This window comes from Mya arenaria, chromosome 11 (genome assembly GCF_026914265.1).
Source record: "Mya arenaria isolate MELC-2E11 chromosome 11, ASM2691426v1".
NCBI lineage: Eukaryota > Metazoa > Mollusca > Bivalvia > Myida > Myidae > Mya > Mya arenaria.
Genome location: NC_069132.1, coordinates 42,751,105 through 42,823,193, shown reverse-complemented (window position 1 = coordinate 42,823,193; position 72,089 = coordinate 42,751,105). Strand labels below are relative to the sequence as shown.

At 35.7% G+C, this 72,089-nt stretch overlaps 2 protein-coding genes across 2 annotated transcripts in view; one reads left to right on the top strand and one right to left on the bottom strand.

Moving 5' to 3' along the window:
- The window catches only part of LOC128208555 (uncharacterized), a 2,183-nt gene extending 544 nt beyond the window's left edge, over nucleotides 1–1,639 (bottom strand). The window contains exons 1-2 of the mRNA XM_052912112.1: nucleotides 1,302–1,639; nucleotides 239–860 (exon numbers count right to left, since the gene is read on the bottom strand). Of these exons, the coding sequence (XP_052768072.1) occupies nucleotides 239–860; nucleotides 1,302–1,639 (960 nt within the window). The remainder of the gene's footprint in view (nucleotides 1–238; nucleotides 861–1,301) is intronic.
- A 27,399-nt stretch (nucleotides 1,640–29,038) lies between these two features.
- Nucleotides 29,039–55,290, top strand: LOC128209379 (homeobox protein SIX6-like). Its single transcript, XM_052913403.1, has 2 exons — nucleotides 29,039–29,915; nucleotides 53,074–55,290. The coding sequence occupies exons 1-2, from the start codon at nucleotides 29,131–29,133 to the stop codon at nucleotides 53,315–53,317; spliced, it is 1,029 nt and encodes a 342-aa protein (XP_052769363.1). The 5' UTR covers nucleotides 29,039–29,130; the 3' UTR covers nucleotides 53,318–55,290.
- The last annotated feature ends 16,799 nt before the right edge of the window (nucleotides 55,291–72,089 follow it).

The following is a 72,089-nucleotide window of genomic DNA, read 5'->3' as shown; positions in this document are numbered from 1 at the left end:
CAACTGATAGGATTTACACGGGTAACAGTTACAGCCACTTTATTATTTGAGATGTGGCAGATGTCCCATGGATACTTTGGGAGATCACAGTGGGCTGTGACCATGTACATGCCATTAAAGTACAATTGTTATTGTCTACAAGAACAATCTCTCCTCCTGGAAGTTCTGTAATAGCAGTAATTCTACATGGCTTCTTATCTGTTATTAATTTTGTACTGAATGCTTTTTTTCCTTGTACCTCGAACACTTTAGATATATCAGATAACTTTTTGACCTCTCTAGGTGATGGCACGCCAGTCGGTTTATTTTGAAACTGTGTGTCAGGATACCCCTGGATGTATCCCAGTGTATTCAGTTCAGACAGAAGTTGTTTAGCTTGTGAGTCAGGCTTGAATGTGATAGTCGCCTCTGGTCTGGTGGAAATCTGCTTCAGCAGAGTGTTGACCTCTGCAAACTTTTCCTGGCATTTTGTGTAGCCAATGTAGGAGCTGGACTCGCTGTCTTCATCTCGGGCTTTGATCTTGTCCAGTAAGGCCTTTAGCTGGTCATATAGGTGGTCACACTGGTCAATATCCTTCTGTATTGACCCATCCAGGTCAGCCCAGACACTGTACATCTCTTCCACCGTCTTTTTCTCCAGCTCATCTAGCAGCTGGTTCAGTGTCTTCCTCAGGTTCTTTATCTTTCTTAGGATGAACTTCCCTAAAGCGTTCAGCGAGTTCTGGTTCTTCTTTCTGGCCTCACTAACTTTGTTAAGGCTTGCCAATACCTTGATCACTTTTGCAGGAAGCTGCTTAAAGTCGGCCATCTTGTGGATGCCACTGGCTAGGTCTGATATCAAGTTGATGCTTCGGCACATCCTGTTCAAAATAATAAGAATTTAAGTTTAATTATGAAATTGAAATGAAGTTAAAAATCCTTGATAGTTAGACTTACAAAATAATTGGAATACACGGCATCTATGTTCAGACTATATGTAAAATCTGTTAAAATTCAGGCTTATCATGTGTTTTGGTTCATGTTTTAATTCCATGTTAAATATATTAACAGAAAATCAACACATTAACACATTTCCTATAAATATCTTAAGTGCAACAGTATTATATTTCATTTCGGCAAATGGCTTCCTCCTAAACTTGTTTTATCATAAAACCAAAACATGGTTTATCATAAATATATTTGAGTTTCCTTTGAAAGGAAAAAGAAATTGATACCAAAACAAAATTGGTGAGCTTTATAGCTAAATTATTATATTTCTTTAAGGCGTATTAAATACTGATTCATATGAAAACAATAATCACCTGTGGTTGAGTGATACACACAGATTACAACACAGCTCAGCGTGGTCTTCACAAAGCAGCTCCAATACCTTTGAAGGGTGAAGGTCACAGGTTGACAGGGCGTCTCCCTGCCCCACCCACTTGTCCACGTCCTTATGACCCAACACAATATGCTCTTTGAGGAGTTTTGTATGCAATCTCAGACACTTGTCGCAGTAATATTTAGAGCATTTCCCACAGAGATGCTTAGCCTCGGTGTTGAGATTGTCATCTTGACACACAGAGCAGGAAAAGTCATGTATCTCATCAGAGGCATTTAACACGGAGTCTTTTAATGATGTCCTGTGTTTTGAAGCCATTCTATTTCAATCATTTATATATTCCACTTATGAACTTTCCTTTCAGATTTTAAAATATTTAAACATTTCAAGTTTTGTTCAATATTAAACGGTGTGTATCGATCGCATTGCCCATGGAGATCTGACTGATCATATCCCATAAACCTTTGCTACCAGGAAGTATAAAACCTTCCAGATCTTGTGACAGCCGTATTCAGACTATGAATTGTTAAAATTTCCAAAAAACCATGTCGTCATTTTAAACCAAATAAATTTAGGTTCTGAGGGAGGAGCGCAAGTTTAAAGATTACGCCCCTAAATTACGCTCCCTCTTACGTCGAATCCTGGGCCGCCCCTGGTTAATAAGTTAAAAAGCCGACATAATAAGGACACTTTGTCAACACGACTTCATGATCTTATTATCGATATATGTTTGTAAGGTTATAAGTATCTTCCATGGCCGCTCGTGTAAGGTTTATCACAGCCCAAGCGAAGGTTGCTTAACGGAAACGAGGTCTAATGAGACAATGATTGCGGTCACTATTACAGATGATGATGATGATGATGATGATGATGATGATACCTCGATGTACCATGATGATGAGCGTGTTGTTGTTGTTGTTGTTGTTGTTGTTGTTGTTGTTGGTGGTGGTGGTGGTGACGATGTTGATGATGATTATTTATTTTGAGGAAATGTAAACAATATCAAATCAGTGTAAACTATATACACACATACGTTAAACTTTTAACAAAATATTGCTTACAACTGTTAAAATCGACAACTGGACAGGTTTATTAGGATATTTTGCATAGTATTATATGGTTTTAAACCGCATGTAAAAATTAACCTTTGAGCCAGTGCGCTAATATTTGAAGTATACATAGCTCTAATAATCGTATTATTTATTCAATGTCTGTGCAGAATTAACACACCGTTTATACAATACATATGATAGGTGTGCGCCCTACCATATAAATTCAAATTCATTACACCACAATGTTTGCATTTAACAACGCAATATACAAATATAAATTTTATATAGAATACTTATATTGCAATCTATGAAGGTCTGTTGTCGAGGTAGTAATTGGGGTAGGGTAGATCAACGTAACCGCCCCGTTTGATTCAACCGTGAATTGGTACCAGTAGTTGTCTGTCAAGGGACGTAACCTTGTATGAACTCGAATTCATAGCCAAAATGGATCATTGCCCTTAGTAAGACCAATCTCATTAAACTCAGATTCCCCAATAACGTCAGGATGTAACTTAAATGGGATTGTAGTAAGACATAAGAAGTTAAGCTGAAAGGCTTTTATCATTTGGCCCTAAACAAAGTCATAAATAAGATTGACGCTTTTTCGTGAATGCAACGTCAAGCGATGTTGCACAATATTCAGCAAATCGTACAGTTCTTGTATCTAAAGTACGCACATATCAATGGGTTGTCCCTAAGGGTTGTGGGGAGGGGGCGGCGATTGCACATCAAGGGGAGTTTGAAAATCTTTCAAAATGCTTTCAAAAACAATAATCCGGCCAAGTTTATTTCTTAGGCAGCGGTCTCAAGTTTATTTTAAAGAAAAGAACATGCAGTATACGAATATTAAAGCAAATAAAATTTAACGGAAGAGGCATATATTTCTTTCACGATTTGGCACACCTTTCTAAATTTGGGAAATTTGTTGTTACATAAACACTTTAAGATTCAGTTTTGATTACATTTGGATTAGCGTAATTAAGAGCACTACATTAAAGCAGATAATTTCGTTTTTGGGACCATGCCCGTTTGATGGTCCCTGCCTGTTTTTTTTTGGGGGGGGGATTCTGGACATTTTGGGGACACTGCTCGTTTTTTGGAGCCCTGCCCGTTTTTGGTGACCCTGCCCGTTTGTGGGACCCTGCCCGTCTTGGGGACCCTGGACGTTTTCGGGACCCTGTCCGGTTTTTTTTACCCGGTCCGTCTTGGGGACCCTGTCCGTTTTTTAGTACCCTGTCCGTTTGTGGAACCCTTTCTTTTAATGTGGGACCCTGCCCGTTTATGATGGAACCTGCCTGTTTGTGGGAGCCTGCCCGTTTATGATGGAACCTGCCTGTTTGTGGGACCCTGCCCGTTTATGATGGAACCTGCCTGTTTGTGGGACCCTGCCCGTTTATGATGGAACCTGCCTGTTTGTGGGACCCTGCCCGTTTATGATGGAACCTGCCTGTTTGTGGGACCCTGCCCGTTTATGATGGAACCTGCCTGTTTGTGGGACCCTGCCCGTTTATGATGGAACCTGCCTGTTTGTGGGACCCTGCCCGTTTGCGGGACCCTGTCCGGGTTTTGGACACTGCCCATTTATGGGACTATGTCCGTTTTTTTAACCCTGCCCGTTTTTGGGACCGTTGATGGTCCCTGCTTGCTACTACTACTACTACTACTACTACTACTACTACTACTACTACTACTACTTCTACTACTACTACTACTACTACTACTGTTGCTGCTGCTGCTGCTGCTGCTGCTGCTGCTTGTGCTGCTGCTGCTGCTACGACTGCAACTGCTACAGCTGCTGCTACTGCTACTGCTACTGCTTCTGCTACTGCTCCCACTGCTTCAGCTACTGCCACTGCTACTGCTGCTACTGCTACTGCTGCTGCAGCTACTGCTATAGCTACTGCTACTGCTGCTGCTTATGCTACTGCTCCCACTGCTTCAGCTACTGCCACTGCTACCGCTGCTGCTGCTTCTGCTGCTGCTACCGCTGCCGCTGCTTCTGCTACAGCTACTGATGCAACTGCTATTGCTGCTGCTACTGCTACTGCTACTGCCACTGCTACCGCTGCTTCTGCTACTATTGCAGCTCGAAGAACGTCGAGTAGTACTCACCTGAACATCAATGCGATTTACAATATAAATGCAAATCACTAAAAAATACATAATTATAACATTTAAACAAATTAAGAGCGCAAATATAAATATAAAATGTAAATATTGAAATATGCAATACAAACAGGAAATATTTAAAAATAAAATTATCGTAACCACATAAATCTTGAATATTCTAACGTCTGACACGCCATACATGTATATTTTATCCTTATAAGCCTATTACATTGTTATTTTTCCATCTTTCTTCTGTAAACCAATAAGTTTGTAACATTGGACAATGAACGTTTTAAGCTCGTGTGATAATCGAAGAGTAAAGGTCATGGTTTTGTCAGAGCCTTGGTGTTGGCGATGATGTCGTCATTGGCGTTGTTGTTTTGGTGCGAACATCATGTCCTTGTCCATTACTAAAACTCACACACACACGCTGACACTTGGTACGCGTGTTGCAATAAAAAAACGCCCACATGTGAAGCACGAGGTCCGTAACGCTGGCTTTCGAACTGTTTGTGTTTTGCACCTTTTTGACTTAAAAATACTCCAAACAAAACAGACTGGCAAATACTGACGGTCGCTTCGCAGAACTCCTGTTAAAATTGATAATCACAAGTTAATGCATAATAAATGCTGTTTCCGACGATCGAAAATTGCTCTATTCTTATGCAAATAACGTAACATTTTTTTTATTATCATTACAGATATGCAAGATTTTATAATAATAAATTAGTTGATATCTTTTAAATTTGATCTTTAATATATTCAGTAAAATATCAGTTAACAAAATTGACGGAAATTTGAGAAAGACACCTTCAAAACTGACATTGTTCCCAGATTTTAGAAAAATTCATTATAATATGATACTGTTCGCATCTTAATATGAATGGCCAGAAAGAGGAAAATGGGTTTAACAATATTGTGTATTTGACATTCAATTTACCTCATAGATAAAGGATACTAGTGTTGAATTATTTACCCACAATGATAACATTAAGAACTTATTATAGACTCTATAATCGAAATTCACATTGAACTATACTTCCATTGTTAAATGTATATTTTTAATGGCATGTCTGAAATTCTAAAAGTCACTCTAAATAGCAGTTTGTTAATTCACCCAAAAAGTTCATGTACGCACGTACGTCCTAAACATATGGAAAACAAGATCTGTTTTTATGGCCCTCCAAAATTGTCAGAACAAAGACATGTAAAACCTATTCACCCTATTATTCATGGGTGCGAATCATTCACGGGTTCGAAACATTGGCTCCAGCTCTTTTAGGAGCTGTATATAAAAAAGAGCCAATGACACTTCCCAGCTTAAGCAAATGAACGGACATCATCATAGAACAAAAGTATGACTGGTTATTTTATGTTACTGTTAGAATGCATATATTGTGCAACCCCTGTGTGTGTGTGTGTGTGTGTGTGTGTGTATGGAGGTGGTGGTGGGGGAGGGGGGTTATCAGCGGGTGATTTAAACAGGCTCATTGAGGCCCCCCAATCCGGGAAATATACATTTTTTAGAAATTCTGATACTTGGAACCACTCCCGATCCAAAGGATTTTGACAAATGGGTGGGATTTAGAAAAATGTTTTTTAAATTTGTCTAAATCTTGGTGTGCTCGCCGGGGCAAACTTTTGATATGTTCTGTTTTGCAGGCATATGAAGTCCATTATGCAATATTATTTTTTTTCTACCTATACTGCATGCAAAGATGCCATTAAAAGATTGAAGATTTGCATAATGTCATAAAATGTAGCTAGCTTCGTTCTAATACCGCACCTCTCTCCTATTCACACGTTATTCAATCCGAGTGTTATACAGATCATACCAAAACACTGAATCTTTACCAAGATATCATGTTGCCCACACTTAGCTTTGATCCTAGGCACGCATCGGGACATCATTGACAATACTACGCTCACTTGTAACAATAAGTATCACCTTTCCACCAGTTTTTCGCCTTGGTGACTGAGAGGCTGTAGGCTTTTACGATCCTTTATTGTATGACAATGGCGCATTGATATACATGTGCATACGTACTTTCCTTGAAGCAAATACATACATATTGATACTTCCGTATCGGAAACAAAGTTGCAAAAGATTTATTGCAACTGATTTTGGCTTTTGATCAGCAGCAAGATTTTGGCTTTGGTATTTGACTGCTTTTGATCAGCAGCAATAGTTTGACTTTGGCATTTGATTGCTTTTGAACAGCAGCAATAGTTTGACTTTGGCATTTGATTGCTTTTGAACAGCAGCAAGATTTTGGCTTTGGTATTTGATTGCTTTTGATCAGCAGCAATAGTTTGACTTTGGCATTTGATTGCCTTTGAACAGCAGCAAAGTTTGGGGTTGGTCTTTGATCAGCAGTAAGAGTTTAGCGTTGGTATATGATCCGCAGCAAGATTTTGGCTTTGGCATTTGATTGCCTTTGAACAGCAGCAAGAATTTAGCTTTGGTATATGATCCACAGCATGATTTTTGCTTTGACATTTGATTGCTGTTGATCAGCAGCAAAGTTTGGGGTTGGCCTTTGATCCGCAGCAAGAGTTTAGCTTTGACATATGATCTGCAGCAAGAGTTTGGCTTTGGCATTTGATCCACAGCAATAATTTGGCTTTTGCTTTTGCTCTGCAGCAATAGTTTTGGGTTGGTCTTTGCTCTGCAGCAAGAGTTTAGTGTTGCACTTTGCTCTGCAGCAAGAGTTTGGGGTTGGTCTTTGCTCTGCAGCAAGAGTTTGGGGTTGTCTTTGCTCTGCAGAAAGAGTTTGGCGTTGGTCTTTGATCCGCAGCAAGAGTTTGGCGTTGGTCTTTGATCCGCAGCAAGAGTTTGGCGTTGGTCTTTGATCCGCAGCAAGAGTTTGGCGTTGGTCTTTGATCCGCAGCAAGAGTTTGGCGTTGGTCTTTGATCCGCAGCAAGAGTTTGGCGTTGGTCTTTGATCCGCAGCAAGAGTTTGGCGTTGGTCTTTGATCCGCAGCAAGAGTTTGGCGTTGGTCTTTGATCCGCAGCAAGAGTTTGGCGTTGGTCTTTGATCCGCAGCAAGAGTTTGGCGTTGGTCTTTGATCCGCAGCAAGAGTTTGGCGTTGGTCTTTGATCCGCAGCAAGAGTTTGGCGTTGGTCTTTGATCCGCAGCAAGAGTTTGGCGTTGGTCTTTGATCCGCAGCAAGAGTTTGGCGTTGGTCTTTGATCCGCAGCAAGAGTTTGGCGTTGGTCTTTGATCTGCAGCAAATGTTTGGCTTAGACATTTGAATCTCAGAGTCTTTAGTTTGCATTAAATCCGCAGCAAGAGTTTTCGAATCACAGCGTGATTCCTGCTTTTGATTTTGATTACCAGCAAGTGTTTGGCTGTTGCTTTATATTTTAGTTTTCTTTTTGTTTTGCTTTATGGTTTATGAAAAGGGACTTGTAGTTTTGGACACAACATGTATAAACTATACAAAACATGACTTGTTTTGGGAATAATTCATTGAGACACATATATAAGTACTACAAAAAGTGCGGTAAAGCATTTTTGAATAGTGTAGGTTTATACTGGTTTAAGATCCTTTCTTCTATAATTCAGACCGCAAACCTTTCCCAAATTATTTATAGTTGCGGATATATGACAACTAGACAATTGTATATTGCTTCTAGCATAGTTTTGTCTGTTTTTTTTATCTGCATAACACAAATACGGGGATAAGTTCTTCACAATTTCTTCATTTTTTGATGCAATACTCGAAAATTTCTTATGAAAACTAGGACATGTATAGTATTCAGATGCTATTATCCTGATAAACAATTGAGATTATATGAACTTATAGTATAAATATTCTACAATATATGTATACAAAAACACAAATTAGGCTCATCTAGCAATACTTGAATGTCTGGATGCTTATATCGCAAAACATGTGAAACACAGTTCTGATATTTTTCTACACAATAGTTTTGCATATATACAATTAATTTAGTTTCATATTTTGTTGGTAAAAGATTACTGCCACGTTTGCAAGTGTTGATCATTTAACATAGTGACATATTCTACAAGAAAAAATATTATGGCAAAGCTCTCTGCCAATTTAAACAATGACAATGTACTACTGCAATATAAGCCCACATTAGTATGTAAACACCCTGATAAATCATCTATGTAAGCAATGTTATATGTTCATTTCTATTGCGTGTACTCCGACCAACTTCTCTGAATACCAGACGCATTGTCATTTTAGTATAAACTTGCAACTTATTATAAGAACAACATAATTTAAGATAATTTTCAACTCTCAATGCATCAGAAGGGTTACTGAACACTATGTGCTCTTGCGTTGGGATACAGATGTTTTTAGCTTTCAACTTAGATCGGAAAACGTACAAGATATTCAAATTATATAACATTATACATGTTGCCGAAGGTTTTTTAACGACGACTCTGGCCTATCCATGTGCGTCGGACCTACTGAGAGTATAAGTCTTGATAGGTTGTAGGCCATTAAGCACAGACAGAATGTCATCCTGGTTAGAGCTACCCTGTTTAGCACTTTGACATGAAAGTCTTCCGTTTAAAGTTCTTCCCGGGAGGTGGTAGGCATATTTATGGCTGAGGCGAGGGATCGAACCTGGGATAACTAGGTTGACATTCAAGTGTTTTATCACTAAGATACGGATCCGCCACAACTCGTATATCAATATAAAAGGTCCATATATCTTTCTTCAATAAGTGACGAGTTGTACCTCTTTTGTTCGAATGAAGTAACAACACATCATGAAGACAATTGCGTTCGGTCCCCGGAGAACTTGAAGAGTTTTATGGCTTTGAGGGTAGATACTTTTGTTTGAACACAAAGAACATTATTTTAAGTACAGGCGCAAATCATGCTTCTCTATTGAATTTAACGTATCGAATATTTATAATGCATGAATATTCATTCATATTCATGTAGTCGTAAATTCTCGGCTATTTCCGTATTGTCCGAGGTGTGACTCTGACGTCCAATCAAACGTCCGGATATCACCACATTAGTTATTCGTGAATTCGATATGAGTGCAATTATTAAATGGATATAACTGTGTATTGTTCCAGTTTTCCAATTGTATCACTAGGCTGTAAAGTCTACGTTTCTTGTCCCCTCCTTTAATTGTACATACTTCCATACATATATTGAATTTTTGAAGAGATCTGCAACTATACTAAAACCATGTGGTTATCGAATATGTAGACTACTTATGCAACACTTGTTAATAAAATTGCATTCGTCTAAGCTTATATTAATGTTTATCAAGATTCCATTGGGTCCAACTACAAGCAAGTAAAATATATATATATAGCAGAATACCAGAGCCTTTATGAATGCTTTGATTCGATATATCAGCCATTTGGATGTGCTTAGGCCGAAAACAAATTGTGTAGGTAGGGTTACATCTTGTCCAAAAACATGAAGGGTAGGTAGGATATTATATCAGGCTTAATGTTAGAACGTTATTTTCTTCATTGGCGAAGGCTTATAAGTAATGTTCAGTTTAAAGCTTTTTTACCTACATATATAATCTCACACACAAAAATATATTTTCTTTTTATTGTTGTTTTTACATAATAACGGTAGGTTTGGCTTCTAGGTAAAGTCGGATAAACAGAGCCAAAAGTATATTTTAGGCCTTAGCATAAACTACCCATGTATTTCATTTTCCTTACTGTGAATTCTATTAAATAGGAAAACTTAAAATACAAATACAATTGGGCTGATGTCACAGGGTGAGAAAAAAGGTCGGTTTCAATCGGATGCCCTTCGGATTATGTTACGCTCCGACAGCTTTCCAACGATTGGGGACACTTAATTAACTTAATCTATCCGTATGACATCATTATTTACTCGCAAGACAATCCGCAATATCAGCCTGATTCCCTAATCGTATTACATGACGAAAGTGAAATATCAGTAAAATTTAAGTTTCCAGTATTTCCTTCTTTCAGGAATTCGAAACTGATGGTATTTTTATATTATTATATGTCCATCCGTTTCCAACATGTCAATACACTTAGTTGGGGTAATGACGTAAATAACACTCATATAAGTCAACGCCTTAAGACCAGTGTAAAACATGGTTAATTAGTATGGAACTGTCAATTAATTATTATGTTTTTTATAGCATTATGTACGAGCGCTTTACATGCTGTGCAGGCATATCTATATGCTATGTCAGTATATCGTTACATGTTGTGGGTTTGTACTTATAACATGACAGGTGTTTTCTTTATTATAGCATGTGGATACATCGTTCTATTGGTAGACAATTTATAACGTTATTATATAATGTCCATACTTTATTGTAGTGTCTCCATACTTTATTATATTACGTTCATACTTTTTTTATTATATTATGTCCATTTGTTATTATATTACGTGCATACTTTATTATATTACGTTCATACTTTTTTATTATATTATGTCCATTTGTTATTATATTACGTGCATACTTTATTATATTACGTTCATACGTTATTGTATTACGTTCATACTTTTTTATTATATTACTTTCATACGTTATTATATTACGTTCATACGTTATTATATTACGTTCATACGTTATTATATTACGTTCATACGTTATTATATTACGTTCATACGTTGTTATATTACGTTCATACGTTGTTATATTACGTTCATACGTTATTATATTACGTTCATACGTTATTATATTACGTACATACGTTATTATATTACGTTCATACGTTATTATATTACGTTCATACGTTATAATATTACGTTCATACGTTACTATATTACGTTCATACGTTATTATATTACTTTCATACGTTATTATATTACGTTCATACGTTGTTATATTACGTCAATATTTTATAACATTGTGTCCATATTTACTTTATTATACTATGTGCACACATTATTATATAACGTTCACACTTTATTATATTGCGTTCATACGTTTTAATATAACGTTCATACGTTGTTATATTACGTTCATACGTTATTATATTACGTTCATACGTTATTATATTACGTTCATACGTTATTATATTACGTTCATACGTTGTTATATTACGTTAATACGTTATTATATTACGTTCATACGTTATTATATTACGTTCATACGTTATTATATTACGTTCATACGTTATTATATTACGTTCATACGTTGTTATATTACGTCAATATTTTATAACATTGTGTCCATATTTACTTTATTATACTATGTGCACACATTATTATATAACGTTCACACTTTATTATATTACGTTCATACGTTATTATATTACGTGCATACTTTATTTTCTTTCATGCTTTTCGATGAAATATGGGTTTTAACCAGTGAAATAACAACAGTGAAAATATCAATTTGATATTTTCTTTGCAAAATAAGGAGTGAAAATATCAACTTTCAGAACTACTTTAAATTCCTTTGTTGTTACATGTACTTGCCTACTGGACTTCAATAAATTATGTCAAAAAATGTTAAAAAAATATAAAAGAAATGTTTTATAAATTTAGATAAATATATAATTGGAAATTAACAACTTACCGTTTATTACCGGTTATCCCGTTTATCAAACATTTTAATGATCTTTGAAGCTGAATGTTCGAACATTTGCTTTCATACCAAACAAATTACAGACAAAAACAACTGTTCGAACATAAATAAAATTTTATATCATCATTCAAATGTATTTTGAACTGTTAACCATTTGAGTACGTAAATTGAGCTTCCTGGAGAATTCACACAACAATTTACAGATAGATCCGATATTTTTTACCCCACCCACATCTCAAAATGTGTCAACAAACTAGCGTGGCATTTACTCTTTATCTGGAAAACAAACATTTTAAAGCGAAACAGACTGGTCTCTGACAGTAAGATGACTGAATATTAACTTACTATAAAAACACGCGTACATACAGTCTTAAACTAAGAAAAATGGTCAAAATCCAATGAGTATCCACATTTGTTTTGCTAACACATTTGACCTTCCAAATTTTCATTCTTTAAATAGCGGCGTAGTAATTTGGTTATGTTTTCATGTCCATATTAAAATAAAAAGTGTTTTCATTATTTTTTTAACATATGTGCACTAATAATACTTCATTGTTTACTGTTCATAAAGCTTTGCAATAAAAAACGAGAGAATATTAAGCTATAAGAATGAATAGCAGAGATCTATTTCTCAGCAAACCGAAAGTAGAAAAGTTGAGAGCTATAATTATGCATGAGGGGCGCGCCACGGGTAGCGGCGTAAAGCCCACCCTTTTTCAAAAAAGGGGGTAATTCAGAAATAAATAAAAAACAAATAAAACTCCGAAAATAAGCATAAAAGAAACAGAAAATTTGTTTATTTCAGTGTAAGATCGTATTTTATTTCACTCGTGATCATAAAAAAACTACATTTTCACTCGCGGCTTCGCCACTCGTGAAAATATGTTTTTTTATGACACTCGTGAAATAAAATACGATCTTACACTGAAATAAACAAATATCCTCTATATATTACGTTCATAATTTATTATATTACGTTCATACGTTATTATATTACGTGCATACTTTATCATATTACGTCCATATTTTATAACATTGTGTCCATATTTACTTTATTATACTATGTGCACACATTATTATTTAACGTTCATACTTTGTTTTACTATGTCCATACTTTATAAAAAAAATCAAAGCCGGGAATTATCGATCCGTTTTCATATTTATTAACGTTCCCAAGATATTTGAAAGGGTAGTATATGATCAGATGGGACTGTATCTTAAAGAAAAAAAGGTTTACTATTTGAATTTCATTCTGGTTTCAGAAGTTATTCAACAGACACCTGTCGTATACACCTTACAGACTATTTTAGGTTTTAAATGGATTCGGGTTATTTTGTAGACATGGTTCTTCTTGATTTGCACAAGGCTTTAGATACTGTAGACCACTCTATTCTTCTCATGAAAGGGAAGCGTTATGTCTCGACCAAACTATTAACAGATGGTCGAAATCATATTTATCTAATAGGAATCAGCTTTTGGATGTTGCTGAAATATTTTCACCATCTTCAAATATTACATGTGGTATTCCTCAAGGATATATTCTAGGCCCACTATTATTTTTGAATTATTTAAATGATATGCCTGTTGCGGTCAAAGATTAACTTTAACGTCATGCATATGATTCTGGAATACTTGTTGTATGTAGAAGTAAGTCATTTATTGAAAAGGATTTGTCAGGTGATCGGGAAGTAATGAGTCAATGGTTAATTGATAATAAATTGTCTTTACACTTGGAAAAACAGAGTCTACACTGTTTGGCTTCAAACCTAAATTTAGATCAGATCCTGTTCTTAATATTATTGTAAGGGCACTGTTGTTTAGCAAGCTTCTTTAGATCAAAACTATTCATGGGACTCCATGGCCCTTCTGGTTATAAAGAAAGCTAACGCAAGGTTACAATTTCTTTATAGGAAACGGGATTACCTTTCTCAACATACCAAAAAGCTTTTGGTTATGGCCCTAATTCAGTGTCATTTTGATTACTCCTTCTTACTGGTACAATGGTTTAGCCAAATTATGGAAAGATGAATTTCAAATTATGCAGAACAAGTTGAAACGGTCTGCCATGAACTTGAAACTAAAGTCACATATTGATATTGATATTGAACATTTTAAATTCCTAAACTGGTTACCAGTTAATAAGAGAGTTAAACAAATCACCTTGTATCATGTTTTTAAAATAAACATAGATGGTATAGCCCCTGATAATATGGATAAGAACTTTGTCCACATATATTCAATTCATTCTCATAAAATAGGTTTAGAGAAAAATGATCTTTTCTGTCTCTAAAGCTTAACGTTTTGAACTGAATCTTTTAATTACATAGGATGTAGTCTCATTTGATAAAAACATGGTCAGTTTAATGTTGCTATTAACGACACTTTACGCATGTTTATTAATAATAAAGTTACAGATGCTCATTTGTATTTTATTAAGTATTTTATGTTTAAGTTTTCCAGTCATTTTATGAAGATATTAACATTTATTCTGTTACGCTGCTTTTTATGGTTTTCATTTTACATTATAATTAAGGTTTCATTTTTACGACCAAACATAAGAGTATTTCAATACTGTTGTCTGTGATATTATTTCGATATTTATGGATGTGAAAGTTTCATAATGTGTGTGAAGTTGGCTCAGCCATCGGCAATCGACAATCGACATTCGATATTATAAAGCAAATCTTCAATATCGAGCTGCAATGTCGAACTGGAAAGAATTCTAGCTCGACATTCAATATTATATAGCAAATCTTCAATGTCGAGCTGCAATGTCGAGCTGGAAAGAATTCTAGCTCGACATTCGATATTATATAGCAAATCTTCAATGTCGAGCTGCAATGTCGAGCTTGACGGAATTCTAGCTCGACATTCGATATTATATAGGAAATATTCAATGTCGTGATGAATTGTCGAGCTGGACGGAATTCTAGCTCAACATTCGATATTATATATATCAAATCTTCAATGTCGACCTGGAACGTCGAGCTGGACGGAATTCTAGCTCGACATTCGATATTATATAGGAAATATTCAATGTCGTGATGAATTGTCGAGCTGGACGGAATTCTAGCTCGACATTCGACATTATACAGCAAATCTTCAATGTCGACCTTGAACGTCGAGCTGGACGGAGTTCTAGCTCGACATTCGATATTATATAGGAAATATTCAATGTCGTGATGAATTGTCGAGCTGGACGGAATTCTAGCTCGACATTCGATATTATACAGCAAATCTTCAATGTTGACCTGGAATGTCGAGCTGGACGGAATTCTAGCTCGATATTCGATATTATATAGGAAATATTTAATGTCGTGATGAATTGTCGAGCTGGACGGAATTCTAGCTCAACTTCGATATTATATAGCAAATCTTCAATGTCGACCTGGAACGTCGAGCTGGACGGAATTCTAGTTCGACATTCAATATAATATAGCAAATCTTCAATGCAGAGCTACAATGTCGAGCTGGACGGAATTCTAGCTCGACATTCGATATTATAAAGCAAATCTTCAATGTCGAGCTGGACGGAATTCTAGCTTGACAATCGATAGCAGATATTCAATGTCGTTCTGAATTGTCGAGCTGGATGGAATTCTAGCTCGAAATAAGATAGTATAATGCAAATCTTCATTGTTTAGCTGCAATGTCGAGCTGGACGGAAACTTTCATGCCGTGGCTTAATTTCGGACTGGAAGGAATCTAGCACTAGTTTACCTAAATTGTACCTGTGTTCTAAATGACGTTACAACTTGTTCGTGAATTAATAACATCCGGCTTGTCACGGCAAATTAACAAACAAATTTGAGGTTAGAAGAGTCGGTAGTTTGCTCGGCAGTCGCTTAAAACAGTATGACTCATTATAACATCATAAACGTTAAAAAAATTAGAAGACCCACTCCTCTGCCATTATTAATATCAACTTGCCGAAATACCATATTTTACTGCAACTTTGTGTTTTCAACTGGGCTCAAACTCTGTTCAAGAAAGGGTTGTGTTTCGGGACGCATGCAGAACATTCACCAAAACGATTGCCTTGAAATGGACATAAATGCTTGTTTCTACCAAAACATACATTTAACATCATATTCAAACAATTGAAATGTGTTTAATGGAAGTGAATTCGTACAATTGAATTGATTTAGCATTCGTTGAATCTAAGACAAAATTTGAACTTAAATGTCAACACAGCCAATCTGTGAACGTGCAGCTTTAACAAACTTGTTACGATCATAAAGTTACCGGAAATACACGATAAATGAATAACTGCCTGGTCAACTGAATAACATGGACTTGTCTGAGTCATAGAACGGATAAACTTATTATTTTGAAAACAAACTTGATGTACATTATACAGTAACTTTAGCAACCACGGAAATGGTGCCTACAGAGCAATTCAGGTTAAGCAAAATATTTGTCTGCTGAATGAGTAGAAACTACACAAAATATTCATAACGACTAAAAGTATGTATATTTGATCTATTTCTACGACGACTGTGTTGATCTTAACGTACAAACTCGACATTAAAAATTCACCATAATATTGATTGTGAAGCTATGATTCCGTACAGCGGAACATTGCATTGTAATAGTATAACACCGAATGTCGATATAAAATTCAGTGGAGCTCGACGTTACAGCTCAAAACATAAAAAAACACACACTATAAGTCATCGGTTGTCTAACTAAGATGCCGTACTGCATTGAAAATTCACTTTGTTTTATCGATTACCAAAGTTTGATTCCTTCCAGGCCGAAATTAAGCCACAGCATGAAAGTTTCCGTCCAGCTCGACATTGCAGCTAAACAATGAAGATTTGCTTTATACTATCTTATTTCGGGCTAGAATTCCGTCCAGCTCGACAATTCAGAACGACATTGAATATCTGCTATATAATATCGATTGTCAAGCTAGAATTCCGTCCAGCTCGACATTGCAGGTCGACATTGAAGATTTGCTTTATAATATCGAATGTCGAGCTAGAATTCCGTCCAGCTCGACATTGCAGCTCGACATTGAATATTTGCTATATGATATCGAATGTCGAGCTATAATACCGTCCAGCTCGACATTGCAGCTCGACATTGAAGATTTGCTATATAATATCGAATGTCGAGCTAGAATTCCGTCCAGCTAGACATTCCAGGTCGACATTGAAATCTGCTATATAATATCAAATCTCGAGCTAGAATTCCGTCCAGCTCGACGTTTCAGTCGCCATTAAATATCTGCTATATAAAATCGAATGTCGAGCTAGAATTTTGTCCAGCTCGACATTGCAGCTCGACATTGAATATTTCCTATATAATATCGAATGTCGAGCTAGAATTCCGTCCAGCTCGACATTGCAGCTCGACATTGAAGATTTGCTATATAATATCGAATGTCGAGCTAGAATTCTTTCCAGCTCGACATTGTAGCTCGACATTGAAGATTTGCTATATGATATCGTATGTCGAGCTAGAATTCCGTCCAGCTCGACATTGAAGCTCGGCATTGAAGATGTGTTGTTTTATATTGAATGTCGAGCTAAAATTCCGTCCAGCTCGACGTTCCAGGTCGACATTAAATATCTGCTATATAATATCGAATGTCGAGCTAGAATTCCGTCCAGGTCGACGTTCCAGGTCGACATTGAAGATTTGCTATATAATATCGAATGTCGAGCTAGAATTCCGTCCAGCTCGACAATTCATCACGACATTGAATATTTCCTATATGATATCGAATGTCGAGCTAGAATTCCGTCCAGCTCGACATTAAATATCTGCTATATGATATCGAATGTCGAGCTAGAATTCCGTCCAGCTCGACGTTCCAGGTCGACATTGAAGATTTGCTATATAATATTGAATGTCGAGCTAGAATTCCGTCCAGCTCAACAATTCATCTTGACATTGAAGATTTCCTATATAATATCGAATGCTGAGCTAGAATTCCGTCCAGCTCGACATTGCAGCTCGACATTGAAGATTTGCTATATAATATCGAATGTCGAGCTAGAATTCTGTCCAGCTCGACATTGCAGCTCGACATTGAAGATTTGCTATATAATATTGAATGTCGATTGTCGATTGCCGATGGCTGAGCCAACTTCACACACATAGTTTAATACCCCTCTTTGTCACACAAAGCCATAACAAGGATCACAATGGAAATAATGCATATTTTGTCTGTATTGTGAAATCATTGGAATGGATGTGTGTGGCATGATTTTCTTAACTTGTGTGCGTTTTAAATATATTATTTACGCAACATGTTCTTGTTATTACCATGTAGATGTGCATCTTGTACTGAAATAAATTTATCTTCTATCTATTTTCGCGGAAACGAGGTTTACCGAGTACACGAGCGGCCATGGTAGATGCTTTGCTTAGACCACGGTTAAACAAATATAGTAAAACTGTTGTTTTTTTCGCTGGAACTATTTAGTGCGTAGTAAAAACAGTAGTTCCACACGGGTACTTTTTTATCTTTGTCCGTGGGCAAGATAAAGATTTCCAGCATGGCCAATTATTTGAACCTACTTATGGGGTTGGTAGGAAACTTTTGTCTGCCGAACCTCGTTAATGTCGGCAGCAGATGGGCTCTTCTTTCTTCCCCTTTGCATGCTGACATGTAGCAAAGGGTGGATGAAGCTTCGATAGAATCCGTGCAATTAATAAAAGAAACAAAGTGCCCGCTGTGACCTTGACCTAGACCGTTGAATAGAAAACCGAGGTTGTCGGGTATGATCCGGTACAAGTCTTATATGTTAAAGTACAGATAGAATGCGGTCTGTAAATTATCGAGTGAATCCATCTGATTGGGGTCGTACACTATCGAGTACTGGTCTAAGTCATCCAGTAAAAATCGGTTAAAATGTGTGACTAGAAGACTTCCCGATGAACTAGAACTTGTATATGAGTATACACGACTTTACCAGAGCTTTACAAGATGTATTTCAGACCGATTTCGGATCGTCCGGCTTTCCGAGTGATTCACGGACGTTTTTGACATGACAAATAACGTGTTGAAACCTCGACCGCTACAGACCAAGGTAGACCGCTGCAGATCTAGCGGGACGCCCCTGAAGACTAGGCGCCTCTCCTCTGCAGACCGGGCGGGTTCCCCTGCAGACCAAAGGAGATCCTTTTACGACTGCATAATCGAGTTTGATCAAAAACTCTGATCATCATCAAGGAGTTGGCATTAGGCATGGCCACGATATTAAAGAAAGGAACTTCGTAGGGTGTCAAGTATAGTCGTTTTATAACTGTTATTTTTATTCAACGTTGTGAAATGAACATAATGATTCATACACTTTTGGTATTATTTGATAGGTACATGCTGATTGCTAAAATGTAATAAGCACCCGACGCCCCCCCCCCCCCCCCCCAAATGGTCCAAGTTTACTTTTTATTTCAATATGGGAGAAAAATATATAACAAAACATGCCCAAAACGCACCATTCCGGACAAGAAATTGATAAACCCCCTCCCCTTGCCAACACATTAGATTAACTAACTTCGGTTCTGATGGAGGTCCGCAGGTCTGGAGGTTACTCCCCGTAAGTTGCGCCCCCTCTTACGTCCATTCCTAGAACCGCCTCTGAGTTAAACTGAATTCGGACGTAGAGGACAAAGTTGCTATCATTGAAGGCTAAAAAATCTTACTTGTATAATTTTCAGTGAATGATTTTATTTTATTTTTCTGCTCACAAAACCGTTTTAATTGATGCAAAAATATCATAAGGTCACCAGACATATTTTAAAGTTGCATAGCTCAATATCATAATTAAATATTTGTTAGTTTTATTACCCCCACTTACATAGTTCAGATTTCAAATATTAAAAAAGATGACATATATAGAATCGTAGCTTCAAATAAGCGGCATTGTTTTGTTTAAAGGTTCGGATATTATTTGCCATACAAATAAATAATTGTATGCATATATCTCTTTACCAAATTGCATTAAATATTAATCGTTGAAAATTATGCATACGATGTCTGTTTTTTTGTGTGTTAAAAGTGAAATAGAATACTTTTTAGATGATAAATTTGAAATTTAGTGTTTCAATTTCTTTACTTATACTTTTAAGATGCTTTTCTCGAAAAGTTTCAAATTTCAAGACATGATTTAAAAGTCACATAAAGGGAAGAAAATTGTGTTTATTCCTTTTTATAATAATTCGTTTTTGATTTATACATTCAGCGTCCATTCAATACGTTTTTAATCTGAAACCGGTTTTCAATTTTATCTCCGAATGGTTTCAAATTTCGCGCTTTTCATCTGAATGCCCTACGCGACTGTTCATCAAAACTCCATATATTTATACTTCAACAAATTAAAATCATGGTCGCTTAATCATATTTCCGACATTTTCAAATACCGTGCACGTTTAAACGACGTTCGTGCACGTGTATTATGACAGCGTGCACGTGAATATTAATTAGCCATAAGATTTTCGCTCCACTATTTGATTTGCAAATCACTGGTTCTTGGTTTCTTCTGTAGAAAAAACCCGTTGTAGTCACAGATGGTATACGGCAGAAATAACAGGGAAAATACCGAAGGCTAACTATGGAAGCGTAAACAGTAAAACTACAGTCATTCGAACATGCGGTCGTTCGAAAACTGGCGGTCAGTCGGGGTCGAAGTTTAGTCCCGACCATTATTTCTTCTATTTTCATATAAAATATACTGGCGCTTGATCAAAACCTAAATAGGTCGAATAGTCGAGCACCATTGCCAGTCCCAAATACACAAATCATGCACAAAAGCTTATGATTACTTTGAGGTAAAATGTATTATGTATAATGTGATTATTTAGTCTTGTCGAGTTCTATGAAAGAGTAAATGGTATCGCTAAAGTCATAGATGGTACACGCCAAATATTAAAGTAAAAATACCGAACGCAAACTATGGCAGCGTATATGATGTGATCATGTTGTCTTGTCGATTTGACGAGTTCTCTCGCAATCAGTATGTCGATGTTTAATCTAGTTAATAAGTGAACACACCGAAACAATTATTACGACGGATCGTCTTTAACTTTCAAGTCGACATGAAAAAAGCCGACATCACTACTTCTTCATAGCTGTCTCTTATATTACTTAGGTGATCTAAAATGAACACATCATCAGCATATACGATATACGCTTCCATAGCTGTCTCTTATATTACTTAGGTGGTACAAAATGAACACAACATCAGTATATACGATATACGCTTCCATAGATGTATCTTATATTACTTAGGTGGTACAATATGAACACATCATCAGTATATACGATATACGCTTCCATAGATGTCTCTTGTATTGCTTAGGGTGAACAATATGAACACATGATCAGTATATACGATATACGCTTCCATAGCTGTCTCTTATATTGCTTAGGGTGTACAATATGAACACATGATCAGTATATACGATATACGCTTCCATAGCTGTCTCATATATTGCTTAGGGTGTACAATATGAACACATGATCAGTATATACGATATACGCCTCCATGGCTGTCCCTTATATTGCTTAGGGTGTACAATATGAACACATGATCAGTATATACGATATACGCTTCCATGGCTGTCTCTTATATTGCTTAGGGTGTACAATATGAACACATGTTCAGCATATACGATATACGCTTCCATAGCTGTCTCTTATATTGCTTAGGGTGTACAATATGAACACATGTTCAGTATATACGATATACGCCTCCATAGCTGTCTCTTATATTGCTTAGGGTGTACAATATGAACACATCATCAGTATATACGATATACGCCTCCATGGCTGTCTCTTATATTGCTTAGGGTGTACAATATGAACACATGTTCAGTATATACGATATACGCTTCCATAGCTGTCTCTTATATTGCTTAGGGTGTACAATATGAACACATGATCAGTATATACGATATACGCTTCCATAGCTCTCTCATATATTGCTTAGGGTGTACAATATGAACACATGATTAGTATATACGATATACGCTTCCATAGCTGTCTCTTATATTGCTTAGGGTGTACAATATGAACACATGATCAGTATATACGATATACGCTTCCATAGCTGTCTCTTATATTGCTTAGGGTGTACAATATGAACACATGTTCAGTATATACGATATACGCTTCCATAGCTGTCTCTTATATTGCTTAGGTGGTACAATATGAACACATGATCAGTATATACGATATACGCTTCCATAGCTGTCTCTTATATTGCTTAGGGTGTACAATATGAACACATGATCAGTATATACGATATACGCTTCCATAGCTGTCTCATATATTGCTTAGGGTGTACAATATGAACACATGATCAGTATATACGATATACGCTTCCATAGCTGTCTCTTATATTGCTTAGGGTGTACAATATGAACACATGATCAGTATATACGATATACGCCTCCATAGCTTCTCTTATTTTGCTTAGGGTGTACAATATGAACACATGATCAGTATATACGATATACGCTTCCATAGCTGTCTCTTATATTGCTTAGGGTGTACAATATGAACACATGATTAGTATATACGATATACGCTTCCATGGCTGTCTCTTATATTGCTTAGGGTGTACAATATGAACACATGATCAGTATATACGATATACGCTTCCATAGCTGTCTCAAGTACTACTTAGGTGGTACAATATGAACACATCATCAGTATATACAATATACGCCTCCATAGCTTTTCTTATATTACTTAGGTGGTACAATATGAACACATGTTCAGTATATACGATATACGCTTCCATAGCTGTCTCTTATATTACTTAGGTGGTACAAAATGAACACATGTTCAGTATATACGATATACGCCTCCATAGCTGTCTCTTATATTGCTTAGGGTGTACAATATGAACACATGATCAGTATATACGATATACGCTTCCATAGCTGTCTCTTATATTACTTAGGTGGTAAAATATGAACACACCATCAGTATATACGATATACGCTTCCATAGCTGTCTCTTATATTACTTAGGTGGTAAAATATGAACACACCATCAGTATATACGATATACGCTTCCATAGCTGTCTCTTATATTACTTAGGTGGTACAAAATGAACACATGATCAGTATATACGATATACGCTTCCATAGCTGTCTCTTATATTACTTAGGGTGTACAAAATGAACACATGTTCAGTATATACGATATACGCTTCCATAGCTGTCTCTTATATTGCTTAGGGTGTACAATATGAACACATGTTCAGTATATACGATATACGCTTCCATAGCTGTCTCATATATTGCTTAGGGTGTACAATATGAACACATGATCAGTATATACGATATACGCTTCCATAGCTGTCTCATATATTGCTTAGGGTGTACAATATGAACAAATCATCAATATTGCTACAATATGAACACATCATCAGTATATACGATATACGCCTTCATAGCTGTCTCTTATATTGCTTAGGGTGTACAATATGAACACATGTTCAGTATATACGATATACGCTTCCATAGCTGTCTCTTATATTACTTAGGTGGTACAAAATGAACACATGATCAGCATATACGATATACGCCTCCATAGCTTCTCTTATTTTGCTTAGGCTGTACAATATGAACAAATCATCAATATTGCTACAATATGAACACATCATCAGTATATACGATATACGCCTCCATAGCTGTCTCTAATATAACTAAGGGTGTACAATATGACCACATCATCAGTATATACTATATACGCCTCCATAGCTGTCTCTAATATAACTAAGGGTGTACAATATGAACACATCATCAGTATATACTATATACGCCTCCATAGCTGTCTCTAATATAACTAAGGGTGTACAATATGACCACATCATCAGTATATACTATATACGCCTCCATAGCTGTCTCTAATATAACTAAGGGTGTACAATATGAACACATCATCAGTATATACAATATACGCTTCCATAGCTGTCTCAAATGACTTCTATTGCTATGATGTAACGGTCTTAAACTTTTCCCCAAAATAAAATTTTCAAGGAAGAGTTCTGACCAAAAATGGTAAACAAAATATTATAAATTGAAGCGTCACTTTTGTGACCTGATGTCATAACTGTATTCCCAGGAACTCTATTACATGATTTTTAGAATTCAATTTATTTCATCAGTCAAGTTTTCTTTAAATCATAGATTTGAGTCAGCAATATGGCATACGGTTAGATACTTTTTTAAGCATGAACACTCTCAATATTCCGAACTCAACCGAAATGAGTCTTTTAATTACCCCCCCCCCCCTTTCCCCCTCCCCCATTTATTAGCACTTCCTGGTTGCACGGACCAACCCTACAATCTGTATATAAGCATTAGCCATTAATGAGTTACACTTAATACAACAATTCCATTCATGGTGTTGAATTGCATGAACAATTGATATGGAGTGTTCTACTTCGAATGGAAGTGTTTTTTTAAGAGGCTAGCGATAATTTTCCTGTCTCTTATGCGTTTTCGTTCGTGTGTGCATGTATTCCCTTTTCGTTTACAAGTATGGAGTGCAATGGTTTGCAGGAAGGACAAAATGACGAAATTTGAAGTCATGCAGGGCATATGTCTTGAAAACTGGCGAAAATTATAAACTAGTCTGCCTAAAAGTCAGTTTGCTTAAAAGGATTGAAGGATTGAAGTCAAGGTTAAGATGTCAAGGTCGCTATCACTGAAATTGTTGCTCATGTCATTTTTAAAAACTCCAACATTATAAATGGTAGCTTCTTGATGGTGGTGATGATGATGATGATGATGATGATGATGATGATGATGATGATGGTGGTGGTGGTGGTGGTGGTGGTGGTGGTGATGATGATGACACTGCTGCTGCTGCTGCTGCTGCTGCTGCTGCTGCTGCTGCTGCTGATGATGATGATGATGATGATGATGATGATGATGATGATGATGATGATGATGATGATGATGAGTAAAAGGAAAGTAATTTATGATGTTTTGGGTCTTTGCGAGGTAATACTGAAGATAGTTAAAACATATATAATTTAATTTTACAGAACATTTCGTAGTACAATACTGAACCCTTTATACACTTACATACTTACATATATGCAAATCATAACGTTGAGTTCAAGTTCAAGTTCAAGGTCACAATTGGTGAACGTCGTGAAAGTTAAAAATGTGTCCTTTCTTTTAACTTTTGACACTATTGGTGATGCCCACCTACATTAAATGTACGATGATGCACATATATTAGAATGATGCCTCCAAGACATTGGTCAGCGTGAAGTTTGCTTAGATGTGGAGTCACTAGCGGATCCGGGGGGGGGGCGGCGCCCCCCCCTCCTAAAATTGCCCATTACTTTTTATTACAATATACGATATAGGAGAAAATAGTAAAGAAATACGCCCAAAATGCACCATTTCGGACTAGATACTGTTAGAATTTTCTTGGAAGAGTAACAACCCCCCCCCCACACACACACACACTGTCAACAGTTTAATCGAAATTCAGTTTGGTTCTGAATGAGGGACACCAGTCAAAAGGTTACGCCCGTAAGTAACGCCCCACCCCAAACATCAAATCGTGGATCCGCCCCTGGGAGTAGCTCCCATTTGAGTTGAAACGGGGCGATATGAAAATCTTGCGTTGAACGATTGTCTTAGCCTTTTTTATTTTTAAAATGTTGAGTCAGAAATTCCCTTTGTAATAGTGTAGACTATATGATACAACAAGAATGCTATTGTAAAAAAGGTGAAAAATCAATAATCCATAATTTCAAAACATGTCTGATATAGATAAGCTGTCTGTAATATTATCCGCTAATATATTGTTAAGAATTTGTGCCAAAAACTGCAGCAACGCTAGTCTTTATAATATGCTGCTTTATTTATGTAAATTATGCATTTTAGTTTTTAGTATATTGTTATTTTATGTAAAGCTAGAAATGAGTGCTAATCACTTCATCTCCCGTCTGAGCTCGATGATATTATATATTTTACTTCCATTTCGTAAAAATGCATGATCGTGCGCGTTAATTTTCAGTATTCTAATTCCCCTCTTTAATTTATTTTTATACCAAGATTAGCATTCGTTTCCAGTTTCTTATTATGTAAATATATATCTTGTTATCATAATATAGGTTCATAAAACGTTTGCTGTAAAATTATTCTGTTTTAACTACAGTCTAGTAAAACTCTTACCGTTTGAGTGGCAATACTTTTTTATTGTTATTTCATCGTGAAATGTATTTTTGTGGTATTGATGAGAGACTTTAATAAACTATGAAACAAATATTACAATGCCTTTTGCCTGTCAATATCAAAATCGTCGACACTTATATTTTTTTTGACTGTCTAAAATATATATGTATGGAACTTGGCAGCTTAAACAAAACAGATTGAGGGTGAGAGTGGTGTGGTAGTATATGTGTCCGTCTCTCATCTAAGAGGTTGTAGTTTTGATCCCCACCGGTGTTACTTTCTCGTGGCCTTTCAAACTGTAATTATTACATGATGTTGTAATTCTTCTGACCAAGTTCTTATTTGTCAGGGGCTGATCTTAGAATTGACGTTAGAGGGGCGCATTTAGAGGCATTTGACATTCATCCCTCCCTCAGAGCCGAAAATTTGTTTAAGATGGTGGCACGGGGGTTGGGGTACTCACGAAAGTTTTAACAATTTTTAGCTCGAAATGGTGTATTTTTGCGGCTGTTATTACCTTTTTTTCCGATAAAGACATAAAAAATAAACTTAGATGTTTTTGTGTTGTTATTTTGTATATTTAGTTATTAATGTTAAGGGGTGGGATGCTTGTTTCCACTAGTGATTGCATTGGATGACTTGGTCATAGGAGGCAGAATCACTAAGGGGTGATGTAAATAAACTGTACATGTATAATATACCTTGATACATAACTATATCCAAAAGTATGTGTAACTATTACGGTTACTGCAACCAATGCATATGTGTATTGGACATTTACAATTTGAAAAAAAAATCATCATTATAGAAAGACGTGAAAAGAATAGTTTTTAAAAACATTACGCTTATGATGTAAATTTCTTGATAAGTCGTGGATAGATCACGTTTTTTGTTGTTGATGCAGTTGAAACAATTATTGAAGCAGCAGCAGCAGCAGCAGCAGCAACAACAACAGCAACATGATGGTCAACAGCAACATAAATCTGATATAATTATGGTTGATATTGAACATTTAAAAAAAGAAAAATGTACGAAAATAATCTGATATAATTATGAATGTTATTAAACATTATAAATTATGAGAAATGCACGAAATATGACTAATATATTTTTTTATCTACGATAAATACATATATTTAATCAAAATATAAAAAGATGTACGTTTGAACTGCAGTAATATCACTGTGTTTGCTGTTTGCAATTAGAGTCATAAATTCAAGGACAAGTTTAATAAGATCTGTTATAGTTTATCTCTTTAAACGCACCAATTAGAACCGAGCATTTCAAGCACTTCCTCAGTACTAAAATTGGAAAAAAAATGTTAAAAATAATTTTCACTTGTTATTAATTTCTGAGAAAATAACGGGGAAATTCTCTTATGCCAATACGTGGCGACAGTCATTAACCGTTATTTTTTCTGACAACCTATAATCATCATGGTCAGCACTTGACCGCGTGCATGCGCCAAAGCGACAGCGATTCACAGCACGTGCTCACACTCCTTTGAAGAAAACCACCACACTCTCCCCACCTTTGTTAACAGAGTGTCCATAGATTGCGCTCGAACTTGGTGACATCTTGATATTAATCAACTTCAGATACACTTTTTCACGTAAAAATAGTGACTTATTAATGGTGTCATATATTGTCTTCACAGAAATGTAATTCTAACGTTCGTAATATATAGAATAACTCTTGTTAATGAAAAATATTGGCATGCTGTCACCGAAGACTTTAATTAAAATAAAGTTCCATTTTATATACCTTTAAAACATTTACCAATAACTTTCACATCTGGAAATTTTCACATCTGGAGATGTTAAATTATCATGCATGTTTCATCATTTTTAACAACAACAACATCCCTATTTCTTGCACCATTTATTTTACTGCTGCTAATATTCTGAATCAGGTTGAAACGTAGTTTATTAGTGTTGTCGGAAATGTTGATGGGCTTCCTCATTTATTTAATGATGGTAAAATTATTTGTTTAAAGAAAAATCAAATTAAGTTAAATGAATAATATGTTTCAATTCAAGCCATAAATTATTCAAACAATTCAAATTTCAATAGTGGTTATTAAAGCATTTTATTTTTTGTCACAATTTTAACTAATTATAAACAATAGAGCCCTTTTTGAACATTTGTTGATTTTTTAGCATTGAAACCCTTTAACACGGACTTATTTTTGTTCGATGTCTGACCATTTAAAACATGAATAAGTCCCTTAAATTCCCTTTAGAAAAATGCTTTAATGGAACATAAAATTAATATCATCAATGAATTAGTTATAACAATGATTTTATCGTATGTAACCTTTGTTTTAGTTTTTAATGGAATTTCTACATTAAGTTTCGGTTAAGTAATATTTATCATTTGAATTTAAATTTAGTTTTATGAAAACTAATTTTGAAAACAATCTAAACATTAAACACTGTTTTAAGACACAATTAAAATACGTACAAAATCGATACAAAATACAAACAAAGAATATAGAAGTTTCGCAACATATTATAAATGTAGACATACTATAATTATTTACATCTCATTATATTCAACACATGGAATTCTTCAATCTACCCCACCCACTATCTCAACAAGTGCCGGCGAGTCAGAGAAAGATTGACCCTTAACAATAACCTGTCGCTTAGTTATCTCTCCGTATCAAGCCGTGGCTAGAGCTATCATTCCGCCGCGCCAGCCTCCCAGCGATTGATTATTTAGCTCCGCAAACAGTTTCTCATTATGATCGGTTCGGCTCCTCCCCTTTAATGGGCTCTAAACCAATACCGCACGTCGTCGTGGTATATGATCGCTTATATAGTAAACCTTATTATCTAGTAAGCTTCAGTGAGTTCGACTCTGTAGCATACTTTCATACATATTTGGGGTAGAATTCCAACCGATGTCTCAAAATTCGTCATTCTTCAAATAGTTCTTGTGTAAATATGGATTTACATTCAACAGGATTGGAAGCACGTCTGATAGAATCGAGTGGAGGGCCGATGCAGCCCCCTACTGGCGGGGATCTGGTGACGCTTGGCCCCCCGTCCGCCGGCGCCATCTCTCGAACGGATGTAAACCAAAACGGGAACAGCGCCGACGGAAGTACCCGATCAAATAGCAATTCGCCGGACCCAGCAGCAACGGGGAACGGAGATTTACCTGGTGAAAAGAACTTAACGTTTTCACCGGAACAAGTTGCATGTGTTTGTGAAGCTCTTCAGCAGAAGGGCGACATTGACCGCCTTGCGCGGTTCTTATGGTCCCTTCCGCCTAGTGAGCTCCTTAGGGGAAGCGAGGCTGTCCTTAAGGCGCGGGCGACGGTCGCCTTCCATAGGGGAAGCTACCGTGAACTATACGCCATTCTAGAAAGTCACACATTTGAAAGTTGCAATCATACATTCTTACAAAATTTATGGTACAAAGCTCACTATATGGAGGCGCAAAAAATACGCGGCCGCCCACTCGGTGCCGTCGATAAATACAGACTACGACGTAAATACCCTCTTCCAAAGACAATATGGGATGGCGAAGAAACTGTGTATTGTTTTAAGGAAAAATCCCGACAGGCCCTGAAAGACTGTTACAAAGCGAACAGGTATCCCACGCCCGACGAAAAACGTAGCTTGGCCAAGAAAACGGGTCTGACGTTAACGCAGGTTAGCAACTGGTTCAAGAACAGACGTCAACGTGATAGGACGCCAACGCAACAACATGGGTTCGTTAACAGGTGGGTTTAAACCGTTCGAAATGTATAAATGTATCACAAAAACCACCAGTTTATAGCAGGAGTGGTTATAATGGTTACATGCAAAATTACGATCAACAGTTTGTATAAATATAAACCTGTACTTTTAAGGGTAGGCTGAGTTTAAATGTCTTGTCGACTCATTTTGAAAACATGGCTTAAGATGAGGTGTGAAAATATTATCTAAGCTTAAATATATGCAGTCTATTAAACGTTAACACTTATATTCAAAATGAATTAAAACTGCATGCAAGTTCAGACTATAAAATTCATACCTCGTTTCTTATTTTGCAGTATAAAATGTACGAATTTCACATATAGTTACAAAACTTGGAGGAATTCATAACTCGAAACGAAAATATAATCGTAAATCATTCACAATGAAAACATCCCGGTTCTTCGTTTTGGAGGTATTCAATTAGGCGATGACACTTATAGCCATTAAGCGGTTTAAGTAAATACCAAGTTTTCAGGTTTTTTTCTATATTCTACTACCCTATTATTTGGATTCTGCACTCGAAATATTCAAAAAAATGTTTCGCAAAGCCAAGCATCGCTCTATTATCATTTTATGAAAGAATAAAAGAAGGCAGATCGCAGTTTTACACCCAAAAATATTTTAGAATAAAATATCGACCGAATATTAGGAACTTAATGGTTTACAACTATCAGTTACCCTTCAAAATTGAATTTACATTTTTCACAGACATATATTGAAAACTGAATAATAATGAAGTTTATCTAATTAATCTATTTCACACAGGCATAGAATCATTAAATATTAAATTACAAGTTTATCATATGAATGCGAAAATACAAACAACGAAGCTAAATAAAACATAAATAAATTCAGCTGTTTCAAAGATGAGATATGAAAATCTGTCTGGACTTGAATTTATTATAATATTTCAAGATATAACTCCGACTAAGATATAAATTCTGCAATCTTTTGAAATGATGCATAATGGTTTTGAAATTGCAATATTTTTTTTATTCCTAAAATAACTAAATTTAGACTTTGAATAAACTATATAAGCGCGATCATCACATGGGCTGTGGGCTCGAGGCCTACCCGGGGCGTTTTCTAGATAATGTTGCTACCGATTAAAACAAAAAAAAAAACGCTCTTAATTATACTATCTTTAACTCCGCGGAATCGGTTTTGGTTCATGATTTAATACTAATGCATTACATTCACACCGCTTTTAAATTAGTTATTTAACATTTATCATACTATTTCTATTAATTTATAACTTAATTTTATCGATTAAAATGCATTTTCCATATATCTTTATTCATAGATTAATATGTATCTGTTAATTAAGTATGAATTGAGGTTTTTACTTATTGATCATTTAAAAAATAAATATATATTTTTTTTAAATTGCTTGAATTTTATGAATAAATGGTTTTGAAGTGAAAAAAGAGGAAAACACACTCAAACATGATTATAGGTTTTGATAGTAAACATATCTGGTAAAACCAGTTTTCCTGTTCATATTAACGACAAGAAAATAGAGTTCAGTTCTTTTTACATAGCAGGTAGGCATCCAGTGACATTAACTTATGTACAATGTAGGTAAGCCCTGTTTATAGATAGAGAACATCATTAACAAAACTGTTATGTTTAAATCACCAACAGCATAGATGGAGAAACAACATAATTAACAAAAATGAAAAATGAAAATCATCAATTGCATTCATATAACATGAAACTTGAAAAGGGAACACATTTAAACGTTTACTTCTGTCCTCTTTCTGTTCTGAAGTCTTTTGGAAAGCATATTAAAAAGGTTAAGGTAAAAAATGTTTTTAAAGCAAGAACCACTATTTGGAGTAACAGAAGGAATACACACAAAGTACAGATCCCAATTTCTCGAAACATTCTAAGTCCCTTAAGATAGGATTAAAGTAAGCTCACTATTTCTTTATAGTATAAGTCCTGTAATTTTTACATTCCTAAAAATGTTTGTACTTTATAAGGAAATAATCTGTTAAGTCTGTCCCAAAGTGACCAGGCCCCAATTTCTCGAAATTTCTTAGGCTTAAGAAGTTTATTTCAATAAGCCAAAATATATACTTAAATTGGATTTTGATAAATGAATACTTGTTTATTCTGATATTCATGATGATAATTCCCATCTCAAGTGTAAAAGCTCTTAAAGAAGTTAACATTACGCAATTTATTGAAAACCAAAAATAGAGAGCTTAGCTTAATCCTGTTATAATGGGGTTAAGAAGTTTCGAGATATCGGGGCCAGGTCACTTTTGGACAGACTTAATATTTTGCATGTCAGCATCGCATGACATTGTACTATAAATGGCCAAACGCGGCCATCATTTTATATCTGACATAATTAGAATATCTTGTCCCATATCGCAACAAATTATTTTTAAATTACCCCTTACCCTGACAGCCCCGTGTTAGGGATGCGGCACGATTATTCCGGGGGTCCTTATTATTACCCCGCGCTATTGAGCCCAATGTGTTTCTTTGGGCTTCGTAATGGGGCATTTTATTTCAAAATAGTAGTTTTAACTTCCATAAAGAATAATATTGACTCCATTTCCATGCTTGGTGGTTTTTATGCGTTTTTCATGGGCCGGGAAGTTATAAATATTGTTATTTGATGAGCGAACACGTTTTAAACGAATTTAAAATCATTTGGAATCATTGATGAAAAAATGAAAATTGTTTCTTATAGGTAACATTGGTTTAATGCATTTTGGGGAAAAGAGATATTGAAAAGGTTTGATCATTCCGCGAACAAGGTTGAGAAATAATAAAAAGTTTGGATATAAAATGGGGGAAGTTTTAAGAGTGATATTCCCCCAGTTTTCAATGACATTCAACAAGAATATACAGACACATTTATGTGTTTTTTTGCTCAATGATATGGTACATGTCGTTAAAATTGAGGTTTAAAATTTCAATAAAAATGTGTAAGAAAGAAAAGGGTTTATCAATACAATAAAATTGATTTTATTATTTTGGGGTTTTATTTATATGAAGCTATGAAGAGTTTAAAACAGCACAATAACATGGACTTTAATAGTAATAGTAATAAAAGGCACTCAAACAAATCCAAAAACAACAGAGGTCATCTATTCATATAGCATAATGTATGGAAGCGTATATCGTATATACAGGTGATGCGATCATGAAGTCTTGTCGACTTGACAAGTTCTATGGAAGAGTATATCGTATATACATATGTTGTGATCATATAGTCATGTCGACTGTTTTGTGTCGACTTTCTAGGTTTAAACACGACTTGTCACAATACTAATGTCGACTTATATAGTTAATCAATGAACAAGTCGGCACAATTATTGCGACATGTCGTGTTATAACTCGGAAGTCGACATAAAAAGTGTCGACACGTTTAATGTCGACTTCCGAGTTATAACCAAACATGTCGCAATAGTTATGTAGTCGTATCTAGTTAATAAGGGAAAACGTCGACATGTTGTGTTATAACTCACATGTCAATATCAAATAAGTCGAGGCATGACAGCATGATTTGATCATACAGTCGAACCCCGTTGGCTCGAACTCGCTTGGCTCGAAATCCTCATTGGCTGGAACTAGATGCAAAGAACCGATTTCTTTATACTGAATGTAAGAATTCCCGCTTGGCTCGAATTTTCCGAGGCTCGAGGTATTTTCGCCGGTCCCTGGGAGTTCGAGCGAACGGGGTTCGACGGCATTTGATACTATAAACTCTTCCATACCTCCCCCCCCCCCAGCTTTTTATACATTTTTCCTGGCTTTTCGTAGTCAAACTAAAGTGAAGTCTGGGAATAATATAAATATTGAATATGAATGAAATCAATTCTGGAAGTTCAAACTAAGAGCAGTTTTATTCTAAGGGTAAATGAGTACATTTATCTTGTTAAATTTCTTTCCCACGAATTGTAATATCGTTATAAAAGCATATGCGACATCTGTTTAACTTTAACAAAGCACTTTTTTGTTTTTTACGTTTACGAGTAGATGGTAACACATTACTGTTAATAATTTTTTATCCGATTGTGCGGAAAATCGTTTACGTAAAAGGAATAAAACAAAGGTCTGACAAAATCGATTAACTTTAATAATTACGTTGATAAATCTTTTGTATCGTTTATGTTTGAAAAACAAGAATAAACCTACTGACAACGACGACGATGATCATAGGAAGATGGTGCTGTTGTTGCCATTGCCAGTCTTGATGATAAAAATAATGATAATGAGATTGTACTATGTTATTGAATTAAACAGAATAAACGGCGTTTAATAATATAGGCAAAAGAAAGAAACATTGATTTAAAGAAAGAATCAATTATTCTTATAATGATATCATTTTATTTGATCGTTTTAACAAATGAAATGCAAAATGTCTTATTTACAGAGTAAACCGTAAAAAATCAGTTATGATTTCTTTGGATAGCTAATAGGATATTAATGATTGCCTGTTGTGAATGTTTAAGCATGATATTTGTCTTCAGCTTGACTTTGGAACATGGTTCAGAACTTTTCTGAAGTTAACGACGTAACAACATCGTTGTTAACTTTTAAATCTTTACTGCTCCTGCTCTGGAAGTTAAATGGATACACTTGTTGTCTGCAGTATTTCTATCAATATTGGAGACAATTTTCTGTTGTCATTGTTTTATTTAGATACATGGGCACACAGTGAAATAATTTACCTTTAAAAGTTAACAAAAATGCTGTAAACAACGTTGTTTACTCTAACCAAGTTCTGAACAATCGACCCTTGTTATCTTTAAACCTGGCAATTTGGAGTATATATCGAAAAAAATGACCTTTGGCATGAGAAACAAAAGTGATTTCGATCTTGTTCATACAAGATAATGATGATGCACATATGACTGTGCATGTATATCAATGAGTAGGTCTTTTAATACATGTACTATCAAAATTAGTACCAGTTTAATATGTTATCTGCGTTTTCCTTTACCTTCTTTGTGTATGTAAACTGCATTCCTTAATGCCCTTCTTCATCAATCTAGTCTGCGCTACTATAACTGTATATTTTCTGCGTTTTATTTGAAGGGACCAGTTACTATTTGTTATTGAATTATTGTAAATTGCAAGTATGACAGACATCAAAACATTATACGACATACCACAATACACCATGTAGCATAAAGGATATCTGTTTAAAACAAAAACAACCGTTTTCCTTTTCTAGTAATACTTTTAATAAAAGGTAATTTACTGTTTATTATCATGTAAATAACAACGATGCTTCCATGAGCAGAATTAAAAAGGAATAAAAAATAGAGATGAAACCGTCTGGCCGACCATCGCTTTCCTGACTTTACCTATTATTTCGATGATATTTACATTGGTATTCAAAATTCTTCTATAACAGAAAGGCCGAATAGCCAAACTTTAACCAGGAACTCTATTTTACAAATTGAGATAAAAAAAACAACCTTACTTCAACCATAATACTTGGATTAGCCGTCTTAAAACGAGCCGACACTGTTGTGGTCTAAAACAAGGGCGTTGGTTTAAAGGGTCGTTACTCTTGAAACATTGGTGGCGGAAATTACCCCCTCTTGACTTTTCTAATTGCCCATTAATTACAACACAAAAAAGAGGAAAGCAAGAATAATATTCTGGTGAACTTTCTATACGGAAATCATAGCCGGAGCTTGCCGGAAATAAGAATGACAACACCCTACAGACCCCTTGAAGTTGCTGTTGTAAGTTCTTAAGTGTGGAGTGGGGTCTTACGAACAGGTTATTGCCGGTCAATTGACACTTGACTGTCAGAGAATAGGCAGACATATACAATTTAGATTGTCTTTAATACAATTTTCTTGCAGTTCTTAAGAATCGCTTGAATCATAATGTTTTAAGAGTAAGCGTCATAACGTCATAGCGTCGGGATTTTCTGAGTATGTAATGCTCCTACTCCTTCGTCACCCCTAATGCCCACTCACTGACTATAATGCAGTGGGTTTTTCATAATATGAAATGCATCAACCCCCTTCCCCACCCCTAATGCCCTCTCCCAGACTATTATGCGCTGGGTTTTTCATAATATGAAATGCCTCAACCCCCTTCCCCAACCCTAATGCCCACTCCCTGACTATTATGCGCTGGGACCTTCATAATATGAAATGCCTCAACCCCCTTCCCCAACCCTAATGCCCACTCCCTGACTATTATGCGCTGGGTTTTTCATAATATGAAATGCCTCAACCCCCTTACCCAACCCTAATGCCCACTCCCTGACTATTATGCGCTGGGTTTTTCATAATATGAAATGCCTCAACCCCCTTCCCCAACCCTAATGCCCACTCCCTGACTATTATGCGCTGGGACCTTCATAATATGAAATGCCTCAACCCCCTTACCCAACCCTAATGCCCACTCCCTGACTATTATGAGCCGGGGTTTTCATAATATGAAATACCTCAACCCCCTTCCCCATCCCTAATGCTCACTCCCTGACTATTATGGGCTGGGTTTTTTCATAATATGAAATGCATCAACCCCCTTCCCGATCCCTAATGCCCACTCCCTGATTATTATGCGCCGAAATACCTCAACCCCCTTTCCAACCCCTCACTTCCCACTCCCACTATATTATTAGTATGCAATTACCAAAATGATTGGTTAGATGTGACTCAGTCGCATAACCGTTTTATTTTAATAAATGTATAATACTAACACTTGAAACAGCTTGATATTCGCGATTATATTTTGTCTATTGAAATCAGTAACAGCTGACTTCTGATTTGAAGTGACACTCTTATTCAAAATCAATACATACACATGGGTAGCAAATATAAATTTTGAGTGATAAACTTTTAACAACTTACCAAACAATGCATTTATGGAAAATATTAATTACTGATAACAAGATTGTAACCGTGTATTTAATAGCTGAAAACGCAAAAATATCAAATGATTGGTGAGTGCTAAAAGATTTACTGTGATCTACTATCGTCTCATAAGGTAGAAATACCGTGTTTTCTGCACCTTTCTTTCAAATTAAACTCGTATCCTTCATAAGAACCATTGTTTTGACATGTATTCATCCCTTTTAGTATATTAAAATAATTGTATTAAATGTGGTAAATCTTATTTGGGTGTAAAAGTGCACCTTTAAGCAATTCTTTATTCTGAATATATAAAAAAGAATACTGCCAATCCTTTGAATAAAATATAATTTCGAACACTAACTTCCAGTTCATGGTCAAACTCCTACACAGTGAGTTATATTTATTTCCCTGGTGCTAAGGAGGTTGTGTTTGTTTTAAACAAAATAAATATCCAGATGTTAATATAGATTATATTATTTATTAAAACCGTTAATAACGGTGATACAAACTCAATACATTAGATCTTTGCCAATTTCATAATACGATTTTTTTCGTAAGGTAACCCAATGCGCAAACCAGATTTTCCCTTTTCTCTTTCGCTCAATAAGTTATTTCAGTCTCAGCCTGGAATTTTCATAACAAATTTAAATGATTCCATTCAACCATGGCTTCCACCGTTTCCCATAGTTTAATATTAAAATAATAAAGCAAATAATACCTGCCATATAATTCTACCCTTCTGGAAGATCTAGTTTATTGTTTTGTGTTGTCAGAGGTATTTTGTCAATATTTCCTTGCTCAAGCTAGGAGAAATATTAGCTTTGTACAATGCCATGATTTTAATTAAAGGGCTGTTGAAAATGAATTACCCGATTTCTGGCATGTGTCGTACAATAGGGAAGACGCAATATAGTCCTTTTCTAATTTATGGTTTAATTTCTTAAATCAATATTTTCATTTCAGAAAAGCTGTTATTTTATTCGCATTCTCTGCAATGTCGGTTTAACCATAGAGAGCATTTTATACAATTGTATATGTACCTCAGCGAATTGTTCATTCTACAGTGTGTGAATGCTAAATTCAATCAGACATCTCCACTCTTGAGTGCCATTATATTTCTTCATTCGCATCTCCGTTTAGTTGTTCATTAAAAAGCTCTATCCTGTATGGAGAAATGAACGAGTGTTTTGTATTAAAGGGACTTGCTCATGAATTATTGAGACATAAATTGTTTTAATTTTGATTTAAGTGCGAAAACACAATGCTTGTTTCAATGGAATTTCAACAAAGAAATATTTTAAAGTGACACTCTTATTCAAAATCATAATATATACTTTTATAACATACATAAATTTTGAGTGATGCATCTTTAACTACTTACTAAGTAATGCATTTATGGAAAAATATAAATAAATGATAACAAGATTGTAACCGTGTATATAATAGCTTAAAACGCAAAAATATTAAATGATTGTAGAATGCTAAAAGATTTACTGTGAAATTACATGTTTTTTGCACCTTTCTTTCAAATTAAAATGGGTTTTCTTCATAAGAACCATTCTTTTTTCGACAATTATTCATTCTTTTTTGTTATATTTAAACATTTGTTTTAATCGTGGTAAATCTTAGCTGGGAGTAAGAGTGCATCTTTAAAAACAGAAAATGGTTTATTTCATCGAAAACCAAAAGAGGCTTGGCTTATTTGAGTAGCCCTCAGTTGTAATTTAGTGTCTTTTTAAAATAGCATCACTCAATTTGAACACATTTTGAAGAAGAAAGAAAACATAGTCGCCATCATGTAGGTCTTTGAGCGACTCCCTTTATATGAGCACAATATAGATGGATGCAAAAAAAACGCATATGATTTATTAAAAATATTAGCGATATTTTGGCGTGTTTTTTTTCTGATGAATATGTGGCCACGTAGCTATTAATTAAAAAAGCAACAACATTTATATGAAGTTTTATGTTTTTTTAACAGTTCACAAATCATATGTTTGTTTTGTTTCGATTACAAAGTCAATGAGTTAAACATAATAATGCCATAAAATTAAAAATAATATATTTTAACATCATCCTATGTAGAGCCCCTTTAAGGCAGGAAAGAAGTCAACTCCCTTTTCTTCCCGAACCATTCAAAATGAGTTGACGAGCATGAAATTTATATACTGAAGTTTTCAACGGGTCTTTACATCTAAACCATGTCCTTACAAATAGGACTAGTCGAGTGCGAAGATTGTAGAAAGACTTACAACTGCGAAAATTATACGCCTTTACAAGCCTGCATTAGTCTGCAACGTAATTAATTTCGCTCCATTAGCCACCGTCAACAGGTAAAACAAATTTAAAGGGAAGAGGGTCATCTAAGGTTACATCCCACTATTTCTTGTTAACCTCAGTTGACACTGCGAATCAAGTAGCTCCTCGGCTGAGGACTTAAGGGTAGCCGTCGGCAAAACACCAACTTGTGGTCCTCTCATCAAACACACAGGAGAGCTAAATCTTGTTAAGTCTGATTAACTTGTTTTTCTGTTTCCCATAGTCTTGCTGCTTTGAAAATCGAGAAATATTGTCGCTGGGAAACTTCATTTCCGGTGAAATATCTACCCAAATTTCCGAATTTCCTCCTTTTTCCGCCTAAACGGGCATAATTAAAATTTAGGTTCCCACTGATGTTAGTTAGGATGCTGCTAATAAGCAATTTCCCGTGTGAATACTATTTAAGTTTCAAAGTTTATTGGCAATCGACATAATTTGCCTTTGGTCATTTACAAAACTATCATTTTATGGCAAAGACAAAAAAAAACATATGTACATGTATTCAAATATGTTAAATTTATATAATACTAAATTCATATAATGATATTATAAATTGTGGCAATTTCATGTGTAAAGTATATATTATGTGCTGATATGCTTAGTAAAATTGTCTATATGTACTTTATATAAATATCAATGAAAACACTGTATATTTAAACTAAATATATTGACTGTACAGATGAGTATTTCTCAGAAGCAGCTCAAGTTTTTAATTTATCTTCTCCAAGTTCCATAGCATGGTCAACAAATTTCGCAATATTGTTAACAGTTTTCTTATTTTTACTACACCTTAAATGGTACTTAAATTTCAAACTATTTTAAGATTTCAAGCGAGGGAGCCTTTCTTTTCACACCTTTATCATGCAATTAAAACAGACGAGCGATTCATACTTTGTCAATGATTTTCCTTTAGATTAAAATGAAACCCCTTGCAAACATTTGCTCCATTTTTGGTTTGAAAATGCTGCACAGGAAAAATGACAGTTGTGTTAAACCCTGTCTTGGAAAAAAATATGACAGCTAATTAAAATGTTTTCAAAATGATTTTAAAATCTGCATACAACTGGCAGTCTCCATAGCTTCTGATATTTTAGGGATATAATAAGTACCTGTCACCAATTGCTATTAGGTAGAAGTTTGTGGCTGTGTTGTCAATATTTGTATTATTAATTATTATAAATTTGTATTTTAATAATAATTTAATTTATTTAAACACAAGTTTTGCTGTTTTCAAGTTATATGATTTTGTTTATGTGCTCTTAAAATCTTCTTATATTCTGTTATTATTGGAAGAGAATTTTACTTTAATATCAGTAATGGTATATTTAAATGTTTCTTAGATTTAAGGTTGTTTTTAGAAGTAGTTTAAGTAGTCTATGACGTGTCAATCAGAACACCTCGGCAATTTTCCATCGAATTTATGCTGGTATATCAGTAGAAGTAGTTCCTCAAAAATGATAAAAACAATATTTATTATTTGTATTGTTTTGACGCGTAATTTGTATAATTTAGTTCAAACTGATTATCGATGAAGTGTATAATTTCATAAACAATAAAAAGTCCTATGTTTTTTCTTAGGCTAACTGCTAATCTTAAAATAACTACGCGATCTTCTTGTAGTGTAGTTAAATGTAAAGAATTCTGACAGTGTAAACCGTCAATATACATGCAAGGTTGTTTTTGATGAAAAATAGCCGAGGTGTTCCAATTGATGACGTTACCATAGTGAAAAGGGAACCACCGTAGCCGGCAATCAAACACTGAAATACATGTTCTGCGTTCGTCTGCAACTTTAATATCATTCATGTATATTTATGCAATGTAGCCAAATTTAAATAAAAAACAACATTTCATACTTTACTGATACTAAAGACGGTCAGTTATATATGAATACATGTCATGTCATTAAAACCAGACACAAAATACATATAATGAATATAGTGACTTTGCACACATGTATGAGCAATATCAATACAGAACAGAACAGAACAGAACAATTATTAACCAGAAGATCATAAACCAATGTGGCCGAATATCATACAAAATAGCGACACAAAACATGTATACATATTCATACATATATATACAATTTCATAGATTACAGAAAACATATAACATACTAATAATAACAATAATCAACTTTATAACAATTCATATCAATGGCATTTTAGGTGTTTATCTTCTATATACATATAGATATTCATATACATTCACATACACATACATATACTTATACACTAATACATAATATACATAGACATATACATATACACACATACATATTATATACCATCACTTTGACTCGGGAGTACATATAAATGGATACAGCTAGCCGTCATTGTACGCGGTTTTACAATATTTCCTTTAAACCCTCAATCTTTTTATATAAACCTATTTTGTACATTATAAATAATTGATGAAATATGAAATTACGAATATATGCATGCATTTGTTAGCAATAGCGTCGTAGCTCTGTAAATATAGGACGGCCATACCGTGTTCACTACTCTGTCGGCGGCCCATCGTCGCCTCTCGGCCACCCTGCTTCCGCGGACTCTTTATCAACCCACCGACGACACTCAATACAATCAATGAGCACTCCAAACTTTTCATACAGCTCGTCTGTGAAAAGGCTTTGACAATAATTAGAAATGAATAGCAAAAATGTCGGGGATAAAAGGCGCATTATGATCAATATATGTACGATTTTACTCATTTGTTTAACCAATTAATGTTTAAATTAAAAATCCGTTGACAAATGAAACGAAAACAGAACTGAAATAGACAAAATGTTTAATTAAAGAATTGTTTGTTATGAGTAATACACAAATTATTTGGTTTGATTTGAATTAAACATTGAATGAACATTACTTATAGTGTATCCTAAGGGCAATGTAGATGTTCTTTTAGTGTTTTACTGTTTACTTCAATTAAATTGTCCTTCATTTTAAAAGACAAACTTGTTGAGATAATGATTTTGGACATTCCAAACATACGTCGTCTTTTGTGGCTGGCATCAGGTGTTTTGATGGTATTAGTAATTGACGAAAAATTTAACTCACAGTTGAATGACAATTGGGTGGCATTTATTTTTGTGGTCAATACCTTGGTGCGAACAAAAATGTATCAAAGTCACTAACTTTAAATCGGTCAGATTTTATTTCAACAGATAGTTTGATTTTAGTTACACTTAAAGTAACAAAAATATGTGAATTATTCAGATTTAATATGAAAGTATTTCTATTGTTATTTAAAAAAAAATGTTTAATTAAAAATATTTCATTTAAAGTCTGATATGTTTTGTCATTATGCAGGATTTTCATTTTATCAACAATGAAAATCAAAATTTAATCGAAATTTCAAGGTTAATTTTACTGTTATTTCATCGAAGGCTAAAAGAAGGTCATGGTCATTTGCGCCGATTTTTGAAAAATAACATAATCCAGATCAAATTAAATGTCAAGGTCATCCCGGCTGCCTATGATAATTTTATTTTGAACAGAATTGTCACAAATCATCACAGTCTCTGGAAAGATCTTCAGTGACCCGAGACAAAATATTTTGCCAAGAATTGTTTTTGTTTCTTTATGATGATTTTGCCAAATATGATTCTTCATTCAAACAAAAAAGAACCAAATCACCCTATCAGCGTTATTTTATCCATATAAAAATAACACTATTTTTTTCAAGTAAAAATAACTAGGACGCCGATTGAATCCCACTGGATTACCACCTGTTGTGTCCAGGCGCGTGAAAAATGGCGTCGGAGTAATTCTCACCATTTCCCGTACCGAAAACAATGGCTGGAGCGCGGTACCTGAACACAAAAAGACACATTAATAAATCAAGCTAACGATTTGGGAGATAACGAAAAATTGTTAATGGTATTAATAAAACAGAGCCTGGAATGTCAGTAATAAAGTTAATGAGAGTGTTGCTAATCTAGCGGCCGCCATAATTGTCTCGCGCTATCAGACGACAATGAGGCTGGTGGAGCAGACGACACAAACCATCTGGCCCGCGTGCCGGACCCGCCCTGACCCGGCTAATCAGGGCTAGATAGGCGCTTGAGAAAGCTTTTCCGTACCCTAAGATGAAAACTTGAATTCACATTTCCTAGAATTAAAAAGGTTAATATAAAGTCAAGCGAAAGCATACCAAATTACCAAAAGTCATGAATTAAACTTATGTTGATGCACATTAATGCATGAGTAGGTATTACCAGAATTTCTCGAAATCTTGAATATTAAAATAAAGGCTTATCAAAACAACAACAAAATGTCAAAATAATGATAAAAAATAGTAAAAATAAATTTATTTTCACGAAAAGACGTTAATATAATTTTGCGCACACAACGCAGGAATACACACACATTTGGTCCATGCACTTTGATTTTACATAATGTCGGTGATCTTTTTGTACTATTTTAAGTTGCATCAAATTTAGCTTACTAGGAAGTATTACATAATTACATTCGGAACTCCTCGGCCATTTTCGATGGAAAACAACCTCGGATGTATATTGACGGTTAACAATGTCAGAAATCTTAACATTTTAACTACGCTGCAAGTAGATCGCGTAGTAATTTCAATTTAGCAGTTAAACTTAATGATGCATAATAATTTACGCAATAATACACTTCAATGGCAATACATTTAGACTCTGTTATACACAATACACGTTAAACACTACAATTAATTAATACTATTATTTATATTTTAAGAACTTTTTCTAGTGATGTACCGGCATATATTTGAGGTTGTTTTCGATGGAAAATGGCTGAGGATTTCCGACTGGAGATATTAAAATCATTTCTCATGTTTCGCGAAAATAACAAATTGAGGGCCTTCATGGGTAGCGGCGTGTTCGCGCATGCCGAATTTGCTATCTGCTACCTCCGACCTTCTGTCATAATTTACATGCCGAGCAGAGCATTGAAAAGTCCGTTTTCATATTTGTCATCTTCCATCGTTGAATCGTCACTGTCATTCAATGAGGCGGCTAAGTGTTTGTATTTTATTAAGTGCGTATACAGCCGTTCCTACACAGTTCGTACCCGCTGATTCGCACCCGGAGCGAAAATAAAATGACCTTTCCCATTTGATTATTTCTATTCAATAAGAATTTGTACATTCTTTTCAAATCAAGAGAATGCATTTTTCGAGTACCTGAGCATGGAGAATAGGGAAATAGATCATTAAAATTTATTCTTTTTTTTAACAAGAATGGAAAGTCACTGATTGGAATGTCGATAGGCGATCATGGAGACAATGCGCTATACAGATGGCCAAACTATATGATGCTTACTAAAACGTGATCTATGTTTTGGCAAAGTACACACAAATTCAGTATCATTTTGTTAAAGATGTATATGTCTGGCTAGAAAAGTCCTTATGTATTCGCTGAATCTTTAATTTTATTTTAGAATTAGTTAAAAAATATATATTTTACAAAGATTGTGAAACAAGTTACTACAACATTATATTTCAACTCTCGTTGGCACGATGTTACGCGAGAGTGTGATCTTGTGTTGTGGTGAAAATTGGAACACCCAGAGGAAACCCACATGTCCGGCTTGGTGACCACAAACCACATTCACATGCACACAGGCCGGTAATCGAACCCAGGTCCCCTAGGTGAGAGGCGAGTGCGCTAACCACTGCGCTAACTGGACAACCAACCATTTGAGAATTACACTAGCTGAAGTTTGAATGTAATCAAATATAAAAATATTTATTTATATAGAAACAAGTGGATAAAATATCAAGGTCGGTTAATACATGGAATAAAGTTTGTTAATATAAAGATTAAAGAGGAAATAAGAAAAAAAGAAAGCGAGGCCTTATATAGTGATATTTCGGGGAAGAACTTTAACGTAAACAACGTTAAAACGTAAATAATTGTTATAGGAACGTAAAGCAAATTGGTAAAAAAAACAATATAGATTATATAAGCAATGATTAAAAACAAAATAAACCCTATTATGTGTGGCACTGGTTTGTAATTAACTTCTATTTACCCCCAGCAACAGTTGAAATAACCTACAAATTTTACTATAATATAAAGCTTTTCTATTGCACAAAACGATATCATTTTATGTGTTTAATATGAAAATGGTGTGCTATTTAAAACAGGTAGCATATCACAGAAGACACTCACTTATGTCTGTATATTAATGTATATTAAATATGCACGCATGTATAACTATGAATATTTTATGAAAAGAAGTTCGGACAAGAATGGAAAGAAAATTTTCCACTCAGATAAATATCTCTGATAGCAGGTACATCCTTTTACAGGGGAATAATAGATCCTGATTTGATATACGAGGAGATAGTTTCCAACCTCCGTAAAATACGCTGAAACTGACATACACTTAAAGGGACTATTTTCAGACTTTCATATTTGGCAATATTTTAAGGTCGTCTGCTTTTTTTCGAAGGTTTCATATTTTGCAACCTTTTTGAGTCGTCTGTTTATCGAAGAAACTAAAAATAAGTGACATAATTTGTCAGAAAAAGGCGCATTATTGGTTTAAACTTTATTTATTTTTTTAATAAAAGGATTGTGAAGAAAGTTATATCATACTTAGTCACTCTCGTTGGCACGATGGTACGCGAGAGTGTGATCTTTTGTTGTGGGGAGAAACCGGAAAACCCAGAGGAAACCCACTCTTCCGGCCTGGTGACCACCAGCAAAACTCACACATACTTACTACTGCTAGCAATTAAGTAAAGACAATTTGGGCTTAATGTATTAAACGGTGTGTAAGGTTTTAACAAAACCATCAAAAATGGAATATTTTCAATGTACTCAAACGGCCATAAATCCGACAATATTGCATAAATCAGTTGATATTATTATTATTATTATTATAATTATTATTATTAGTATTATTATATTATTATTATTATTATTATTATTATTATTATTATTTTTTTTTTTTTTACAAACTACTTCTATTGATGTAGCGGCATAATTATGCCGATTTCGATGAAAATTCGCCCAAGAGTTCCTTTTGGTCTTTCCACAAACCTAGTCGTAATAGAGCTGTTGTATCTTTCAATAGTTAATTAACCACAAATAGCAGAATATAGAAACTCAGATTTTTGGGGTAAATTGGAAAACATTAAAATTTCTATTGCATATAAAATGAACGTTAAGGCTGGAAATGGATCGTTTTAGCAATAGTTTTAAACAATAAATCTATAAGACTATTTATCATTTTATCAACTAGTTTTCATTAAATAACACACAAAATCAATGTTTTCAATGAATAGCTCCATAAAACATGAGGGTCCCTTTAAGATACGTCGAATTGCCATAGAGAAGTGTAGACACGTTTTCCAGTGGTTAATTTGCATTCTGTAACTATTATAAGGTATAAACATAATCTTTATCAGAGAAATCTACGAATATTTAGCATACTTATTGACGTGCAAGAGATTGTTAAACGTTTTACAAAATGTGTGAAGAAAGCAGTTCGACAATGAGTATCCAAATAAACTCTTCTTTACCATTTAAGGTAAGGATCCCCCCTCCCCCAAACTACTGCTATTTGTGAAGTTTCATTTTAAGCTACAAACGTTGACTTAAATGGCTGTTTTAGAAAAAAGTATTTATTATTTAAAAAATAAATTAATACAATTTGCTCTATAATCAAAATCTATTACTTCCCTTTGAAATTTGTTATACGCTCATAGTAAATTTTATTACCTCCCTTTAATATAATATTTCGCTATAATAGTGACTCAATATCGTGTTATTCAAAAATGTTATCCATGCATAATTCATATAATGGTAAATCAATATGAATTAAACACAGAAATAATTTCGATGTTAATATTTAAAATACACTTACACAGCCTAATGATGGATGGCTTACCTTAATTAATGTCACTCCGAACCTTTTTCGATATCACCCCTCGAACTTAAGTCTGGAAATGAAATTAGGTACTATAGTATTTTAATCGTATATTATGCATAAATTATTGAGTTGCGGATCCAATGTCTAGTGGTAATATACTTGAATCTCAATCCAGGGGTCGCATGTTCGATTCCCCATCGAAACACTACAAAAACACTAATAGTCTTTTGGGAGTCACATTAGATCGGGGTCCCGTGTGAAAGTGCTATACATTGGTGCACGTAAAAGAACCAGGTCATGTCTAACTTGATTGTTACAAACTGTCTATGCACTATGCTCGGAAGTCTGAAATGACTAACATTCTAATCAGAGCACTCGCCGAATGGTCCTTGTCTGAGTGCGAATTTAAATAAGCTAACACAACCCCTTGATTATGAACCTTGAGCCGTTTCAAGATACTTTGAGCATTTTCGTACACAGAGGGTTTCAACAGTGCACGTTAAATGTGTCCATGGGTAAGAATCTTTCTTGATGGAATGGCTCCTATATAACTCATATATATCTATATATTTGTTTGCATCGTTCCAACCTTGAGTTGAGGTATTCAAGATGGCGCACAACATGGCCGCCTGAAAAAGTAAAACATCAAATAACCTTTATTTACATATAACCGTGGACAATACGGCCATATTACACAAACATTCAATACATTCAAATGAACCTTTGTATACGCCAGGGATAATACGCACATGTTACAAAAAAGTTCAATATATTCAAAAGAGACTTTGTATACATATCGCCGGTGACAAAACGCACAAGCAAGGCCCATAAGTCTTTCATAAGGATTGAGTTATGCCCCTTTTTGACAGAACAACAACAACAACATCCGAGGTTGGTTTTCGCTCTGCGTTCTTCTTTCCCAAAACAAAGCCGAAATTAAGCCGATTCTGCGAATGGCCAATTCAACTGTTACGTAAATAATTCATTTTTTTCACAGCTGATATGACTAACAACGACAACAATTCAGTTCTGACATGTATTATTGATATAAATCATTTTGACTTATCACTTCCTAATCAGGTTTTTAGAAGCAAGCGAAAATGTAATATTTATTAAAAATACTTTCCAAAAGCTGCCATAATTTGCTGTATATTGTTATTTTCTCGATCATGAATGGAGCCGATGTGCGTTTTAATTAATTTTTAATTACTAACAACCGCATCGAAGTGATTCAGTTTGCGTAAAATGGAAATTTAATGAAGTGTTCGGGCTCTATAGCTATTATCATATTCTGTAGCCGCATCCATTTTGAATTGCACAGTGTAAAGAACATTTTATTTGCCTAAAACGTTCAATAAAGCAGGACTAAAAATTTGGCTATAAAAATTCGCGGGGATAATTTGACAAGTCATGGTCCATTATATTTCAAAAGCCGTACGCAACATTGTCAACTTTTGGCATCTCGTTATGAATAATAAAACGTTACATAAAAAGATAAATTATACATAACCGCATTTATAAAAGTTTTCAATTTTCAAAAGGCACCTAAAATAAAATCTAAGCTACATCTAATAGTAAATTTAATGTATTTTAATTCAACAAAAGCTCGCGTATTGTACAGATTGTTTTGAAAAGCAAAAAAGGTGATGGATGATATATTGTTTATTTTAACCAGTCTCCGATTCGATTTAAATACAGTGACATCGTTGACAACTCATGAAGGGGGAATTAATATCCTATGCCATTTAATACGATTTGAAATAGATGGAAACAAGCGTTGTGTGTACATGAGCGAAAGCCCGTGACGTGAAAATAAAAGCTTATAAATGGTTGATCTTGATAGGACACCTATCCGCTGCAATTCGATACAGCCAAGAGAATCTGTAAAATCAGATATGGGTCGCCGACCGTATCAGGCTCATTGTTAGCGGTGCGATTATGTCCGATACATCGATGAATTAGTGCGATATCGCGGATATTGTGAACATTAAATATTGCGCGATCCCCGCCCCGCTCGAGCTGAACTGACATGGTACCCGGATAGATACCTATCACCGGATCAACCGGTCATTTGTATTCAGATGGAAGAGAAATGGGTCCAGCACGCTATAATTATTTACCAACGTGGATGAACCTAAAGTGAACAATACCAAAACTCCATATTTTGTTTGATATCAATATAACTAATGAAAAGCAGTTGCAAGTCCGTTTAACGCAGTGGTTAGGACACTCGCTATTCATCTATGAAAGGGTATTAACGATGTGATTGCAAGATGTGCAAGCCAGAATGCATTGTGTGCATGTCATAATGCAAAATGTAAAAGTCAGAATGCAGGATGTACAAGTCATAATGCAAGATGTAACGTAAGAAGGCAAGATGTAACGTAAGAAGGCAAGGTATAAAAGTCAGAATGCAAGATGTAACGTAAGAAGGCAAGATGTAACGTAAGAAGGCAAGATGTAACGTAAGAAGGCAAGATATAAAAGTCAGAATGCAAGATGTAACGTAAGAAGGCAAGATGTAACGTAAGAAGGCAAGGTATAAAAGTCAGAATGCAAGATGTAACGTAAGAAGGCAAGATGTAACGTAAGAAGGCAAGATGTAACGTAAGAAGGCAAGATGTAACGTAAGAAGGCAAGATGTAACGTAAGAAGGCAAGGTATAAAAGTCAGAATGCAAGATGTAACGTAAGAAGGCAAGATATAAAAGTCAGAAGGCAAGATGTAACGTAAGAAGGCAAGATATAAAAGTCAGAATGCAAGATGTAACGTAAGAAGGCAAGATATAAAAGTCAGAATGGAAGATGTAACGTAAGAAGGCAAGATACAAAAGTCAGAATGCAAGATGTAACGTAAGAAGGCAAGATATAACGTAAGAAGGCAAGATATAAAAGTCAGAATGGAAGATGTAACGTAAGAAGGCAAGATACAAAAGTCAGAATGCAAGATGTAACGTAAGAAGGCAAGATAAAAAAGTCAGAATGGAAGATGTAACGTAAGAAGGCAAGATACAAAAGTCAGAATGCAAGATGTAACGTAAGAATGCAAGATGTAACGTAAGAAGGCAAGATATAAAAGTCAGAATGAAGATGTAACGTAAGAAGGCAAGATACAAAAGTCAGAATGCAAGATGTAACGTAAGAAGGCAAGATATAAAAGTCAGAATGCAAGATGTAACGTAAGAAGGCAAGATATAAAAGTCAGAATGCAAGATGTAACGTAAGAAGGCAAGAGTCAGAATGGAAGATGTAACGTAAGAAGGCAATATATAAAAGTCAGAATGGAAGATGTAACGTAAGAAGGCAAGATATAAAAGTCAGAATGGAAGATGTAACATAAGAAGGCAAGATACAAAAGTCAGAATGGAAGATGTAAATCAGAATGCAAGATGTAACGTAAGAAGGCAAGATATAAAAATCAGAATGCAAGATGTACCAGTCAGAATGCAAGATGTAACGTTAGAAGGCAAAATGTAATTTTTGCATCAATACCCTTCCATACTCACCAAGGCGCCCCTTGTTCGATACGGTGGGTTTGGGCGTATACATGTGAATTTGGTTTTGTGGTCACCGAGCTGGACAAGCGGGGTTCCACCGGGTACACCAGTTTCTCCCACAACTCAGGCTCTCACTCTCGCATAACATCGGACCAACTAGAGTGATGAATATAATGGTGTAGTTACTTATTTCACAATCGTTTAAAAATAGGAAGAATTAATCGAAATGCACTTTAGTGTGTATTTAAGACATACACCTTTAAAAACGTCAAACGCTTTTTGTATCAAAGCCCTATTTAGGAACCCTATGAAGTATAAAGCGCTATCAGATAGTAAAGTTGCACTCTCACAGATTGAACGTTTTGACAACTTTTTTATTTTTTGTCTTAGAACGAGCTATCTTTTGCGACAATCCATGGAAAACAATTTTATCACATGCTACACCTTGTTTCCGGTTTAATATAACCATCACGTATTTTTTTATATTACACATGTGTAATATAACATTGCTCTTCTTCTATTGGTCAGAAAATATATCGCTCCGCATTTATATAAAAAGTTAATTGGCAAAAAGGAACTGCTAATTGGTAATATTCCTGTATACCAAACCTTCAATTCTTATTTTATTTCTATAACAAATATTTGTTTTGTTAGAGTAGTTGAATTTCTTTCTAAATATTAAGAGGATAACAAAATATGTCGTCTTGATATCTTGAAAAAGCAAATTTAAAAGCGTCCAAAATTTAGTTTATTTTAACCGAAAATGAACATTACCATTATGACGTCACATCTACTAGATGACGTCATGATGTTTATGTTCACTTCCGGTATAACAGAAAGAAAGATTTCGTTAAAATTAAAGTGTTTACAGTGTGATTTTTACTGGATATCATCTGAGAATGCATTCTTAAATAAACGGAATTAAAACGATCGGGTATATATGCTGTTTTAAATAAATCCTGGTACTACATTCCTGCAATGCATGTAGCGCGGGAAATGACAACATTTGGTGATATTCGGCTCATAAGCCTCGCAGGTGAAACAGGTAGGGTTTTGTTTGCCATTTTATACCGGAAAAAGCATGTGATAAAAAGAATCTGACACTCGTTGTCATTTAATACCAATTTTTATTTAACTCGTCCAGGAAAACTGTTAGTAAGCTCGCCAAAGGCTCGCTAACTAACAGTTTTCCTGAACTCGTTTAATAAAAATTGGTATTAAATGACAACTCATGTCAGATCCTCTATATATAAGACTGCTGACAAAAAATATATCACAGATTTTTATATTTAAGTTAAAAAAATGATGTGTTATGGAAAAAATGCATTAATTTTCTAACGGTCATATGAAATTCTACTATCTGATTTTTTGTCAGTAATCTTATATCATTGGTTTGCAGATATTTATGCAAAAGAATTGCTCTTTCCAAGATGAAAAATATTTTTTTGGTAAAAATGGCCAATCTGTGAGAGTGCAGCTTTAAAGATGGTTTAACAATTGTAATGTCTATGTTGGTAGGGTTCAGAGTACACGTAACACAACATTTTGAACGTTTCTATACAGAATACACGAAAAGCCAAATTCCGAGAGTTAACGTACAGAATTCACATAAAACCAAATTTGGAAAGTCTGCGTACCGAATACACGTAACGCCAACTTTTGAGTTTTAGTGTAACGCCTACGACCCTCTGGAGTTCCAGACACTCCGTAAAGTTCCTGAATACCGCGTACACAAAAGCATTGTTTTTTAGCCCCCATAACAGCGTGTTACATTCTTAATACCGTATACAACACCAACACTGCTATGGGAAGCAACATATGGTTGATAGTTTGAATACATTGATGAATGTTAGAAATATGATAATATTGAGATAGTGTCAATATGAATTATTACAATGTTACCATTATAAGGTTAATTAATAATTAAATCTTGATTACATTTATAATGCTCTACATTGTGTTAGTATTTGTATTTGTTTTACGACTTTCAAAAAACTTTGAACGTGATGTTCGTGTAAAAAGTAGAACACTAAAATGTGCTTTATAACAACAAAAACAACGAAAACGACATAAAGAAACAATATGTGCACTAAAATAAATAAATAAATAAATAAATAAATGAATGAATGAATGAATGAATGAATGAATGAATGAATGAATGAATGAATGAATGAATGAATGAATGAATGAATGAATGAATGAATAAATAATAAATAAATAAATAAATAAATAAATAAATAAATAAATAAATAAATAAATAAATAAATAAATAAATAAATAAATAAATAACATATCAATCAATCAATCAATCAATCAATCAATCAATCAATCAATCAATCAATCTATCTATCGATCAATTATTAAATAAATAATAAATTAAAATTTAGTTTCATAAACAACGACGGACATATATTTTTAAATATGTATGTTTTACTTATGTTTATCCTATCTAGGTTAAAACATATGTATTTTGCTTTTGTTGGTTTTTACTCATATGACAGAAATAGTTAGTAAAGTTGGTTAAAAATAGATTTAAGTTGTGTGTTTTAGTCAAATACTGAAAGTAACGATTATCTTATCTTTATTTATCTTATAATCTTTTCTTCTCCAGAGAACTGATGGAGGAACAATTTCAACAGCAGATGCATCATCATCACCACCAGGGATATCCCGGGGGTCCACCAGCAATGATGACGTCACACGGTCACCATGACTACAGAAACGACATCGACGTAAAAATGATTGACGATATGCGCATGAATATGGGAATGGTAAAAAGTGAACCTTTAGCGCCACATTACCCATTTGCTCAACCAATGGACCACAGAATTCACTATTCCGTGCCCGCCGTCTGATATCGAAGTGGCGTCTGCGTAAATCGTTGCGCGACTGTACGAGTGACTTCAAAATTGACTCAGTGAAGATGAGATCGCCCCTTACATGTCTGCCTTGACTCAGTTTGGTTGATATCATCCTTTGCATGGGGCAATCGTCGTCTGCCTTGACTCAATTAAGTTTGAGATCGCCCTTTGCATGGAAAATTTTGTCGTCTGCCTTTGCTCATCTAGGTTGTTTCCCCTTAAATGGAGCAATCTGGGTCAAAGGTCAAGGACTTGCTTGATGTCTCGAGAAAAATTGAGTCAAAAAAACTTTACGGCGCCTTTTGGATTTATCAGTATTCCGTGAGAATAGGACACCCGAAAACGGTGATTTTAACATATCCAGTTGTTTGACGTCATATTTATATAAGTGACGTCAATGTGGTTTATTGTCAAAACAATGTTCATGATTTCAACCCGATCGATTTCATAAATCGGATACAATCGAGGTGTGCAACTCATGACCAAATGATAAAACATACATATGTATACATGTTATTGCATGTTTGACAAATTTGGATCAAAATCCTGCTGCCAGTTAAATAGAGTGTCGTCTGTTCGATTTACTTGTGTCGTATTGTGATACGTCATTGTAATTACGTCATAAGAGGGACGGCGAAACACGACGAGTACGGGTGCATGTGCGTGTAGCTACAAGAACATATTTGAGGTCGTCTGCGCAAATGAGTCCTTATTAGACATTCACTTTAATAACAACACCAACAAAAATAATCAAAAGATAGGATTACATAACAACATAGGCTTATGACAATTTGTTTAATTAAATTGAGGAACTTTTTCGACAATATGTTCAGTCAGCTAATGCCTTTTTATGAGGCACGATACCTCGAAATATGAAAACGTCACAATTTCCTACACAGAACTCCTTTTCACTAATGACGTCACATAGCAATTGAGTTTAAAAGTCGTTTTTGAAATTCACTTGTGTGTATTTGCAGGTTCGCTTTTACTCGCTAAAAACACTTTCGATTTGCTATCGTACATCATTCTAAACATGTACAATGTACACATGCCTGGATGACGTAGTACACAAAATCATTCTAAACTTGTATAATGTACACATACTTGGACGACGTAGTACACACAATCATTCTAAACTTGTAAAATGAACAGATACCTCGATGACGTAGTACACAAAAATCATTCTAAACTTGTACACATAACTGGATGACGTAGTACACGAAAAGAAGTCCACACTTACACGTACCCGTACAAGTAGTGTTTCGCAACCTCTCTACCATCTGTATGTATTTTAACATTCAAAATGGGGCAATCGCATCATCGATATCGTAAGTTGAAGTATTTTATATATATATAATGATCTGATCAAGTTTCACAAGAAAAAATAAATGACTTGTTTGCAAAATCCAATCAATCTCAATGATAAGTAATAAATAGAATAATTATCCAAAAATATAAAATCGTAAAAAATGGTCGCTCGTATGCCTTCGTAAGTCAAAATCATCATCATTGTCACTCTATGTATTTGATACGTTTTTCATAATTGTTTATATTTGTGAAATGCATAAAATCGTATTGAGAGAATTAAGTTATTTCAACTATTACTAGATATATCACACGTTCTTCAAAATGCCTTATTTTTATTGTTGCAATTATGAATTATGTTTTTTTTTTTAAAAAGCATTGAAATGAATAAATATTTTATGGCTTATTTTTACTTCTTGGTTGAACTGCTCATTTCTAAACAATTTTAAAATAGCAAGTTTGTTTTTACAGTATTGTATTTTGATTTTAGTTTCGAATATTTTCATAGCTTTCATTTTCACCTGTTTGTCTCATTTGATATACTTCAGAACACATTATAATGTGAATATAGAAAAACAATAAAATGTACATGTAAATTATTTTGTTATGTCGAATCATTTTGTCAATTGATATATTTAACATGATATAAACGTCAAAAATTTCGTTTTATTGCTTTCATATAGTTCTTAAAAAGTCACACTTTCGAACCTATGAAAGTTCAGCAACACTAAGATTTATACAAAAAATCGCTGAACAAAAATATGTCGAATGTTAAAGGTCCGTCTCGAGTCCCAGTGATCGTTGGTTCGAGTCCCACCAGGAGAATTATTACATGGCCTCAACAAAGGGTGACCAGTATTGAATTTTACCCATAAAAAATCATCAATTTTCATCCGATAGGATGAACGTCTTAGTCGAGGCTTTGAGCCTCCTTTGACGGCGATTCCAGGGTAAGGAATGTGACTTCAAAGGGTTTCTCACAGGGGTCACATTCAATGTAAACAAACAAATACGTGACGTTACTAACATGTTTGACAGAAAAGATAAGAAAATATTTCCTATGTTCAGCGTTGCATCGTTCTACATATTGCGTCAAGTTTTGTATTTTTTTGCAAATCTGAAATATTTCACATGTATAGAAACAGAAAATAGCATAGCCTCTAATAGACAAAAATATTAATATTTTTTTTTGTCAAGAAAGTTATTTAGAAATAAACGTCACATACTTGTTTTTTGCATCAGTTGTGACCCGTGGTGAACCATGTGAGAACCCCTTCACGTGAATCCTCGCCCTGTCAAAGGTGACCAGTATTGCACATTACCCATAACAATTCTTCGATTTTCATCGGATAGGACGATAGTCAAAGTTGCGACCTCCTTTTGGCTAAGCTCTAATGTTTGTGCTTTTGGAAGTAAATTTTGTTAAAATATTCTCCAGTAAAGAAAACATTAGCTCTTATGCTAATGCTTTCGGAAGTAAATTCTGTTAAAATCTTCTTTAGTAAAAAAACATTAGCTCTTATGCTAATGCTTTTGGAAGTAAATTCTGTAAAAATCTTCCTTTTAAAATTTCCTAAGCTCTAATGATAATGCTTTTAAGCTCACCTGAGCACAGAGTGCTCAAGGTGAGCTATTGTGATCGGTCTATGTCCGGCGTCTGTCGTCCGTCGTTCGTCGTCCGTCGTTCGGCGTCAACAATTGGCTATAATCATCTTCTTCTCCTAAACCGCTAAGACAATTTTGATGAAACTTCATAGAAATGATCCTTGCTTGGTGCTCTTTCAAAATTGTTCAAAGAAATTAATTCCATGCAGAACTCTGGTTGCCATGGCAACCTAAAGGAAAATGTCAACAATTGGTTATAATCATCTTCTTCTCCTAAACCCCTTGGACAATTTTGATAAAACTTCATAGTAAAGATCCTTGGTTAGTGCTTTTTCAAAATTGTTCAAAGAAATAAATTCCATGCAGAGCTCTGGTTGCCATGGCAACCTAAAGGAAATGTCAACAATATGTTATAATCATCCTCCACTCCTAAACCGCTTGAACAATTTTGATGAAACCTGATAGGAATAGTCCTTTGTTGGTGCTTTTTCAAAATTGTTCAAAGAAATAAATTCCATGCAGAGCTCTGGTTGCCATGGCAACCTAAAGGAAATGTCAACAATATGTTATAATCATCCTCTTCTCCTAAACCGCTTGGACAATTTTGATGAAACCTGATAGGAATGATCCTTGGTTGGTGCTTTTTCAAATTTGTTCAAAGAAATTAATTTTATGCAGAACTCTGGTTGCCATGGCAACCTAAAGGAAAATGTTAACAATAGGCTATAATCATCTTCTTCTCCTAAACCCCTTGGACAATTTTAATGACTGGGAATGAATGGGGATCATAGGAATGATCCTTGGTTGGTGTTTTTTCAAAATTGTTAAAAGAAATTAATTCCATGCAGAACTCTGGTTGCCATGGCAACCTGAAGGACAAACTTCGAAAACTTTTTTTGGCAAATACTATTAGGCCTAGTGCTTAAATATTTGGTGTGTTACATTTTCTATTGGTTACCTACCATGTTTATTTATATTATGCCCCTGAAGAAAAATTGGCCTCACTCAATGGGTTACAAGTTCATTATAAATACATTTTGTTAAAATTTGATAGTTATGTAAAGTTTATCCTTTAAACAAGGGCAGCATCTCTAGCTTTATGGTCTCCCTTTTTGTTGGAGATTCCACTACTTTCTATTTTTAGTAACAAGGGAATATATTTTTAAGTCTATTAAGTCTTCAACATAATCACTTATATGGTAATTATTGTTCTTTTTTAGAATCATAGATTAAAATAATTATTATAAACTCTTTTCTTTAGAAGAAATTTCATTTTTACTAAATGATAGATTTAATAATCAGACTTTTCCATTGAACTTCATGTATATTATTGTAAACTTGTAGATTATTCAAAACAACATATCTTATCTTTTGTGTGGATAGCGAATAAGCCTTACACAGAAAAATGATTTTCATCAAGTGAAGGATGATGTTGTCCTAGATGGAAGAAGCAATATTAGAAAATATGATGGTGTACTGATCATTGATTTTTAGAGCTTAAGGCAGATTATTGATTTTATTGGATGGTGCAATGTTTGTTGTTTGTGAATCTATACTAAAAGTTATTTTAGTGTGCAAGCAATTGAACATAGTCTTGTCAGTGTGCAGGTAATTGAAAGAAGTCCTGTCAGTGTGCAGGCAAATGAACAAGTCTTGTCAGTGTGCAGGCAACTGAAAAAAGTCCTGTCATTGTGCAGGTATCTGTACCAAGTACTGTCAGTGTGCAGTCAATTATCAAGTCCTGTCAGTGTGCAGGCAACTGAACAAAGTCCTGTCAGTGCGCAGGTATGAGAATCAAATTCTGCCAGTGTGCAGTCAATCATCAAGTCCTGTCAGTGTGCAGGCAACTATACAAAATCCTGTCAGTGTTCAGTCAGTCGACAAGTCCTGTCAGTGTGCAGGAAACTGTGACAAGTCCAGTCAGTGTGCAGGGAACTATGACAAGTCCTGTCAGTAATTATCCAGGCAACATGTTTGACCATTATTTTTTCAATATTCTTTGAAAACAAATATCAAGCTATATTGATTACAAAGGTTTAACTCTTTTACTCAGGTGAGCGATTTAGGGCCACCATGGCCCTCTTGTTATAGTAATTTCGGTGAATATTTTTCTCCTTAAAAGTTTCTAAAATCTTAATCGAAATGCTTTATGTAAGTAAAGTTAATTCTGATAACATTTTCTTTCTTAATATATGTTTAAGTCTAAAACCAACTTCAACATGTATACAAGGGTACCCGCATTCTGCTTGCTGGAGACTGAATCTTGGAAACGACATACAACCTTTTTTACGAAATTGTGTTTTGTTTGTTTTGTTATTCCAAACCAACCTTTTGTTTTGGCAATGCCTAAATGAGATACTTGTTTTGCTTTTGGTCAGTGAATGATTCTATTATAAACAAAACTGGTTTGGTTGTTGTTGTTGCTGCTCCTGCTGCTGTTGCTGCTCCTATTGATTATGGTAATGGCTGGGATGGTTTGACAATTATACAGAAATAATACAACCCAAAACAATCGAAATAAACCTGAATATAGGCCACTCCAGTAAACAAGCATCCAGTGTGCTTAGTTGTCAATATTCATATTATTCGATTGTCATAATTTTAGCATTATTCCCCAGCTGATAAGGACCATTAATCTTTCTGTCCGGATTTCTCAGTAATCGATTAAGTGTCCGGTTTCACGCCGTTCTAATCTGCTAATCGAACACTCCCCTAATAAAAAATTCAACGTATAAATGCAAATATTTAAAAACATCCCATAATTTCGTGTCATAAGATACCGGATAGCAAAATAATTGATGTTGATAAGAACTATAGTTTGCGAATCTTACAATAAATTAGATTTGGTATTTTGACAGTTATGTACCTCATTTCAAAGGCAAAACCTTAAAATGTCTCGTTCCGGTCTAGGGCACTACCAAGAAAATCCAGTTCGGAGTTACCTACCTTTTTTCAGGCAAGCATGTGGAATCATATTTATTACATTTTTTACGAATTCAATGTTCTGTGTGTCAAATCTAATAATAAAGTTACATGACTTGACCTCTATTCCAACAATGCAATGATAAATTCACTGTATCTCAATAATGCCAACATGCATAGGACCAAATAAGAACATCGTAGAATTACACGCCTTGGACTTTAAATCAATTATGCTGAACATGCCTTGGCCTCTGTACCAACAGTACAGAGACATTCCCTGACCTCTGTTTAAGTGATGCGAGCATGCCTTGGACTATAAACATGCAAAGCGTTGTTGTTGGACATGCCTTGACTTCTACACCAATACTTTATCGACACATTGCGTGGCCTCTGTACCAGCATAGCTCTGAGACATGCCTTGGCCTCAGTACTAACAATGCAAGGAACATGACATGGCCTCTATTCCAACACTGCATTGAGACATATCTGAATATGTTTACCAACAATGCACTGAACATACAATGGCATCTGCACCAACATGGCATTGCATCTGTGTCAACAATACTAGAAACATGACTTAGCATCAATGGACACTGAGACATGCCTTGCACTCTGTTCGAATAATGCAATGCACTGGACATTGCCTCTATACCGACAATACTGTAATCACGACAATACTGTAATCATGACATACCTTCTATACCAACAATTGAAGAAACACGACTTAACACCATTAGACACAGAAACGTGCCAAAACCCTCCTCTGTACTAAAAAAGCAAGAAAAGTGACATTGCCTCTGTACCAACAATACAAGAAACATGCCATTGCCTCTACACTAGCAATGCGCTGAGACATGGTATTATATCTGTGCCAACAATGCAAAACACATGACTAAGCTTTAATGCATACATACGTATGCCTTGTCTACTGTATCAATACTGCTAGAAACAAAGGTTGTCCTCTATACCAACACTGCACTGAGAAATGCCATGACCTCGATACCGACATTGCATTGAACATGCATTGAACTCTATACCAACACTGCATTGAGACACGTCCTGACCTCAATATCAACAATGCGATGAGACATGCCCTGACTTCTATACCAACACTTCATTGAGACACGTCCTGACCTCTATACCAACACAGCATTAAGACACGCCCTGACCTCTATACCAACACTGCATTGAGACACGTCCTGACCTCTATACCAACACAGCATTGAGACACGCCCTGACCTCTATACCAACACAGCATTGAAACACGCCCTGACCTCTATACCAACACAGCATTGAGACACGCCCTGACCTCTATACCAACACAGCATTGAGACACGCCCTGACTTCTATACCAACACTTCATTGAGACACGTCCTGACCTCTATACCAACACTGCATTGAGACTAGCCCTGACCTCTATACCAACACAGCATTGAGACACGCCCTGACCTCTATACCAACACAGCATTGAGACAAGCCCTGACCTCTATACCAACACAGCATTGAGACACGTCCTGATTTCTATACCAACACTTCATTGAGACACGTCCTGACCTCTATACCAACACTGCATTGAGACACGCCCTGACCTCTATACCAACACAGCATTGAGACACGTCCTGACTTCTATACCAACACTTCATTGAGACATGCCCTGACCTCTATACCAACACTGCATTGAGACTAGCCCTGACCTCTATACCAACACTGCATTAGGACACGCCCTGACCTCTATACCAACACAGCATTGAGACACGCCCTGACCTCTATACCAACACAGCATTGAGACACGCCCTGACCTCTATACCAACACTTCATTGAGACACGTCCTGACCTCAATACCAACACAGCATTGAGACACGCCCTGACCTCTATTCCAACACTGCATTGAGACATGCCCTGACCTCTTTACCAAAACTGCATTGAGAATGCCCTGACCTTTATACCAACACTGCATTGAGACACGCCCTGACCTCTGTATCAACACTGCATTGAGACATGACTTGACCTCTGTATCAACAATGCATTGAGACATGCCCTGACCTCTGTATCAACAATGCATTGAGACATGCCCTGACCTCTGTATCAACACTGCATTGAGACATGCCCTGACCTCTATACCAACACTGCATTCAGACGTGCCCTGACTTCTATACCAACACTGCATTGAAACATGCCCTGACCTCTATACCAACACTGCATTGAGACATGCAATGACCTCTATACCAACACTGCATTGAGACATGTATTGACGTCTATACCAACACTGCATTAAGACATGCCCTAACCTCTATATCAACAATGCATCGAGAAATGCCCTGACCTCTGTATCAACAATGCATTGAGACATGCCCTGACCTCTGTATCAACACTGCATTGAGACATGCCCTGACCTCTATACCAACGCTGCATTGAGACATGCCCTGACCTCTGTATCAACAATGCATTTAGACATGCACTGACCTCTATACCAACACTGCATTGAGACATGCCCTGACCTCTGTATCAACAATGCATTGAGACATGCCCTGACCTCTATACCAACACTGCATGTAGACATGCCCTGACCTCTTTACCAACACTTTATTGAGAAACGTCCTGACCTCTATACCAACACTGCATGTACACATACCCTGACCTCTATACCAACACTGCATAAAGACACGCCCTGACCTCTATACCAACACTGTATTGAGACATGCCCTGACCTCTATACCAACACTGCATTGAGACAAGTCCTGACCTCTATACCAACATTTCATTGAGTAACGTCCTGACCTCTATACCAACACTGCATTCAGACGTGCCCTGACTTCTATACCAACACTGCATTGAGACATGCCCTGACCTCTATACCAACACTGCATTGAGACATGCCCTGACCTCTATACCAACACTGCATTGAGACATGCCCTGACCTCTATACCAACACTTCATTTAGACATGGTCTGACCTCTATACCAACACTGCATTGAGACATGCCCCGACCTCTATACCACCAATGCATTGAGACATGCCCTGACCTCTATACCACCAATGCATTGAGACATGCCCTGACCTCTATACCAGCACTGCATTGAGACATGCCCTGAACTCTATACCACCAATGCATTGAGACATGCCCTGACCTCTATACCACCAATGCATTGAGACATGCCCTGACCTCTATACCACCACTGCATTGAGACATGCCCTGACCTCTGAATCAACACTTCATTGAGACATGCCCTGACCTCTGTATCAACAATGCATTTAGACATACACTGACCTCTATACCAACATTGCATTGAGACATGCCCTGACTTCTATACCAACACTGCATTGAGACATGCCCTGACCTCTATACCAACATTGCATTGAGACATGCCCTGACTTCTATACCAACACTGCATTGAGACATGCCCTGACCTCTATACACCACTGCATTGAGACATGCCCTGACCTCTATACCACCACTGCATTGAGACATGCCCTGACTTCAATACCAACACTGCATTGAGACATGCCCTGACCTCTATACCAACACTGCATTGAGACATGCCCTGACCTCTATACCACCACTGCATTGAGACATGCCCTGACTTCAATACCAACACTGCATTGAGACATGCCCTGACTTCAATACCAACACTGCATTAAGTCATGTCCTGACCTCTTTACCATCATGAATTAACATCAATACCAACACTACATAGAGACATGCATTGCCCTCTATACCAACTTCATTTAGACATGCCCTGACCTCTGTATCAACACAGCATTGAGACATGCCCTGACCTCTATACCAACAATACATTGAGACATGCCCTGACCTCTGAATCAACACTTCATTGAGACATGCCCTGACCTCTATACCAACAATACATTGAGACATGCCCTGACTTCTTTACCAACACTGCATTGAGACATGCCCTGACCTCTATACCAACAATACATTGAGACATGTCCTGACTTCTTTACCAACACTGCATTGAGACATGCCCTGACCTCAATACCAACACTTAATTGAGACACGTCCTGACCTCTATACCAACACTGCATTGAGACATGCCCTGACCTCTATACCAACACTGTATTGAGACATGCCCTGACCTATACCAAGACTGCATTGAGACATGCCCTGACCTCTATACCGACACTGCATGTAGACATACCCTGACCTCTTTACCAACACTTTATTGAGACACGTCCTGACCTCTATACCAACACTTCATTGAGACATGCCCTGACCTCTGTACCAACACTGCATTGAGACACGCCCTGACCTCTATACCACCACTGCATTGAGACATGCCCTGACCTCTATACCGACACTGTATTGAGACATGCCCTGACCTCTATACCAACACTGCATTGAGACATGCCCTGACTTCTATACCAACACTGCATTCAGACATGCCCTGACCTCTATACCAACACTGCATTGAGACATGCCCTGACCTCTATACCAACACTGCATTGAGACATGCCCTGACTTCAATACCAACACTGCATTGAGACATGCCCTGACCTCTATACCAACACTGCATTGAGACATGCCCTGACCTCTATACCAACATTGCATTGAGACATGCCCTGACCTCTATACCAACACTTCATTGAGAAACGTCCTGACCTCTATACCAACACTGCATTGAGACATGCCCTGACCTCTATACCAACACTGCATTGAGACATGCCCTGACCTCTATACCAACACTGCATTGAGACACGCCCTGACTTCAATACCAACACTTCATTGAGACATGCCCTGACTTCAATACCAACACTGCATTGAGACATGCCCTGACTTCAATACCAACATTGCATTAAGACATGCCCTGACCTCTATACCACCACTGCATTGAGACATGCCCTGAACTCTATACCAACACTGCATTGAGACATGCCCTGAATTCAATACCAACACTTCATTGAGACATGCCCTGACCTCTATACCAACACTGCATTGAGACATGCCCTGAATTCAATACCAACACTTCATTGAGGCATGCCCTGACTTCAATACCAACACTGCATTGAGACATGCCCTGACTTCAATACCAACACTTCATTGAGACATGCCCTGACTTCAATACCAACACTGCATTGAGACATGCCCTGACTTCAATACCAACACTTCATTGAGACATGCCCTGACTTCAATACCAACACTTCATTGAGACATGCCCTGACTTCAATACCAACACTGCATTGAGACATGCCCTGACTTCAATACCAACACTACATTGAGACATGCCCTGACTTCAATACCAACACTGCATTGAGACATGCCCTGACCTCTATACCAACACTGCATTAAGTCATGTCCTGACCTCTTTACCACCATGAATTAACATCGATACCAACACTACATAGAGACATGCATTGCCCTCTATACCAACTTCATTTAGACATGCCATGACTTCTATACCAACACTGCATTGAGACACGCCCTGACCTCTATACCAACAATACATTGAGACATGCATTGACTTTATACCAACACTTTATTGAGACATGAATTGACATCTATACCGACAATGCACTGAGACATGACATTGCGTCTGTGCCAACATTACTAGAAACATGACTTAGCAACAATGCACACAGATACACGCCTTGTCTTTTGTACCAATGATGCAAGAAACATTACTTGGCCTCTATTACGAGAATGCACTGAGACATGATATTGTCTCTGTACTAACAATTCAAGAGACATGACTAGTACCGACAATGTACTGAAAAATGTCATAGCCTTTTAACCAACAATGCGCTGAGACATGACATTGCCTTTGTTCCAATAATATTTACACCTCAACTTCAACTTCATTAAATGAACGGCAATTGCGATTATCATCCGATGAACGCAACCTCTTCGGATATGCTAGGATCGTATATATGTGCATATGTACATTGAACATTGTCTATCTTTGTATTGATTTTATTGTGTCAGCAGTCAACGCAAAATGAAATCAACATGTTGAAGTGTTAATATATGATTTGTTAAATTATTGTTGCCAATTCCGTTTCAATTTTACGTTAAAAACAAACTATGAAACTGTTTGTTTTCCCCGCATTGTTATGACGTCATATATCTCCGGTTACGGTCGGTTCGTTCTATTTACAGAATCGGTGAGAAAGAATTACTGGAAGGTTCTCTTAAATGAAATTAAGTATTTCTTCAACAATTCTTGAAATAAATAATGAGCTATTGGTTTAACGATAAGTAATGCGTTACGTGATTGATGTCATTATCGGGGATATGAAAGCAGTTGGGCTGGTTAAAGTATGCGTGGAGTCCTTCGGACAAAAACATGGTTTTGCATCAGTACCAACAATGGGAAAAACATGCCCTGAACTCTATACCAACAATTAACTGCGATATCCCATTGCGTTCATACCAACAATAAAATGTTACATGACTTGGTTTCAACACCAATTCTTCACTGAAGATTGCTTGGTTTATTATGCGGGACATGGCTATATGCAAACATTGTCTTGGCCTCTATACCAACATGTCATTTACTGTGTACATCGCAATTTATTATATTCAAGACTCTAACGCAACCTCCAAGTACACTGTATATACAAAAAGTGTATTTTTGTACTTAGTCTCTTAGTCCTTTAATCTGGAGAAATGACAAAGCTTGGCCTCCATACCAGTAATGCGGAAACTTCCTATTGTTGACTCTAAACCAACACTACAAGATAATCCTCAGTATCTATACAACCAGGGCGCTGGGACAGAACATACATCGGACTCTATACAGGCAGGGCACTGGGACAGGACATACATCGGACCCTATACAGGCAGGGCACTGGGACAGGACATACATCGGACTCTATACAACCAGGGCACTGGGACAGAACATACATCGGACCCTATACAGGCAGGGCACTGGGACAGGACATACATCGGACGCTATACAGGCAGGGCACTGGGACAGGACATACATCGGACCCTATACAGGCAGGGCACTGGGACAGGACATACATCGGACTCTATACAGGCAGGGCACTGGGACAGGACATACATCGGACTCTATACAGGCAGGGCACTGGGACAGGACATACATCGGACCCTATACAGGCAGGGCACTGGGACAGGACATACATCGGACTCTATACAACCAGGGCACTGGGACAGAACATACATCGGACCCTATACAGGCAGGGCACTGGGACAGGACATACATCGGACTCTATACAACCAGGGCACTGGGACAGAACATACATCGGACCCTATACAGGCAGGGCACTGGGACAGAACATACATCGGACCCTATACAACCAGGGCACTGGGACAGGACATACATCGGACCCTATACAGGCAGGGCACTGGGACAGGACATACATCGGACTCTATACAGGCAGGGCACTGGGACAGGACATACATCGGACCCTATACAGGCAGGGCACTGGGACAGGACATACATCGGACTCTATACAACCAGGGCACTGGGACAGAACATACATCGGACCCTATACAGGCAGGGCACTGGGACAGGACATACATCGGACCCTATACAGGCAGGGCACTGGGACAGGACATACATCGGACTCTATACAGGCAGGGCACTGGGACATGACATACATCGGACCCTATACAGGCAGGGCACTGGGACAGGACATACATCGGACCATCTACAGATAGTGCACACTTTGGTGTTGTTTTTTACCGGAAAACAGCATGTGATAAAAAGAATTTGATACTCGTCATCATATAATACACAATTCTTTTCTACTCGTCCATTAAAAAAACCCCTTCTGAACACGTTGAATAAACTGTGTAATATGTAACCACCCAAGGCAAATCCTTTTTACTTATATGACATTTCTTTTTTAGGTTCAGCTATATGCAAAGTGATATTGTATTCTTTTAAGTGTAATACCATCTCTTTTAGACATAACATCGCACTTGTGGCATCATACAAAGGTGTCTACCCTTTAAATTGTATACAATTCGTGTCCTATTGTTTGAAGTATAATGTTTTACACATATAACATAGAAACAGTGGTTTTGTAAATGATTGCTTCAAAGCTGGTGCCATTTTTGGTCAAAAGAAAAAAATCACAACGATCATGAATGTGTTATATTTCTTCAAACGGAGACCGTTTGGCGTAAGAAACTCCACAATACGACGTATTCCGGTTACTGAAGTCAAACAGAAGTGTATTGTTCAGTCTGATCTTACAAAACACCTGAGATTTCATTCCTTTCTTCCTGATATTACCTGCAAAAGTCTTTCGCTGTTGTCATGACGTTTATGCTCACGTGATGTGGCACAATGCCACGTGACCTTTGAGAATGACGACGTGCCGGATAAGCCAATGAAATTTGAGAGATTATAATTAGCAGATTATTCATCTGAACGTGTAACGAGAAATCAATTGATATTGTTGTCGTCGAATGAGGGCGGTGTTCAGTTTCACTGAAATAAAAAATAGTACGAATGAGTTGTTCCAATGAGCTTATACGTCCTGATAAGATGTTAATACGAGGGTTAATGCATTTAATAAGCTAGCACGTAATATGACATCGTTGTTGGAAGAATGTGAGAGGAAGTATTGACAATTAACTTTATAAATTGCCACAAAAGCATATCCCAAAGAGCAATGTCTTTATAGTGCAATAAAAAAAGAGACCTGACTCTATAGCCAAGGTTTAAATCATACCCCATTGAACATGGCAATGAAATGCATGATAAAACATTACATATTTGGAATTTTTACTCATGTTAGCTATGGTTTATGCATGAAAATACCACGTATCCTGTTGTAAAATGTCTTTGTCAGTGTTTAATTACGCTCTGTGATTATTATGTTCTAATTTTCAAATGGTTTCAAAGAAATTGACCAATCGCCAGTTTTCATATACAGTATTTTACAGTCAAAACTCGCAAGGTCGAAGTAGTCGAGACCTCGGGAAATACTTCGAGATAACCGAACTGCAAAACATGTCTTACCTGAAATATTGGGAAAAAGGTCGACATAACCGAAACATCGGGATAACAGATTTCGACATAACGAATTTCAACTGTATATATAAATTAAAGCACATGGTTCCATTATTCGATGGATTATTTGAAAACTCTCGCCAGATTATCTCGACAAGTTGCAGAAATTGCTTTGGCGACTGTTCCATTGCCCATTTACTTGAAAAATCATGAAAAATTATACACTTGTAAAGCAATTAACGTATTTTGAGGTTAGGATGTTCATGTCCGGCCCCCAAAGTATCGCAAAAATAAAGTACGTTTCTCAATCTCAACTCATTCAACCACATTCGAGCAAAGTATGATTCAAAATCTTACATGATTTTATTGTCTTTTAAGTGAATTCTCTAACAAATAAAATCTATAAATATCTTTGAACAATATTTCAAAGAAAAATCATTTCTAGAACAAAACGTGTATTGCAGCAAATTATCACAAAGAATGATTTGTTCTCAATTGTTTTATGCATAATTAATAACATGATTTAAATATCAGTCAACACAATCAAACTGTATGAAAGAGAGGGCAGGGTGTCTTTAACACGATATATTTTGAACTCCGCTTTAACTGAGGTTGAGTTTGAGAAATGTCTTTAGTATTTTAGTGGAAATGAGACCTTGACCGAAATTTTCAAACAAAATAAGCGTAACCAGCTAACGTACCTTTATATATAAAAAATCAGATCGTAGATATCCATATTTCCGTTCTAATATTAATGTTTTATGGCTTAATCCGTTACTAACGGTTTAGGGAAAATGCATCAATTTTTGAACTTAAATATAAAAATCTGCGATCTAATTTTTTTGTCAGAAGTCTTATATAACTGGTTTCCATGGATTTTTGCAAAAATTGGCTCGTTCCAAGACAAAAAATAAAAAAGGTTCTCAAAACCTTCAATCTGTGAGAATGCAGCTTTAAACTTGATTTAACAAAATACCGAATGGTCTATCATGATTATCATAAAGATAAATTCAAAGGTCAAATTTATTCTAGATGAGAATATTACACAAAATATATCGAAATAAAACTAGTATGCTTAGCTGAATTATGTCATAAGCGACTTAAGATTGTTCAAGAAATTTGGACCAGGGAGACCTTTTCATTAGGGATTTTAGTCCATTTAAAGTAAAACTCTTATTCAGAATCGATACATACACATGTATCACGAACATATATTTTGAGTAATAAACCTTCAACTTATTCCTAAATAAGGCATTTATGGAAAATATTAATTACTGATAACAAAATTGAAACCGTATATTTTATAGCTGAATACGCAAAAACATTCATTGTTTTGTGAGTGCTAAAAGATTTACTGTGATCTTCTATCGTCTCATAAGGTGTTAATACAATGTTTTATTTCAAATTAAGTTCGGTATCCTTCATAAGAACTATTGTTTTTGACATATATTCTTCTCTTTTTTTTGGTGTATTAAAACAATTGTAGTAATTGTGGTAATCTTATTTGGGAGTAAGAGTCGTAAAATAAATTTAGTTTTAGTCAGAGTTCCGTTATTTTGTTTCATATTTGAGTGATTTGGACTTAAGCCGGTACTAAAAATAAATCCAAAGATGGGAAAATATATATATATATATATATTTATTGTGTTGCCATTTTTTTCGTGTATACAGATGTAAGATCTTAAATCCGGTATCGAAACGCACCCCAGATGTTTGAACATGACATTCTTAACAAACTTGAAACAGGAAAGAAAAAGCATCAGACTAACAGCATCAGTTACTCCTTTGATAATGTCGCTTTGGTAGTAAAATACGATATGTTTATTGCAGATTTATGACATATTTGTTGTTCAGATGATAATTGATAACATTCAACAATTTCATACAATGTTTAATACATTCTACATTATATACTCGTATATGCAATTGAAACTACGTGTACATGCCCAGTTACCACTAGCGGATTTAGAGGGGGGCGCATCCGGCGCGCGCCCCCTCTAAAATCGTCAAAGTTTACTTTTTATGTCAATTTAGGAGATAAAAAATAATAAAATACGCCAATAATGCATCATTTCCAACTACAAATTGTTAATTTTTCTTAATTGCTTAACCCCCAATCCATATGCAAACAGTTTATGCCATACACTTTCGGTTCAGAGGGAGGGGTGCATGTCAAAAGGTTGCGCCCCTAAGCTACGCCCCCTCTAACGTTGATTCCTGGATCCGCCCCTGGTTACCAGAACAGAACGGAACAGAATGTTTATTATCTTATGCATATACAGCATATCGATGATTCAATAGAAAGGTTAGGCATAACGTCAAGAAATGTACAAATAAATAAACACGATAATGAATGTATGTATAAAGTTGACGAAAACATTCAAGTCAGTGCATGATAGTAAACATACATAAATAAGCTGAGAGCGATATGTTAAAAAATACAATTGACAGGACTGTGACTTGCGTTATTAAGTTATACTATTTATCAAATTAAGACGTTTAATAAAACATTTACTAACACAAGAAATAAGATGAACTGTTTAGAATCGTCTTATTTTTAGTTGACTGTAACTCCACAAATTTAAACATGCTTGGTCGAATCCTATATACCAAATATGCAACGCTAATTATTAGTTATCGACCATATTTTGAATTTTATTAAAAAATGATAATATGGTGGTTGCAATTTGGACATACCAAGTTCCTATAAATGCTTATTTTTGTTCGACGTTTTATACGATAATATTATATTTACAATAAAAGATAATTAAAATATGATAATGTTGATCAGAAAAAAAATCTATTACTTTCCACTATATACCAAAAAATGATATGCAAGTTTTTCCTATAAGAATAAAACATTTCATGAAAAACAAATTTTGTGACTAACTGTAATTGTTTATGAACTATCATGTCTACAATTCTGTACGAGAAATGTATTTCTCCCACCAAAGATAAGTAGATTCAAATATTTTGCCATGCTTGAAAACCTGAGCTTTCACCGGAACAAGGATAAAAAAGTACCCATATGTTAAAATAAATTAAAATACATTTTTACTATATTTTGTTTAACTGAGGTGGGAGAAAAACATCTACCATGCCCGCTCTTGTAAGGTTTACCCCATCCCTCGCGCAGGGTGTTTTGCGAAAACTCGGTAAACCTCGATTTCGCAAAATCTACGCTCGGGTGTGGTTGACCATGGAATATACTTACCAACTTGTATCCCCGGTTAACTATAATTCTGGTAAGAACGAAATAGAAAATGCTCCGTTCGATTTACATGGTTCCCATTAGTTTGCTCTGAAATTTGAAAAGTTGCAAAAAATACTTGCAAAGGTGTAAACGCACAAGTGTTCCTGATCAATTAGACCCGTTCGGAACTCCTCGGCCATTTTTATCGAAAACAACCTCGGATGTATACCGGTACATTAATAGAAGTAGTTCGTATTTTTTTTTAATTATATCATTAATTAAATGTAGTGTTTGAGCTCGAATTTATTGATCTAAGTTTAAATTGACTACCAGTGAAGCGTATTAATGCAAACATAATTTAGACTCCCCAGAGTTAAGTCATTAAGATTAACTGCTGTATTAAATTACTACGCGATCTACTTGCAGCGGACTTAAACAGTACCGTTTTCTGGCTATGTAAACCGTCCATATACATTCGAGGTTGTTTTCGATAAAATTGACCGAGGAATTCCGAATGCAATTAGACCCAGTATTTCTAGCACGAGAAAATATAGACTGTGTCAGAAAAACTGTTGAAACAGACAACAGAACACTAGAATTGTGGGAGTGGTATTATTTGACAATCGACAGTTGTCACATTGCGAACAATGACGACAATGGCACTTTTGGTGACAGTATTTACTGCTTGGCCATGTTGGCATACACTTGTTAAAACACCTGAACAGAATGGTGTCGCTTTACCTGTAAAAAAGGGTGTTGCCTTTTTACCCCAAGAACTGTGAAATCGAACGAGTGAGAAAGT

Excerpts from the sequence above, each read along its gene's own strand:
- LOC128209379 (XM_052913403.1), top strand. The coding sequence starts at position 29,131 with ATGGATTTACATTCAACAGGATTGGAAGCACGTCTGATAGAATCGAGT. Across the intron at positions 29,916-53,073 it reads CAACATGGGTTCGTTAACAG|AGAACTGATGGAGGAACAAT; the intron begins GTGGGTTTAAAC and ends TTTCTTCTCCAG.